General features: G+C 34.1%; 3 protein-coding genes across 3 annotated transcripts; all 3 read left to right on the top strand.

Moving 5' to 3' along the window:
* Positions 1 to 10,950: 10,950 nt before the first annotated feature.
* Positions 10,951 to 13,322, top strand: LOC114173274. Its single transcript, XM_028057558.1, has 9 exons — positions 10,951 to 11,269; positions 11,368 to 11,464; positions 11,547 to 11,668; positions 11,756 to 11,840; positions 11,928 to 12,060; positions 12,141 to 12,295; positions 12,387 to 12,507; positions 12,874 to 12,951; positions 13,033 to 13,322. Exons 5-9 carry the CDS (start codon positions 11,929 to 11,931, stop codon positions 13,243 to 13,245), a joined length of 699 nt encoding a protein of 232 aa, XP_027913359.1. The 5' UTR covers positions 10,951 to 11,269; positions 11,368 to 11,464; positions 11,547 to 11,668; positions 11,756 to 11,840; position 11,928; the 3' UTR covers positions 13,246 to 13,322.
* A 2,810-nt stretch (positions 13,323 to 16,132) lies between these two features.
* LOC114174400 lies at positions 16,133 to 22,431 on the top strand. Its single transcript, XM_028059239.1, is given in 12 exon segments — positions 16,133 to 16,220; positions 16,322 to 16,378; positions 16,818 to 16,931; positions 17,014 to 17,070; positions 17,159 to 17,335; positions 17,425 to 17,481; positions 17,533 to 17,998; positions 18,090 to 18,469; positions 18,472 to 19,017; positions 19,107 to 19,818; positions 19,902 to 20,407; positions 20,478 to 22,431. Coding segments are annotated over 12 exon segments (4,821 nt in total). The 3' UTR covers positions 22,139 to 22,431.
* Positions 22,432 to 26,144: 3,713 nt separating this feature from the next.
* On the top strand, positions 26,145 to 27,622 carry LOC114173199 (GEM-like protein 7). The gene is made up of 4 exons (XM_028057455.1): positions 26,145 to 26,301; positions 26,393 to 26,470; positions 26,558 to 26,832; positions 27,247 to 27,622. Exons 1-4 carry the CDS (start codon positions 26,172 to 26,174, stop codon positions 27,436 to 27,438), a joined length of 675 nt encoding a protein of 224 aa, XP_027913256.1. The 5' UTR covers positions 26,145 to 26,171; the 3' UTR covers positions 27,439 to 27,622.
* The last annotated feature ends 33,326 nt before the right edge of the window (positions 27,623 to 60,948 follow it).

Raw genomic sequence — 60,948 nt, 5'->3', positions numbered from 1 at the left:
ACTTGACATATAGATGAGACCTTCGACTTTGATAACTGGTCAACCTCACACAAAAGATTGTGTCATGAAACTCAGTGGCGGCATGGCGCAAATACCTCTGTATGCTAAGTTCAGTACATGTCCCTGGAAACACGATGATCTCAAAACGGTTGTTCCCAGTGTAGCGGAACTGGACATGACGATCACCGGAAATGTGATAATCTGTTCGAATGTCCATCCAACCATGAGTGAAAAATAGGGTTTCAATCGTGGAACAAGAACATACGATAATAGGGTTTCATTTGGGGAAAAACAACACAAAAATACGGGATTGCAATCGGGGAAGTAAAACATACCAAATTGGCCTTTGATTTGAAGAAGAAGAACACCAAAATTAGGGCTTCCAATTGTCGAGGAAGTTGCTCCCAGCGATTAGCAGCGATCGACAGCCACAAAGCCCACCTCTGTTTTTCTTTCCCAAAACCGCACTCTCGCTTTTTCCTAAACCGCAACGTTCACTTCTTTTTTTCTTAGTTTTCCTGTGTAGCACGTGACCTTCAAACCGCAATGTTCACTCTTGCTTTTCTCACACGTTACTTCTCTTTTCATATTTAAAAAACATAAAATAACCCATGCCACGTAGACGAGTAAAAATTGGGTCAAATAAGTGAGGCATTCTATCATTATCCTTTATAAAAATATTACACAAGCTACCAATTTTGTGTTGTACACAAGTTGACGTTAATACATCACTAAATTGAAATTGATTTTTAAAGTAGTTTAGCATTTGCCAAGTAGATGCTAATACTTTTTTTTTTTAATTTTATTTAATTTTGTGTTGGTTTAGTCAATGCTAATTAAAATCTATTTTTAAAATTAATTTAATTTACGTTAATTTAGCCGATGCTAATGGCTCTAACTTCAAAAGAAGTTCTTGTACGTCACCTCCATGTTTAACAAGTATAAATGAAAAAAATAGAAAAAAAAATTATAGTGGATGAAGCGTATTCATTATGACTGAAGGAGATGAAGAGATAAATGTGAATGAAGGAGATGAGAAAAAAATGTAGATGAAGAAAATGTGTGTGGATGAATGTGATGAATGTGAATGAATAATATAAATATGAACAAAGAAGATAAGTGTAAGGAGATTTGTGAAAGAAAAAAAAAAAGGTGTGTTAAGTTTTATATAGAAAGTGAAAGAAAAATTGTGTGAGAATATTTGACATTTAGTTTAATAAAAATTTTCAGTTCGTATTTGTTATGACAAACACACGTGCATTGATAATATAGAACTTAGTGTCAACTAAGGTGGCGATAACTATTTATTTCTAACATTTATTTGAGTTAGTGTCAGTTGAGCAAACACTAATATTATTACTTTTTAATGTTTATTTGGGTTAGTGTTAGCTTAACCATAGCTGATTTAACGGAAAAATTAGCTTACAATATAAACTTTGTATACAAAAAGTGATAAATCACTGCTTAAACGAGAGACTATAAGCATTAACTCTGAAGTTATTGAATGTTTAAATATATCACTGCTTAAATAAGAAAAAAATGTTTTATTAGAATTAGAAAATTAAGAAAGAAACCCCACACGTTCTTATTATATTCACATTAGTGAGTGTGCATGGCAAGGAGCATGCATGAGTACTAACAGTTAGAGTTTAGCAGTTGGAATCACTGCAAACAGTTATTCGGTTAAAGGGTGTATATATATAGTAACAATGCAAGTAGGTCATGGCATCGCGTTCATTCAGTTATATCATTCCTCTGATCGAAGTAACACAGGGAAAGAGAAACAAAAAAGGAAAAAGGAATATTGGAAGGAGGTTGTCACTGGTTGTTCTTATAACGAGTCCCAAGAGGATTTCAAGCGCAGCAAAGAACTCCCAATACCAACAAAGCCTTACATTCTCAATTCTTTTTCTTCATGTTAGTTTTCTTCACTATCACTTTTCTTTGTTCTCTTTTTTCTTCTAATCACTCTCTTTCTGGTATATATCAGAAATTACCTGTAATGGTGTGTATGTATCTACATTTATCACTTCTTTTCTTTTGTTTCTTTTTCTTCTTATCACTCTGTATCTGCTATCCAATTTTACCTGTAATGGGGTGTATCTTGACCAATCATTCTAATTTTTCTTTCAGTGGCTATTGCATGGCTTGTGTATTTTCTTTCTAAGAAAATGTACGTTCTTGTTGAAAATGAAAAAGCTAGTATTGTTTGAAGGTTAATAATTTCACATCCCCTGATATGCTTTGATATAATTTGTAGGGAAGAGGACACTCACAGCAACATATATAGTGTTCCATATATAAATTTGCCAGCCCTGAGGGTTGAGAATATTTCAGATTTAAATTTGGATATCATGGAGCAGCAGAACATTGAAGAAGATTCGAAAAGAATGCAGCTGCAGAATGTTGAGAAACAGTTTGAAACCACGGAGCATCGGAATGTTGAGGAACATTTGGAAACCATAGAGCTGCACAATGATTTCATGCAACCACAGAATATGTTCATGGAAGTGCAGAATCACCAAGAACATTTGGATATCATGAAACTATTGCAGAATACTGCCATAGAATTGGAAAGGCAGAACGCTCTACTGTATTTGGAAAGCATGGCGCTGGAGAATATTCTCCTGGAGGAGCAGAATGTTCGAAAAAAATTGATAGCCATGGAACTACTGAAAAGAATAATGGAGAAGCATTATGGTCAAGAACGTTCAGAAACCATGGGGCAGCAGCAGAATGATGAAGTATATTTAACTACCTCGGAGCCGCAGAATGTTCAGAAACTTTTCTTTACCAAGGAGCAGGAGAAGGTTCAAGGACATTTGGTTACCGTGGAGCCGCTGGAGCAGCAATATTTTCAGATGGATCAGCAGAATGATGAATATCCTTTGTTAAGCATGGAGCAGCAACATCATCTCATTGATATCTTAACCGTGGAGGAGCAGAATGTTTTAGCAACCATGAAGCTGAAAAATGTGACAGAACAATTTGCGATCATGGAGCTGCAAAATGTGCAAGGAAATTTTGCAGCCAAGGAAGAGCAGAATGTTCAAGAACATTCGGACATCATGAAACTGAAGAATGTTCTCATGGAAATAAAGAATACTCTCATGGAAGAGCAAAATGACCGAGAAGAACATTTGGATTACATGAAACTGCAGAAAATTTTCATGGAATTCCAGAACATTGTCACTGAAGGTCAGAATGCTCCAGAATGTTTAGAAATCATGACATTACAGAATATTCCAGTGGAGGAGCAGAATGTGGCAGAACAATTGGCAACAGCGAAGCAGCAGAAAGTGTCAGCAACCGTGAAACAGAAAAATGTGGCAGAAAAATCGCGAAGGCTGAAGCTACAGACAGGTCGTCTTCGTGGATTATTTCAGAAGGCACAAGACCCTTGGAATATCAAGAAACAACTACAAGAACATGATCTAAAAAGAGGTTCTTGTTGCCTGTGATCAAAGCTACTTCTGCTGAGATTAAAGAAGGAATTGAAGTTGTGGACACCAACAATGAGCAACTCTCATTCTCACCAAACACTCAAATTCTCATATTTCAACGATTAACTGGTTCCATGATTTTTTCCGGAGAAGGAACTTAAGGTTAGGTGATGTAGTTGGTCTTTACTGGGATATTTCCAGAATGTGCTTTAATTTTTCTGTTCTTATAGTAGGCGCTAAGAAATGAGTGAAAGTTATGCAGAAATTTTCATGTTTTATTTTTTATCCACAACTTTATTACAGAACACAATTTTGGATGACCAGATTTGTGGCAATACTTGTTTTTACGAAATTAACACGATCAATTTATAAGCGAATAGAGTTACCATTACAAATTAACTTGTGTCGAAGTTTTTGTCAACCAGTTAACGTACTTGTATAATTTGACGATTGACAGGAACGAAGTATTGACTTGATAAGGGTTGAAAATTGGTTTCAATGAAAAATCTTGCCCTTTACGACTTGATATTTTCCTTGCCGTGAGTTTAATTCACTGAAAACTCGATGATAATTACTTGTCTGATGCATGCATTTGAAGATACACGAATAGTGTTATAGTATTTATATATTGGACAGTTTCAACTGCAACACTAGCAATTCATTTAGTGAAGATCTTATATGTGGGAAACAGACAAAACTATGATGATTATATGTTTTGGATTGCTTAGTTATAAGATAAGACGGTGTTGGTTATATATTCTTTCATATATATGGGTTATAATCATGGTTATTGAGAGATTGTGGTTCTATATGGTTATATGACATTAGTCTTACACATAAGATCTTAGACACCACTTTTACACCAAAACCTTAAGGCAATGTTGTTATGGATCTTTATTTTTATATAGTGTTTAACTTTGTCTTTTCTATCCAATGTGGGACTTTTTGACTCACACTTGGATTTTTCCCAACAGATTAAAATATATCCATACCTACTAAAATTGAATGATTATATGTTTAAAAAGAAAGAGGCTCTTGCATGAAAAAACTTATTAACTTTTTATTGTTGTATTCATGTCATCAACAATACAATTTATAGACTTGCAATTTCCGTCTATTGTACTCCCAGCAGCTATAAACGATTAGTGCATTAACCACCCAACGACTATAAACCACTAGTATACTAATTACCAAGAACAGTTATAACATAAAGTTTATTCTATTTAAGTTTACCTAACAAAAATTCCCCATGCTTCTTTTATTCTCCATCTTTGTTCCTTTATTCTTCATCTTGGATTCTCACATTGTGCTTGTCCATTTCATGAATTTTCAAGTTCTTCGCTTTCTTCATGGTTAACTTCGCTTTCACTTTGTTCGTGGTCGACCTGTACTTCGCTTTTCCCGTGGCTAACATAGATAGTTCCCACGTGTTGTTGCGTTCTATAGAAGCAATCTCCTCGTCCATTGCCTTCTTCAATTTATCATTTATCATGGCTTCTTCAAAACTAACATCTTCAAAATCTGCCAAAAGGCACACAACATGTACCTCGTTAGTTGTATTATATATGTCTTGTAGGCTCCCAGTTTTAGCCTGCAATGGTTCTTCTTCCTCATTAGAGACTCTTGTTGTCTTGCTGGAACATTAGCCAAACTTCTTCTTTCAGTTGCCGAAGATTTCATATATTTCTTGTTCAATGTTAACCGAGAAATACATTTAAAATATGAAATAAACTTAACAAAATTTGGTTAAAAGGATTAAATTTACGAAGTTCTAAAGTTGAGGGACTAAATTGAGTTAAAGTTTCTAAGAGGGACTAATTCCAATTTTCTCTAGAAGTTTAGAGACCAAAAACATATTTAACCCTTCTAAATTTGATCTGAACAAGGATGCTAAGGAGGAGACTTAATTGATGACTAAGTTTTCCTTCTATTTATGTTGTACGTGTTTTGACTCTGCATTAAAAATATGATGTACGACTCTCTCTCTCTATGTATGAAAATTATTATTTTTGTCAAGCTTCTTATGTAATTCGTACATTGTTTCAAAAATAAGTTCTCAGCCCAATAATTCATAGCCTAGTATTTAACACACCCTTCCACCCAATTTGTTTTACACACCTACCTTTAATCCCAACATTTCTCAACCCAATCCGACACTATGTTCTCCATTCTCTGACCCTCATCCCTCTTTGCCTACACCATGTACCCTACCTACCCAAACAAGTTCACTATCTGCAATAGAATCACAACCTCTTTGTCGTTACACTCATCCTCATCAATGTCCTCTTTACCTTGATGACAATGAATGTCATGCTTTCACTATTAATTCAATTCCTACTTCAACGTCCTCTCTCCATTCATCTTCAACCGTACCTTATCCTCTTTACTCTTCTCTTGATTATTCTCATCTTTCTCCTTCTTACTTTCACTCATGAGTTTGTCCATGAAATTGCCATCAAATTCTGTTGGCAAGAGACCATGAAGGTTGAGATACAAGCCCTTATTTCCAATCGCACAGGGATATATATAGTTCACACCCCACCTCATGTGTGCCCCATTGGTTACAAGTGGGTATACAAAATTAAGTGCAACTGTGACGGTAATATTGAACGATATTGAACGATACAAGACACGGTTAGTTGCAAAATGCTACTCTCAGATTGAAGGTATTGATTATCTCGAGATTTTCTCTCATGTTAAAATTACCACCATTTGTGTTGTTCTGACCATTACTTCCGCTCATAATTGGCATATGCAACAACTTGATATCAACAATGCCTTCCTTTATGACAATCTCACAAAAGATGTGTATGTTTATTCCTCAAGGTATCACTGATTATTCCTCGTTGTGTAAATTGAAGAAATCTCTATATGGATTGAAGAAAGCTAGCCGTCAATGGTTTACCAAATTATCCAATTTATTACTCTCCTCTATTATAAGCAATCATATGCTCACCATAGTCTCTTTCCTAAAGCTACCAACTCATCTTTTACTACATTGATTTTTTATGTTGGTGACATTGTCTTAGTTAGAAATTTGATTACGATTATTGACCAGATTAAACATTTTCTATGTTCTCATTTTCAAATCAAAGATCTTTGTAAATTGAAGTATTTTATGGCTAAGAGGTTGCTTACCCTTCTTCTAGTATCCCTTTATGCCATCGCAAATATTGCTTACAGTTAATTGTTGATGGAGCTCTTTTCAATTCCAAACCATGTTCTACACCCTAGACAATTCTTTGCACCTCCATCAAGATTGCACCACTTCGCTTGTCAATCCTTTACCTTTTCGACGCTTGGTTGGTCGCCTCATATATCTCACCAGTACCCGTCCAAACATTGTTTTTGCCACTCAACAACTTGATCAATTAATTGTTTCCCTACTCAATCACATATTCAAGTTGCCTTGCATGTTGTTCGTTATCTCAAGACTTGTCCCGTAAAGGGCCTCTTTTTTAGTAGAACTTCATCCTCTCACTTACTTGGTTTTAGTGATGCTAATTAAGTTCCATCATTGTTTACTTTTTTTTTTATTGACAACTCCTTGATTTCATGGAAAATAAAAAAAAAAAACAATCAACAATCTCTTATTCATTTGCTAAGGGTGAATATCAAACTCTTGCATTTGCTACTTGTGAGCTCCAATGGTTGGTATATTTACTCCGTGTTTTATAAGCTCCTTTTGATAAGTGCCTTATTTTGTATTATAACAGTCAAAGTTCTCTTTACATATCTGTTTATTTACATCTGTTTATTCCGTGTTTCATGAAAGAACTATATACTTAGAAATTAACTAGCACTTGGTTGGAGAAAAATTATTTTTTGTCTCATGAAACATCTTCCGGTTTGCTCTTGTCATCAACTAGCATACTTTTTTACTAAAGTTTTACTTCCAAAATGTTTCATTACAATATTTTCAAACTCAAGCTTCATGATTTATTTGAACCTCCAACCTGTGGGGCTAAAAGAAATACAAGATAATCATGTAGTCTACAATAGCACAATCAACCTTAATTTTATGAGAAATTTTACAGTTGTATTCTGTAATGAAATTTGTTTTCTATTTCAAAAAAAAAGGCATCTATTTTTTGACATGTTATTTCTTCACAAATTATCCTACCATGACTATTTTTTAACGCTTGGAGACAAATATTTTCACGTCAAAAAAGTACTTTTTTAGTTAATGACCACAAATTTTTGTTTGTATAAATTTACGTAACAATAAACAGTTTTTGAAAAGGGTGTCTTTTTTAATTAAAAAATGGCTAGCTAGGTGGAAGAAAGAAAAGAGTATGAAAATAGCAACCCCTCTCAAAATGATTGAAATCTAATACTATATACAATTCTAAACTAACAAATGGCAAGTTTCTCTATAAATTAATATATCTGACCCACTTCATTTCAAAATTTTCATTCTACAAAAGGTAAAATGGCTAACGTGTCAATCAACCACGATTTTCAGCGTTTTATAAAAAATTCAAAATGCATTTATTATCACCTTCAAAAAGTTTCTCTCTCTCTTTCTCTCTCTGTCTCTCTTTTCTTCTCCTCTCTTTCACAGTCAACACTCTTCATCTTCTTCTCAACCTTCCTCTTTTCTCTGGTTTTCTCACCACATTCAACAACTCTTCATCTTCCTCTTTTCAGCTCTTTGATAACCCCAGAAGTCGATTTTATTTTCAGTTATCTCAACCGAACAACTCATCCTCTTCTTATATTTGGCCAGATCTAACTTCTTCATCACTTTTTTTACAGGTTTAAACGGAGAAATATTTTTTGTTTTAAGTTTTCTTTAGCCAACAACTCATTTTCTGCTTATATTTTGTCAGATCTAACTTCTTCATCACTTTTTTTACAGGTTTAAACGGAGAAATATTTTTTGTTTCAAGTTTTCTTTAGCCAACAACTCATTTTCTGCTTATATATTGTCAGATCTAACTTCTTCATCACTTTTTTTACAGGTTTATACGGAGAAATATAATTTGTTTTGAGTTTTCAGCCAACAACTCATTTTCGGCTTATATTTTGTCAGATGTAACTTCTTCATCCCTTTTTTTACAGGTTTAAACGGAGAAATATTTTTTTTTTTAGTTTTCTTAAGCGAACAACTCATTTTCTGCTTATATTTTGTCAGATCTAACTTCTTCATCACTTTTTTTACAGGTTTAAATGGAGAAGTATTTTTTGTTTTCAGTTTTGTTAAGCGAACAACTCATTTTCTGCTTATATTTTGTCAGATCTAACTTCTTCATCACTTTTTTTACAGGTTTAAACGGAGAAGTCGATTTTTTTTAGAGTTTTCTCAACCGAAACACTCATTTCTTCTTCTTTTTTGTGAGATCTATCTTTTTCAATCGTTATTTTAGACTTCTAAACCCAGAAGTCGTTTTCATCTATCTTTGTGGATTACCTTCATGCGTTTTTTTATTACCCAGATTTCGTGGTTATTTCTACTTTTCTCCAGCGAACAACTCATTATTCTTTTATTTTGTCATAGCTAACAATTTTATTGCATCATTGTATTTTCTAGGTTTGCTACATTTCTAATATGGTTCACTGCCGCAGATTTAACATCAGGTTTGAAATAAACTTTTGATCTAACTTTTTTTTCTGTTTATGTATATCTAACTGTTGCTTATCTGTATTTTTTCACTTTTGAGACTGTTCATCTTCTTTACTTTTCTACCTTGAAATCTCTTTTTCAGTTTTTAATGTGAATGTGCTTCTTAATATATTTGACTATTATCATGGCCTCTGAAATCATCCCTGAACAATATTATTTTAACGTATTACTTATTTTGTATGGCCAATGTAATATTTTGTAGCAATTATTATAGACTTTTTTTACATTACATATATATATATATATATATATATATATATATATATATATATATATATATATATATATATATTGGTAAATACAACTGTTTAAATCTGATATAATTTTAACTGCTACATATCTTCTTCCATATCTACAAATCTGATATAATCTCGAATATCTTTGCCATTTAATTCATGTCAGACCCCCAAATGTCATATCATTCATTAAAGCTTTTTCAATTAAATTGTATATTTTACAAGATATGACCATGATTTATTTCAGATACATCTAATTTTTTAAAATTATAACTAAAAATTAATATGATTTTAAAAAAGTAGATTGATATGACTTTTGCACTGCTCGAGAAATTTCTTAATTCTTTCCACATCTTTTTATTCCGTACCAATCCCTGATATATATTACTTTATTAATTCTTTATACGAATATAGTTTTTTTGAATATTTGTTATTATATATTATTAATTTAATTCATCCAACCCTTTTGTCTTCTCCCGGAAGTTTCTCGCACTATTGTATGTCATGTCATTTGTATCTATTTTGTTCTAATGAAGTATATTGTGTATTACACTGTTTTGTTCTCTTTTTGTACACTTTAATTAATTATTATTCATCCAAATAACCGTTCTCTTTTCTCTGCGAAGTCTGGATTGATACAAACCATGTTCCACCAAAGGTATGTACTTGATTTGTTTTTGTTAACAAATATAGTAATACATGAAGCGTAGCAGTTCATATGTTCTTTTGTATAGTTGTAGGTTTTGTCCATTTGTTAACAAATCCTGAAAAAACATCTTCGCACATACCTTCTTTCTTCAAATTATTTGTTTATGCAGCCATACTTTTTTGGAGATCTTCATTGTTTCCATATTAGTGATTCAATTAATGGTTCATTGCTCAATACATCAAGCCAAGAGGTAATGTTTTCATTTCAAAGTAAGCTTTTAATGGTTCATCTTCATCAGAAAGCTTTTTTTTCCTTTATTTTCCTTTTATATGAAACCTGTGAAAAAAACCATTGCAACACATTACTGGTTTCTGACATCAATAGCTGTTTTTCGCAGTTTTCACAAGAAAATGATAGTATGATTTCTGTAAACCTAGGTCAAATTTCTTTTTCTATTAACATGTCATGTCTATTACTCCATGTTTGCAGATTACTTAATGCTTTTGTACCTCTTGCTTTCTTTAACCATTTCAAATTTTACAATCCAATAACGTATGAACCTTTACTTTTTCAAAATTTGCCAAATCCATGTTATCTTTTTCTTACTATCCTTGACCAAACAGATATATATTACTCTATAGCTGCTTTGAACCTTTTATTATTTTTTTAATTTTCTTAATAAAATATTTTGTAATTCATTATTATCTTTTTTATGTGATTTTAAATATGTCACCAATGAATACTTACTTTTTTACTTCCATTTCTTGAATATCTTTGTGTTGAGATCAACATGTCTCTCTCTGAAGTTCAAAAGCAAACTCAAAATGTAAGCCAAGTTACTCCAGAAAAGGAGAACTGGAATATCATCGTTAGGGTGATACGTTCATGGTTCGTTCCAGATTTCACTAAACAGAGGTGTCCTTTTTCCATGGAGTTGGTTATTCAAGACAAAGATATTATTATTCTTCTAATTATTTACCATCATTGTTATGAACAAAATATTTGTATGTTAAACATCTTTATCTTTATTATATTGATGTATTTCAGGGTTCTAAAATACATGCTTCCATCAGACGTACTCCAATTTACAAATTCCAGATTGAAATTTCTGAAGGTCATGTTTATGCCATACAAAATTTCAGTGTTGCTCCAAATTCTGGAATATACAGAACTACGCACCACCCTTATAAGATTAATTTCCAGTTTGGTACCAAAGTTAGTTTGCTTGATGCTAACTTGGTTCCTGATGTGAAACCACAATACACACCTTTGTCATTATTGACAACCACTGGATTTGATACTGATTATTTAGTTGGTAAGTTAATATTTTTTGTTTTTCTACCATTCATATTTTTTAGTTATCAACAATTATTTCGTCCTTTTATGTTATGACTTCTATTATTTTTTATTTAGATATATTGGGATTACTGGTCGGAGTGGGTACTGAAAGAGAATTGCAAGTTGATGGAAAGACAACAAAATTAAATGTCATTGCAATAGAAGCTGATGGGTATTTTATTTCTATGATATACTACATACCTTTTTATTTCTGTTTAAATAATGATTTGACATAACATTTATTGAATGTTTAGGTTTCGAATAGAATGTACTTTGTTTGGTATTTATGTCGATGAACTGAATGTATTTCTTTCAAGTGGAGAAGTACAAAATTGTGCTATAAGTATAGAATTTGCGAAAGTCAAAACTTTTCAAGGTAAACTTCTGTGACTTCTTTTACTTTTGTTATATTACAATTTTTATTACCATGGTACTTTCACATACACTATGTTTTTAAATTTAGATAAGGTTCAACTTCAAAATTGCAAGTTCTGCACTAGGATTAAGTACAATGTTAACTTCAAGGAGGCATCTGAACTTAAATCAAGGTAATGTTCAAATTGTTATTCATTTATTGCAATACTTTCTAATTTTTTAGTTAATCCATTTTTTTAACTTTAATTTGTATTGCCCAGGATGATTGAGAACAATGAATCTCCCTCTCAAGGATTAACGCAGCTGTCTCAGACTTCCAAACATACTGTGGAAGAAGACTTTTTAACTCTTACACCTAGGACGACCATTCAAGGTCTTAAAGATTGTAAAGAGGTTAGAATGACTTCTAAATTATTTCATGTAATTTTGTTGTTGTGAATACCTTTTTTCATTAATCTTTTATATATTCAAAGGTTGCAACTTTCATATTGTTTGGAACCATTAACCATATCTTGGATGAGGATGACTGGTGGTATACGGCTTGTGTTTGCAACAAAGTTGTTTATCCAGATTCAAAGATGTTCTTTTGCGAGAAGTGTAACAAGCATGTTATAAAAGTCTTTCCAAGGTTAACTTTAACTTTATTAAACTTAATGCCAATTTACATATATGATTATAATTTACACTTTTGGGAATTAATACTTTTATATATTTTACAGATATAGGATTAAGGTTCGAGTTATTGACTCATCCGATTCCACCACATTTGTTCTGTTTGATAGGGATGCAACCACCCTTTTCAAAAAAACCTGTGCTGATATGTTAGAGTCTCATGATAAGGTATACTCTTGAATATATCAACTTATATATATACAGTAATAAGCAAAGTGCGATATATCTCTCTGAATATGATATTAAATTACTTTGTTATCGTAGATGAATGGTTGTGGGAATTTTCCTAAGGAGTTTGAAGAATTAGTTAATAAAAGTCTGCTGTTTAAAGTTGAAAGTAGGAACGATCAAACTTTCAAACTTGAACAATCTTTCAGAGTGAAGAAAGTATGTCTTGATGATGATATAATTGAGAAGTTCAATGATTCTTCTTTGAAATCTGTGGTAATATATAACTTTAAATATACAGTTTACATTTTACAATTTACATATATTTAACTTCTTAATCATTTATTTTTCTTAACCTTCTTAAAGGATGTTTATGCTGGCAATGGTGAGTTTAGCAGAGAAAAACAGCGTGTAGTCAATGAGTCTACTGTTGATATTGCCGAGGTATACAAATTTAATAAATTTCATTTTTTGTTAATGACGTATTATTGTATTAATTGTAATTGTTTTTAAACTGTACTATAGGATTTATTAGTCAGATTTACGAAAGAAACAATTGAGTGTGCATCCCAATCTCCTGACTTAATCAAAGATACTGCTACGAATGAGGATGGTAACACTTCACTTAAGAGAGAATCTGCAAAGAAGACCTTATCACTTGAATCCATCGAAGAAGACACTGTTCCACTGAAGCTGCTAAAAAGAAATATTAAGAAGGAAAAAATAGTCAAACAATAGATGATTTTAGTTTTAATATTTGAAGACAATTTCTTTTATGTCTGACAATTTGGGACTGTAATATTTGTACGCATGGTTATGTCTTCAATTTCCTTTAAACTATAACTTTGATGTTTAATTTGATTATAACTATATTATGCTTTTATTATGGTTTTATTTGTTACAAATTGTATAATTTTATTTCTTCCATCCGCTGGTTTGTAAAATATTGTTGACATTTTTCAATTATTGTCAACAAACTTGACTGCCAGCTACATCAAAACGTTTTAAAAGTGATATTATGTTTTACCATCAAATATTTATCAATTATTTTTATAATAATAAAATAACGATTATCAAAAACTTATTTAGAAATTCAAATTTATTAGTTATATTTATTTTCATAAATGCATCATATATTTTTCTTAAACAACCGAATTTAGAAATTCTCATTTCTTATTTACTTTGATTTTCATAAATAATATATATTTGGCAAACTAATTAAATGTTGTCACATTTTAAGTTATGGCAACAAAATTGGCTGCTATACACAAATTTGAATCATTTTTCTTTGTAATGGTTACCAAGTTTATTAAATAAATTCCATTTTCATTCTCATATATGTAAAAAACAAAAATTTAATATATCATAAATTTACAACCAATTATTATATATTAACTTACTACGTCAATTTCGATTCCATTTGTTTTAATATAATATATATATATATATATATATATATATATATATTAATATTTATAGATTCCATTTATCTCTATATATTATATACATATATCTAGATTTTGGTTGTTACTTTATTGTAAAAAAAAGTCTTTATTTTATTATATATTATATTATATTATGATTTTATTATATTTTTAAAATATTTTATAACGTAATATTTTATATTGTCCTTTTAATGGTCTGCCCATTTTCCAAAGTAATAATTACATTACTGTTTTGAAATCTATTTGTAATCGTCCCGTCTTTTCATGGGGGATTTTTCCTCTATAAATGTTCATCTTCATTCTACCATCAGAACCACACTTGAAGATAAGTTCTGTCATATTCTCCATTTTTACTACTCTATTTCTACTTCTATTCTGAAAGTCCTACCAAATGGAGAACAACTTCAACCAAGAACAAGTTGTTAATAGAATGAGTAGGTACCAGTTCTGTATTATCCACCTTGAGGATGAGGTACGTCTTTGGTAAATTTTTGTATACAGTTTTGGTTTTACAAAAATTCTTCTACTCTTATTTTTTTCACGGATTTGAAATTATATTATCATTTTTTCTTCAACTAATCTATGTCGTTGTTCAAAAAAATTATATCCTTGGAGGTTGTTGGGTTTGTGGATCGTGCATTCGCCATTCTTTATGATCACGATCTTGAACGTCAATGGACTTTAACAGATGAAGAAGGCAATAGACATGTCGTCACTTATAACAAGAATTTACAGAAACCAATGGTAATAGGAGGATGGAATGATTTAAGGGAATTTTATGAACTACACGATAACCACATTATTTATTTTGGATATGTTGGTCATTCTTGCTTCCACATCACTGTTTTTCCAAGTAAATGCAAACCTTTATCTATTGGACGTTTTCTTAAAAGACTTCAAGCAGATGAACCACTTTTCAATGGACCAAAGTTGCATTTTTGCATATTTCTGAATCCAAACCAATGCCATGCTAGCCATCTGGTGAGATTCATTTCATTTATATTTATATTAATGTATTTAAATTTTTTAAAACAATTTAATCCATATCTTAAACTGATAAATAATTTTTATTGATTTCTTTAATTACATTCTATGTGTTAGGATTTGCCTTCTGATTTTGGCAATTATCTTCGTCAAGGAAGATTTAAATACATTCTTCTTCATGAACCGCGCGAAATAGTGAAGTGCAAACTACTCTTGAGAAATCATCCAAAGAAGTCTAGCAAAATAGGAAGTGGGTGGAAGGAATTTTGTACTGCTCATGGATTGGATCAACCTATTGACTTGGTGTTTGAAGTTGATCAGATGAAAAGCAATTAGAATGTCAAAGTGCTTACATATTGTAATCTTTAATTTACAGTTTCTTTTATGGTGTTATTTGAAACTTTTAATTATAATTAGTTTTGTTTTTATATCTGCTACTTAGGTAGTTTTCAAGCTACAAGTTCATATATTTTCAGCAATGCATATGTATTGTTCTATTTTGTTATTAATGAAATTTCTTTGCACATTGTCTCAAATTCTATGAATTCCAATCAAAAGTTTATTCTTAATCTTTAATTCATCGACTCTAATTCATACACACTAGAATTTAATTTAACATATTGAAATGAGTTATAATTAAACATAATTAAATATGTTATAAGTAAACATACATGTATGGATATATCTTGGTTTAGTATGTTATAAGTAAACATACATGTATGGATACATGTTATAATTTTGCAGACATCATGAAAAAAGAATGGCACATACTTGGTATGAAACTGTACTTTTTGTTCTACTATATATAGTACTGCATAAAAAAGACGTGTTGTAGTACCTACATAAAAAGCAGATTTTTTGTTCCCTGTAAGAACAAATCAAATATCAAAGAATTACTATATATATGAATGTTTCTGATCTATTACCAGTCACCACTGCATGCTATTACTATTTATAATCTTAGTCTACTGCTAAATACTTTTGGTAGTCTTACAATTGCTTCCTATTACAATTACAAATATTTTTGTTTCCAAATTTGTGATTAGAGGTACAATCTCCAAAAAAAACTTTATAAAAATCATTCACCAATATAGTAATAAAACAGAGAACACTTTTTCATCCATTGAGTCAACTTATCTTTCTTTTTGTTTATTCCATTGACACCTTTGAAAGTATTCCATATGTTTTCTGCTGAAATGGAGGAAAACGATTGTAAAAATGCAAGGCTGAGGAGGAAGTTGGTGCTACAACAAAGGTTTAATGCAAGAAGTAATCAACATGCAGGTAATTTTCTAACATATACCTTCAATCATTTGACTGCACAATCTCTTCATCAAACATTTATTTACAAGTTCTGCATTTCTATGTTTATATCTTCTTTGCAGATTACAAAGAACAGAATGCAAGAAAAAAACCAAAAATCGCCAACCATTGTTCTCAAAGTATAAAAATATCAGTTTATTTTTTCTCTATTTGAAAAAATATATTTTGATTTCAACTTCACAACATAGATTGATAATCAAATATCTTTGCTGTTTTAATAATAGATAAAAGAAGTGAATCTGATAAATTAGTCCATAACAGTATCCAAAGGAAGCCATTACAAGAGTTGCATCTTAGTAAGTATTTTTCTTCTTACCTCTTTCTTTAAACAGTGTTGTTACATTGTTGTTACATGAATGCCATATGTATGGTTTTGTATTGTTGGACATAAAATGCTGCTACAATAAACATTTTTCAGATTTGGAAAACAACAACAATTTTCACAATATTAAATCAAGATTTCAGTCAACAATTGGTAAGTTATATTTGTTTGTTTTTTAAGATTACTATTGCAATATCACTTTAACAAATTATAAACAATTGTTTATTTTAATGCAGTGTCTGGAAACAATATATCAAATTCTTCAACTACTTTAGTTGAAGATCCAATTCAAATAAACTTAATGACTTCACAATCCTCAGCTTCTACTATAACATACAATACTCCTTGTGGTAAATTTCTACATTTAGCTGTATTTCTACATTGATCTTTAATGATTTCTAATGATTCTATTCATTTTTTTAATGATTTCAGTTCTCAGCAGTAGCATTCACAGAAGTTATGTACAAAATAATTACAATTGCAGTGCAGGTAAGTAGGTTTGACTCATACATACAAAAGTTCATACTGATTATGACTTTGAATATAACATAATTGTTTTAATAATTCTTTTCCATAGGTGCCACATCTGGAGATCAAAATCATTCATATTCTGTCTCTAACAATAAAGTTGTCAAATATCCTTTTCAAGTCATACAATCACTTCAAAACAGATTCAATCTTCATGATGAAACAACAACAGAACAACATTGTTCAAACACAAGAAATGATGATTCAACAAGAAGAACATATGAAGGTAATTCAGATCTTGAATTGCTAACTTATTGATTTCAATAAATTCCTTTTTTAAATTAGTAATTACTTTTCATTTTGCTAATATTGTAGGAAATAGTACAAGTACTACAATTACAAATGAATTGTATTGCAAAGGAGAGTTACAAGGTAAAGTCACACAAAATTGTACAGAATTTCATACATAAAATATTACTTGAGGTGCTAATGCTTTATGCTTTTGTTCAGAACTACTCAATATTGGAGATCCTTGCTTGGAATGCCAATACTGTCAAGCTCAACTGTGGTATGAAGAAAGAGCAGAAAAAAGTAACACATCAAAGGAAGTTCAATTTTCATTATGTTGTCAAAAGGGAAAAGTACAAATTCCACTACTAAAAAAACCACCTGATCTTCTTGAAGGTTTGTTAAATGGTGTAGATCGTAGAAGCAAATCATTTTTACAGAATATAAGACTGTACAATAGCATGTTTTCATTTACTTCAATTGGTGGTAAGATAGATACTTCAATGAACAATGGTTCTGCTCCACCACAATTTATTCTTAATGGTCAGAACTATCATCGTATTGGAAGTTTATTGCCAGAACGTGGATCAAAGCCAAAGTTTGCACAACTTTACATATATGACACCGAAAATGAATTGAGTAACAGACTAAAGCATTTCAGGTTAGTTGAAATGAGTAACATATATGCTCAAGTTATTTGCTGAAATACATCTGTTTATTTCAAGTTATTTCTTTTCTTTATTATGTTTTAGGTCTAACAGCAAGGAATCTGATCTAGATCAATCATTGGTTGCTGATTTGATTCAAATGATTGACACTCACAATGTTCTTGCGAAATCTTTTAGAAGAGTAAGAGAATTGTCACTGCAACATATGGAATTAGATTTCACACTAAGACTATTTAGAGGCAGAAACAAAGACCCTAGAGTATACAACACACCTTCATGTGATGAAATAGCTGCTCTAATAGTTGGTGATTTTGGCAATCTGGATGTAGGCAGAGATATCATTGTCAAAAAATTTTCTGGTGAATTAACAAGACTGCATGAAACTCACACAGCTTTCATTCCACTTCAGTATCCTCTAATGTTTCCATATGGAGAAGATGGTTATCAAGAAGATATTCCAATCAGAGAGTCTCATTAAGAAGTCAATCCAGGGTCAGAATTAGAATTTCGTTGCGAGAATTTATTGCATTTAGAATACAACAAAGATCTATAGAACCTGGAAATATTGTGAATGCATGTCGATTATTCCAACAGTTTTTGGTTGATTGTTATACAATGGTGGAAGCACAACGACTGTCATTCATTAGAGCTAATCAAAAGTTAATTCGTTGTGATATTCTTAATGGATTACAAGAGGCTGTTAATAGAGGAGAGACAGATCCTTCTTTAATTGGAAGACGTATTGTACTGCCTGCTTCATTCACTGGTGGTACAAGATACATGTTCAACAATTGTCAAGATGCTATGGCTATTTGTAAAAAATTTGGCTATCCTGATTTGTTCATTACTATAACATGCAATGTCAATTGGAGCGAAATAAGAGACTTTATTTTACCAAAAGGGTTGTCACCATCAGATTTACCTGATATTGTATGTAGAGTATTCAAAATGAAGCTAGATGAAATGATGACAGATTTCAGAAAAAAAGACTTCTTTGGAAAAACCACTGCAGGTATGTTCTATAAGCATTAGTATACACTTTTTGAATATTTTTGAAATTACATTTTTCAAACTATTTAATTTGTTCTGTTATATATGCAGGAATGTACACAGTAGAATTTCAAAAGAGAGGTTTACCTCATGCACATATACTTTTATGGTTGGATGGAGAAAGCAAATTGAAAAATTCAACTGATATTGATAAAGTAATATCAGCTGAATTGCCCAATGCGGATTTGTATCCAAAATTGGAAAAAGTTGTAGCAAGTTACATGATTCATGGACCATGCGGATCTGCGAGATATACTTCACCATGCATGAAAGAAGGAAGATGTTCCAAATTTTTTCCTAAAAAATTCACATCTTCAACTTATATTGATGAAGATGGATATCCATGCTATAGAAGACTTGATAATGGTAGATTTGTTGAGAAGAATGGAATTAAGCTGGACAACAGAAGTGTTGTTCCTTACAATCCACCACTTCTAATGAGGTATCAAGCTCACGTGAATACAGAGTATTGCAACAAGACCAATTCAATAAAATATTTGTTCAAATATGTCAACAAGGGTCCTGACAGAGCTACTCTTAAAATAAGCAACAACTCTGCACAATGTGACAAAGAAACCATTATTGATGAGATCAAGAGGTATTATGATTGTAGGTATCTATCACCATGTGAAGCAGCTTGGCGAATATTTGCTTTTGACATCCATCACAGATGGCCTCCTGTTCAGAGATTGACATTCCATCTTCCTGGACAACAATCAACTTTGTTTAAAGATAATGATGATATTAATGTGATTTGCAACAGGTACGAAAATGCTAACACAATGTTTCTAGCTTGGTTTGAGGCTAACAAAGTTTATATGATGATATTAATGTGATTTGCAACAGGTACGAAAATGCTAACACAATGTTTCTAGCTTGGTTTGAGGCTAACAAAGTTTATACAGAAGGAAAAGAATTGACTTATTCTGAATTTCCAAGCAAATTTGTGTGGTTTGCTAAAGAAAAAGAATGGAAACCAAGGAAGAAAGGCTACAACATTGGTAGACTTACTTATATTCCTCCGGGCTCTGGAGAACTTTATTATTTGAGGATATTACTCACAATTCAAAAAGGTTGTATTGATTATGAAAGCATAAAGACCATTGATGGGAAATTTTATGAAACATACCAAGATCCTTGCTATGCTTTGGGATTGTTGGCAGATGATAAAGAATATATTGATGCAATCAAAGAAGCAAGTGAATTTGCTTCGGGGTATCAACTTAGAAGATTATTTGTTACTTTGTTGTCCATGAATACAATTTCTAAACCAGATATAGTTTGGAATTCTACATGGAGTATCTTATGTGATGGAATTTTGTACCAAAAGAGAAAGGAAATGAGATTACCAGGTATTTTATATTGTTATTTTTGTACTTCAAAAAAAATATATCTTTTAATTGCATTATTTTGTTCATGTAGGTCTTCAAATTAAGACTGCTGAATTACAAAAAATATGTCTCATGGAAATACAAGAAATGCTAATGTCAAATGGTAGATGTTTGAAAGATTATCCTTCATTACCTCAACTTGATATTTCAGATGTACATACATTCAATAACAGATTTATTGTTGATGAGCTGCAATACAATAAAGAAGACATGGCAAAAGAACATGATATTTTGCTTAAAGCACTCAATGATGAACAAATGCATGTATATCAGGATATCATGACAGCAGTTGTTTCAAACAAGGGAGGATTCTTCTTTTTATATGGCTATGGTGGTACAGGTAAAACGTTTATGTGGAAGACATTGTCAGCTGCTCTAAAAAGTAAGGGCATGATTGTTTTGAACGTAGCATCAAGTGGAATTGCTTCTTTACTACTTCCTGGTGGAAAAACAGCACACTCTACCTTCTGCATCCCACTGTTAATTAATGATGAATCAACTTGCAACATAGCGCAAGGTACTCTCCGTGCTAAACTTCTGATGGTAACCAATTTAATTATCTGGGATGAAGCACCAATGATGAATAGAATGTGCTTTGAGGCATTTGATAGAACACTAAGAGATATTATGCGAAATGTTGATGATGTCAATAATGACAAACCATTTGGTGGCAAAGCAGTTGTCTTGGGAGGTGACTTCAGACAAATTCTACCCGTTATAAAGAAAGGATCTAGGTTTGATATCATCAAATCAGCCATCAACTATTCAGAGTTATGGAATTGTTGTAAAGTGCTCAAACTGTCCAAGAACATGAGATTAAGTACTACAACAAACAATCAAGCAGCCAATGATATCAAAGAATTTGCTGATTGGATATTGAAAATTGGAGATGGCCAAATGGATGTAAATGAGAATGGTGAGTGCATGGTAGAAATTCCAGAAGAGCTGCTTATTATAAATACAGATGTACCTTTATTGTCATTGGTTGAATTTGTCTATCCTCAATTTGTGGTTAACATGATGAATCCAAATTATTTTGATGATGGAGCAATCTTGTGCCCAACTAATGATTCTGTAGAGCAAGTCAATGATTTCATGTTGTCTTTATTAGGTGGTGAAGAGGTGATTTATTTAAGTTCAGATACACCTTGCCAATCTGATGAACAAGATGAAGTTCAATCTGAATGGTTTACATATGAATTTTTAAATGATATCAAATGTTCAGGGATACCAAATCATAAACTCAAGCTCAAAACAGGTGTGCCAATTATGCTCTTGAGAAATATTGATCAAGCAAAAGGTCTTTGCAATGGCACAAGATTGCAAGTCAACCATTTGGGTAAAAATGTAATCTCTGCAACTGTAATTACTGGAAAAAACATTGGTGACAAAATTTTTATTCCAAGAATGGATTTAGTGCCATCTGATTCAGGATTGCCTTTCAAATTCCAAAGAAGACAGTTCCCAATTTCATTATGCTTTGCAATGACGATTAACAAAAGTCAAGGACAAACACTTTCTAGAGTGGGACTTTATCTTCCACAACCTGTATTCACACATGGCCAACTATATGTTGCTATTTCTAGAGTGAAAACCAAGAGAGGATTGAAAATACTTATATTGGATGAAAATGGAAATATCACAAACACAACTAAAAATGTTGTGTACAAAGAAATTTTTGAAACTCTTTGACAATCAACACATTATAGGTATGTCATTTCTAATTTTCTTTTAATTTGAAAGTTTGTATAAATATAGATGCATGATCTATTGTTATAATTAAAATATTTGTTATAATTTTGTTGTTCAATGCAGGATCTATTGCGTAAAGTCCAAGACTTACAATGAACATCATGTTGATTTAACAAGTAATCAAATTTGTGTACCAAAGGAAGTTATAAAGTTGATTAACCAAAAACAGATTATAGGTATGTAATTTGGTCTTCTTTTATTGTTATTTTTTTGAAGACACTATATTATAACCTTAGAGGTTAATAAATATTACAAAATCAATTCCTATTATCAAAAATATTACATTTAAAAAAACCCGTACGTTGCACGGGTAGAAAGACTGGTTAGTATAATAATATGCAATCGTATCCCATGAACACACCTACCCCTTTCTTGAAAGTAAAAATAATTGAAAACAAATATTCACATATAAGCCAAGTGATGATTAGCAAATCCAACTGTTGTTCACTTCGAATATTGTAGAAAGTACAAAGCCAATCGAAATTAATTAGATTATGATCAATCATTCCATTCCATAAAGTAGAAAAGCAAAAAGTTAACAAAGGAATTCTTGGCCAAATTCCCTTTACAATAAGTACAAAAAACAAGTTTTCTCTTAAAACAAGAAGTAAAAGCACAGGCAAATCCATCCTCAGCTTCTTGTTCTCTTAAAATTCACTTTTGCGTTATGTTTTTATTAATCATAGAATTACACTGAATTAGTGATTAGCAGAAACAATAACTATCACTTTCGGTTTCCTTAAACACAACCCTTAAAATGAATAATCCCTTCCGTGTCATAATATGACTTCTTTAATTTTAAAATTGTGTAGAAGCCAATTTAATTTATAGGTGATGAGATCCTATTTGTAATTAAGTTTCATCACCTATTAGTAACGAGTTTATATATATTTTATTGCACTTTATTTGTAATGACTTTACATTATTTCAAGTTCATCGGAAAATACCTTCAAACCTATTGTTTTCATAAGAAATTTTGCAGATAAATTTATTTTGACCGAAAATTTGAAATATTTTATTATAAATTGTACTATTTGGATGTAGAACTTTTACATATATTTAAATTCTAGAAATTTATAAGACTAATTTGAATATTTAAATTTTCCACATTTTAAAATTTATCAAACAAAGTTTTTTTATATTTTATCATCCCTTCCTTCAACATCTATTTTTTTTTTCATGCTTACTCTTTATTGGTGCATTATGAGCCTTATTTATTATTGGTTCGATCAAAGTTAGAATGTTGTCAACTTTACGGTACTCTTTTACTAGCATCATCAACGAGGATGGTAAGAGGTTGAATATGAATAGAAGTCTACCCGTTTTTATTTCTGTTTAAAAATGTTTTTCCTGCTATTTGTTCTGTTATTTGTCACGATATACGTAAAAACATACTTGTGAGTTTTCATAATTTTATGTATATTTCTAATTTTAAATAAAATTATTTAAAAAATATTTAAAATATGATATTAAAGAAATTAAATGTAGATTATAATTAAATTAAATTACTCATTAAAATATTAATACAATGCAAATTTGAATGAGTAATATCAAAATATAAATTTAAAAACATAAAATTTTTAAAAATAAATTCAATTTTATAGTCCTAAATAAAAATTAGAAATATATAGAGTCAAATTTTAAATAATTATTCAAAATAATTAATATTTCTTTCATTACTAATTTTAATAATTATGACCAGTATCTATAGTACCTTTCCAATCAACAAATAGATAATAAAATATCTCTATTCATTACCTAGAAGCATCTATTTAATGTCTCTCATGAATTTTACCTGCAAATATCTATGGATACCATTTTGTTTGTCATCCCAATAATCAAAGGTTTCTTTTATATCAAAGTTAATTATAGTTATTTTTGTCTTCAATGTTGATTAATGTTATTTATTAACTAATGTTAGTAAGTGTTTTTTCAGTTAATATAAGTCATGTTTTGTTTATATGTCCATTTTTTTTATATAGAAGTTAATTTTCAATTCATGTGAATCAATTTATTTCACTTACATTGATTAAGGCAATGTTGTTCAAAATTACTTTTTTTACTGACATTAATCGAGATTTTACTTACTAATGTTGGCAGGGTTATTTTTTTGCTATCAATATCACAGAATTTTTTTGTTGATAGTAGCAGATTATTTTTTAGTATATATACATCAAGATTTTTTTGAATTAATATTAATAAAAACTGGTTTTTAGTCATCATTTGTTGGTTTATTGTTTTTGTTAATGTTGGTTAAAGTTATTATTCAATCCATGTTAACGTGTGTGGCCAACATGATCCAAAAAGAATTTCATTAACCTTATTTTATGTTAATGAATAATAACTTTGACAAGCATTAGTTAAAAAAAATTTAATGGACTTTGACCGAAAAATTATTTCGCTCAACATTGACTTAAAAATATAATTAGTTATGTATTTATTTATTAAATACTATTTAACATTAAATTAAATTTTTATATTTAATGATAATTGAAATATTCTATCTAAATAAATATATTAAAACCCAATAACTTTAAATTATTTTATTTAAACAAAACAGGTAAAATATCCAATTATTCAAAATTAATATATTTAATTTTTTTAAAATTATAAAATTTTCATTGCAAATGAAGATTAAGGTATTGGGTACCGTCAAATTCTCTTACATTATTAGTCATGATTTATTAATTAGTCTAGTTCTTTGCTTTTCTCCCATATAATTGTTCTCAAAAAAATATATCACGTTATAGTGAATCAAAATATAAGTAAGGTTAATATATATATATATATATATATATATATATATATGTATATATATATATATATATATATGTATATATTTACCAGTTGGGCATGACTAAAGGGTGATGATGAATGAAAGTTGTAATAAGTTGTGCACTCTAATAAAGAACATTTTTATCATTACTTTTTCTTATCTTATCGTTAGAGAAATTAAAGAACGGTAGTGTATAAAAGTTTGAAAATTCCAGCTGGAAAAAGCTTGGATCATGCAGCATCATCTTCTCACATTAATTAATAAGCCATTCTAATCTAACGATCCTATTAAGCAAAGAGTGATTTAAAAGTGTAAAACATAATAGCTGCACTTTTTTTCATCACAATACTTTCTTCCACTTTACGTACCTACCACCTACAAAATTTCCCTAAAATAAGAAACAAAATATAGTCAAAAATCATATACAATATTAAAATCTGACAAATAAAACAAAAAAACAAATGCCGAAAAATCACAAGGTTTTCGTCTATTGTTTATATTAAAACTTGCAATATTTCATAGTCAGAGGATAGAGATCAAGTTAATGATGAGAATATAATTCCAATACATTTAATAATTACACATTACATAAGAATCAATTTTATAAACAATATAAATATATTTTCCTCTCTAAAACCATATGAGATATCTCTTAAAAATAAAATCCAACAAAACTCAAAAAGGAAAAACTAATACTTTAAACACACTGATTATTAACCTGAACTTAATATTGAAATCCTAATAAGCTCTCGGAGATATGAAAATTTAACAATTCAGCTTGTGGCAAAGTTAAGGGTTGGACAATGATGCATGTACATAAAGAACTAATTACTTAAAAAATATATATTCCTTAAATATATATTGGTCAATTGATCAAATGGAAGCTTGCTCATTAAGGTACAAAACCTCTCTAAATTCCAAAAGCAACTCCTTTAAAAAAAAAAAAAAAACCCATAGAGATTAAAAGATGGCATGGATCTTTCTTCAGCATATTTTTCCCCTAAAAGCAACCAATTAACTGGTCCATGTGGCTTTTATACCATCATGAAGGTGCCATGCCAGTTGTATCCGTATATGATCACAATTGATGATGTAACCAAAGAAAAAGGTGAAAATATTCATCTCTTTAAATACCTCTTCTCAATAGAGTCAATGGAGTCATTCCTTTGGAAAATCTAGTAGCTATAGATTTTAGCCATGAACACCACACTTCTTGGAACTCCACTCACCTTAGCTATCTGTGATCAACTCAAAAACTCATTCACCAGATACTACTTACCTGACCCAGCCAATGAATGCCATTTGTCTACCACGACACCCAAGCAAAGTACGTAAAAACCTTCTTTTCTTAATGAACCCACATGTGTACAACGTTAAATTTTATCATGTGTAATGCTTTGATGGACGTTATGTTTCAGGTAGAATATATTCTCTCATAAACAAGCTTGTTATTGGAGGGAAAGTTGATAGCTTTTCGCAAGAAGTACGTGAACATGGTGAGTAAACATGCATGCACTTAGAAGAGTGTTGATTAGATTGTAGTTTTCAATCATTTTGAGATTTTGACATTGATGAAATTTCAGTGAGACTAGGGCCAACTATAAGTGAGACTGTTATGGGAAAGTTGAGTCTGGGTGCTGAAATTGTTCAAGTTGGTGGAGTGAAGAAAGTGTTCAACCATTTCTTCACTGTGAGAAATGGGGAGAAACTGTTGAAAGCTTCACAGTGCTATCTGTCAACCACATCAGGTCCTTTAGCAGGTCTTCTCTTCATTTCCACAGACAAGGTTTCCTTCTGCAGTGAGAGATCAATCAAAGTTTTTTCTAGTAAAGGCCACATGTGCAGGATTCGTTATAAGGTGATAACTATTAATAACTAATCATAAAGCAATCATCTTTATTCTCAAGCACCTAATCAATCTCTATATTTGTCTTTATCTATCTTTTTGTTCTATCATATTATTTCATATCTTTTATTTATATGATGTCACTTATCATTTTTGGACACGTACCAATTAATAAATAAGAAAAATATATTTAATTTTTCTAGTAAGTTTGTGATCGTGTTTTATAAGAATTTCGATGGAAAATGCAACACCAATCACGTATGATTACAATCTATATAAGAATTAACATTATTGAGCTCAAATTTCAGTAGCTATAATTAAAGACATGATAAAGAAAATAAATAAATGTTTCATTCTAGTTTCCTGATTAATCGAAATATGTCATTCACATTATTTACATTCGAAAATGATTATGTCCTGTCACAGGTTTCAATTCCCCTGAAGAGGATTAAGTACATGAAGCCAAGTAGAAATGTTGAGAAGCCAACGCAGAAGTATTTAGAGATATTTACAGAAGACAATTTTGAGTTTTGGTTTATGGGTTTCTTAAAATACCAGAAAACTATCGATTATCTTGACAAGGCGATTTCTGAAGCTAAAGAAACCCATTGTGGCTAAAGAGCAAGGCTTACTTTGAATATGTCTTCATGACAAACATTAAAAATATAAGAGTTGAGATGAAATCGCTGCAATAGAATGCTATATAAGGAGGAACATAGCTTGGTATGGGAGAGGTGGTCATGCAATACAGAAGACAGAGAATGCATGTATATATACTGATATATTGAATGAAAGAGGAAACTATATAGAGAAAAATTGATGTTGAAATATATAAGGTAAATGGGAAGAATAAAGTTCAGCCATGAGAGCAAGAATATGAGCAAAATGAGTGTAGTATATGCATAAATCATGTGGAAGTTGATGAACAAACTTCAGAGGCATATTTTGGTCTATTATGATTCGTAGATTACACCAACAGTATTGTTGCACATGTATATGTCAATAATAACATAGCAATAAAATAATGTATTAAAAAATGGTTAAAATACTCTCTTAGTCCATGTTTTTATTGAAAATTTTCAAATAGGTCATAAGATTTTTTTTATCTTAATTAGATCCATATTTTTGAAAATGTGTAACAATTAGATCCATATGATAACGGTGTTAAGGATGTGCCACGCTCCACATTTTTTTATTTTTATTTTTATTTTTATTTTTTTTGAAAATTATTCATGTCACATGTCACATCAATATTGTACCACGTGTCAAGTCAGTAAGGTGACACATGCAAATCTCAATTTGGTCCATATATTTGTTATTTTTATTATATTTTAGTCAATTTTTTAAAAAATTTTAAATATATTTATTTTCACCTTTTACAAAATTGTTTTAAAATTTTATATTTAAATTTATGAAATTGTTATTTTTAAACCAACTCTAACATTTGTCTATAAATTATTTAAAACAATTTTGTAACAAGTTAAAATAAATATTTTAAAATTTTAAAACAAAATATAAAATAAACTTAATATTATTAAAATGTTTAATAAAAATATCATTATAAAATTTATATAAAAGTTAAATTTGATCTCAATTTGGAGAGGATGAAATTGAAAATTAAAAAAAATGGACTGAAATATAATTAAGATAATAAATATATGGACCAAATTGAGATTCAAACAATGACTTGACACGTGTCACCTTGACACGTGGTACAATATTGATGTGACATGTGGCATGAATAATTTTAAAAAAAAATTCAAAAAATTCAAAAAATTCAAAAAAAATTCAAAAAAATTCAAAAAAATGAGGAGCTATATGTGGCATATCCTTAACACCGTTAATCATACTAACGGAATGAGCTTAATTGTTACACATTTTTAAAAATATGAACCTAATTGAGACTAAAAAAATCTTAAAATCTATTTAAGATTTTTCAATAAAAACATAGTCCAAAGAGTATTTTAACCTTAAAAAATCAATATACATTGATACAATTATAATTTTCTATCTAAAATTTCATTTAACATTTAATTTAATTTAGTGATGTAATGATTAAATATTTCAAAAGACTTTTTTTTTTCTTTTTATTTTTCTAATAGATACGACTTTTTAGACGCTGTCAATAGAGTGATCTCTGTTAATAGACAACGTTTATAAAAAAGTACTATCGACATATTATTGTTACCTAAATTAGATTCAATCAGAGTATATTCAATGCTCAATTTTTAATGTACAAGAATTTACCACACACAACAAATGAAATTAAATTTTTTATCACTGCAAGAATTCAATCAAGGAAATCAACAGTTACATAATCCACGTGCTTCAAATGTTTTTCTTCAATTTTTTATTAATCCTTTGATTTCAATTTATGTGCATATTCACAAAATTCAAAGAATTACATTGATTAGATCACCGATGCCACCAGCCGCTTGTACCAAATATAAGTGATTCAGTGCTAAAATCAAAGAATAAAATTGCACCAAGTTGCTTGATTTTAGAAATCAAGTTAATTTCAATTCTTACCACAATTTCCATCAAATCACTGAATTAAAATTAGTTTTATTTTTTCTTAAATAAAAAATCTGCACCACTCGGGATAAATATTTGTATTATGTTTTAAAACTTTTACCAATCAAACTTTTTTTGTCATCTAATGGGATGTCCTTATTATGTATTCGATGGTTTTAAAACTTTTACCAATCAAATTTAATCATTGTTTCTCACTTATGTTACAAATGTGGTTTGATTTTTTTTTTCCAAGTCAGTCACCCAAATGCTACAAAAAAGGGATCAATTTCGTGAATTGTAATAAAATTGGTCGTACATAACAAGGACATCCCATTGAGTGATCAAAAAAGATTTATTATTGGTAGAGGTTTTAAAACATTGTACAAAAATTTATCTCCAATGCCTCACTTAATTAGTCATTATCCCCCACTTATGTTGCATATATGGTTTGACCTTCTTTTCTTCTCTGCTAGTCACCCAAATGCTACCAATAAGGGATCATTTTCGCGAATTGTAATAAAAATGGTGGTACACAACAAGGACATCCCGTTGGATGACTAAAAAATTGATTTGTAAAAGTTTTAAAACATTGTACAAAAATTTATTCCTAGCACCCCACTTATTTGATAATTGTCCCTTACTTATGTTGCATATGTGGTTTGATCTTTTTTCTCCAAGTCAGTCACCTGAATGCTACCAAAAAGGGATAATTTTCGTGAATTGTAATAAAATTGATGGTACATAACAAGAACATCCTATTGAATGACTAAAAAAATTGATTGGTAAAAATTTTAAAACATTGTACAAAAATTTATCCTTAGTGCTCCACTTATTAGTTCATTGTCCCCCACTTTGGCCTATTTTTCTATGTTTGCAAAATAAAAACAACATTGACTATCTTACATTCCTACAAAAACTAGTGACTATCAAACACACATACATTCGTCTCATTACTAGATTCAGGAACCTCTCCTTTTTCCTCTACTTCCTTCAATTTGAACGAACATAGAGGTATAATGGTGGAAGAGGAGTATCGTCATCTAGGTTTTTCCTTCTTCAATTTGAAACCTACCCAATTAAACACTTCGAAAACATGAACGAAAAGGTACCATGGATTCAAGCATTTCAATTTTGCGTTTTGCCATAATGGATAAAAATGCACCGATGAACAGTTAAAAAAATGAAAACTACTTTTGAAAATGTCATGTCAATGCTGTCAAAAGTGAGTCAAATTTTGGTGTTACAATATCACGATCATTTATATATTTATGCCATATAACCACATGTTGGTGTAACATCCCGACCGGATATTACGGATTTAAGTAATAAAATAAAGAATTAATGAATAAACCTCATTTATTAAAATGTCATTTCCCAAAAACACGGGAAATTTAAAACTTTAATTCTTTGTATAATAAACTCTAAAATCATAAACAAACCCCATTACAAAAGTCAAAGTCTAGTAATACGAGTTTACAAAATTCTTCCAAATCATAAAACATTAGAACACTAGCATGTCAACCTTCAAGATATCATAGCAACCTTGTAGACCACGCACATCAAGCAAGCAAAAACACAATTTTGTTGTAGCAATATCCCTTGGCACTACACACGAGGCGCCAAATGCAACAGGCTTCTAAACCGCCTGGCGAGGGACGCGTATCGCCAGGCGCCAAGCGCTTCTGCACATATTGACTCTGCATCTATCGCCTGGCGGAACTATCCCTGCCGCCAAGCGCCACGAGCTCCGGGTCTTCTCTATTTTGACGCTATCGCCTAGCGAAGCGTAGTTCGCTGCTAAGCGATATACCAGTAGTTGCGCATCACTAGTTTTCTAATCACACAAGTTAGGTTGCACATTTTAAACTGGTTATCAAAGTCCGCATTGCATTTCCTTAAGTGAATTATATAAATTCTAACGTGTTTATCACGTCACCAAAGTACCTATGCCACTTTAAGTTCATAATTTCAAGATTTACCATTCTTAGACTTACTTAAGATTCAACCTGCCAAACTCATATTCTGCCACAGTTCATCTCACAGACTTATACTCTATCGATTACTCCACATAGTACCTAGCCTCTAAAATCCTCAACCAATATACCCATTATAATTTACTTGTATTTGCACTACACTTCTAGCTTAACCGCTTCAATTTATATTGCCTTCTTAAATCATAATATGCCTACCTATCAAACCCCACTTGGGTTTGGTTAACCTGAAATCCACTGTCATGACATCCAATTATATTTAACATTCATAGGTTAACATCCTTGTACTATCGTTCTCATGTATTACGTCTCCTACTAGGCCTATTCAACTAATTCGAAATTTCTTTTGATACAACAACTGTGCACGTCCAACACATATGCCCTACTTCTGGACTGGCGCTTGGCGGCTCCTAACCTACTGTCAGGCGATACATCAATTCTAGCCATCAATTACATGAATTTCAATGAAGTTTGACATCAAATCATCCCTTAACACTGACTTTTCTTCCAATTAGAGTCATCCCAAAACACACAGAACACCAAAATCGAACCAAAATTGGTTCGCGTCGTTTTGCGGATGTTCATCACTGTTAGGCATTTCAACAAAACCTAGAAAACTGGGTAGCCAAACATGCGTCGCCTGGCAGCCAGGGTTATGCTTCTAGGCGGTTCCTCTGTAGAAACCCAAAATTTGCACAGAAATGTGATGAGTCGCCTGGTGGCAGTTCATCATCCGCCAGGCGGTTTCTGGAAATTTCTAGAAACGCGAGATTCAACAAAATAAAAGGATTTCATGAATAATCATACTATCTTTCACATGCCATTCAATCTTAAACACAAAATTAATGCGTAAAGCTCCCCTAACCTACATTCCTTTGCTTAAAATTGGAGATTTTTTAGAGTTCCTCTTTGATCACTAGGCCAACTAGCACTTCCCTTCAATTCAGCTCCCAATTTCACTCACTTCTCAGCACACACTCTCTGAATTCGTTCTCTTCTTCCTATGCAACAATGTCAGCCACAAAACCATTATCTTTTTCCCTTAATTTGTCACTAAATGGTGTCTTAATGTGGGTTAAATGATGGAAAACTAAAATATCATTAAACTAAGTTTAATTATCATTCAATGGTTGTCTTATGATGGTTTTCCAGCCCTCCCTTGGCTGCTAGGGTTTCTGGCTTTCATATTTATGCCAAAACTAATTCTAGCAAAAATGAAGTTTAATGTGAAATTACCAAGGTTTGAACCCATAATCATGCCTATGTCTAAATCAATGCTCAACCATTTAACCAATTCATGTTTCATGATAATTCCTATAAATATAGGATTATTTTATCACTCCTCATGATCCAGCATATTATTAAAACAATAATATTAATTTAAATAACACACAGTGGCCTACATAGGACTTGAACCCAAGTCCTTTCACATAATAAAGTAGTCTCAACCACTGGAGCTAGTACTTTTCCATTTCATACATGTCAAAATTAAATGTCATAAAGACTCCCACTACCCGCATTTATTAATTAATTATCAATTTAATTAATTAATTTTCACGAGTCTTACATTCCTCCTCCTTAAAAATTTTCGTCTTGGAAAATAGGACTTACCAGGAAATAAATGAGGGTACGACTTCCTCATGAGATCCTCCATCTCCCACGTCATCTCCTGAGTTGCCTCGTCCCAAAGGACCTTCACAGTCCAGATCTCCTTCACTCTGAGTTGTTTGACCTGAGAATTCAGAATTCTCACTGGTCCAACTCCAATTGTCAGATCTTCACGCACTTGACATTATCCTGCTCCAGTACATGTGTAAGATCTACAATGTACTTCCTCAACTGCGATACGTGGAAGACATTGTGCAGATTTGCTAGGTGAGGTGGCAAAGCAATCCCGTATATCGCTGGTTTAATCCTCCTCGTGATCTGGTATGGCCCGATGAATCTAGGAGGTGTAAGACCCGAGAAATTTAAATAATTAATTAAATAATTATTTAATAAATGCGGGTAATAGGAGCCTTTAAGGCATTTAATGCGGATTATTATGACGTGGAAAAGTATTAGCTCAAATTGTCAAGAGTACTTTAATTGTGTGAGAGGACTTGGGTTCGAGTCCTATGTATGCCAATTGTATGTTATTTTGACTTGTGCATTATTTTAATGATATATTTGAATATGAGTTGTAATAATGTAATCCTACCTTTATAGGAATTATCATGAAACATTATTTGTTGAATTGGTTGAGCACTTGCTTTGTGATTGAGTGATTGTGGATTCAAACCTTGCTAAGAACAAAACTAAATTTCTTTTTTGCCAAATTTTCATTTGGCATGGATATGAAAGGGTTTAGGAACCCTAGCAGCCAAGAGAGGCAGCCTAATGGGCTCAAGACAACCAACTAATGGTCCATGATTAACCATTAACATAAGACTTTATGGCATTTTCGGTTTTGGGGTTAAGCACAATTAATTGGGGTATTAACTTTGAGAGAGAGGAGAGTTAGGACAAAAATTTTGGACTGTAATTTCGTGGTACTGAAAATTGAGGTTTCCAAAGGCGTCAATAGTGTTATTGGAAGGGCAAAAGCTAAGAATCTTGGAGTAGGAAAGAAAGGTTTTTGGACCTCTTGAAAGAATAATCTTGGAAGACCAATTGGGGTACGAATTGCAAGCAAGGGGAGCTGTTTTCTTATGTGTTTTATTTGTGTATCATGTATGGTGCTTTACTATGATCAAATTGCATGATAACCACTTTGTCGCGCGCTGATTTTTGAGGTTTCTGGGTTTCCGCCCAGAAACCGCTTGGAAGTGATGATGGTGCTGCCAAGCGACGCATCAGCTTTAACCCAGTTTCTAGGTTCTGTCACGAGCTGCCTGGAGGTGGGTTGAAATCCGTCAAGCGATGCATGAGGTTTGATGTCGTTTTTGCTGGATTTCATGAATTTCTTAATATGTTGATATTCCAGTTAGACTTTTACGTCTGTTTGATTGAATTATGCTATGATATTGTTCATATTGTGTGTTTGTAATTATCAATGGAGATGTGAACATGAAGGGTTCATGTTAGAAGTGGTAATTCCTTTAACAAGGGAAAGTATTGGCCTTTCGAGATGTGATTGGAAGAGTTTGATTATAGGAATTTGGAATTGAGAATTTCGGGTTATAGTGCTTGAGACTACAGAAACCATGAGAAATGGAAAGGGGTCACGCGAATGTAGAAAACCTGGGCTTATACCCATGAACTGATGTGCCGCCTAGCGGCATCGTATTGGCCGCCAGGCGATAACGGTGAACCAATCCTGTTATGGAAATTGGTTAGTTGGCTACGAGAGAGATGGATCGTGAAATGAGTCAAGATCAAAGTTAGGGTGAGAGAAGGATAAGAAATAGAAGAATAGGGTTAGTGAAGATACAGGCAATGTAATGAGGAGTGAGGGTGCGTAAGATGCATCTATGTTGAATAGTTCAAGGATTTCTAGAAGTGAAAAACCAACTGATATGAGAGGAAATCTATGGAGAAAGAGAATAACTTAATTTTATGGTGGGTTAGGTGGGTATTGGTTTGTCAAGTAAATGGATAATAATTCAATGGTTAGAGAGTAGATCAAATTGGTTAAGTATGAGATTGGAAAGGTGTGGAATATAATGCAATAGGATATGACTTATGCTATTGGAGAATGGATTTCTGGAAAAATATATAGTTGATTAGGCAGGTACTGTGAACTGCAAAGAGAATACGAAATACCAGGGTCAGTTTTCAATTTGTGATGTTGCATATGTGATTAAGCAACGTGAAAGGAAAGTGTGGGGTTGTTGTAGTATATCAAGTGTATATGTGTGATGATGAGATCAAGGCATAGAATATCAATCGTAGGAGTTGATTAAGTCATGAAGAATTGGTAAGAATGTTTGATAAATCACTCATCTCAAATGTGGAAATGGGGAATATGGGTTATGAGTAATTGAACTAGCTGTGACGGGATAATTAAACTTGGGTATGATAAGCAAGTGTGCAATAGTAGTCTTGAGTAACAGGATTGTGGAACCAACTAATTTGGGTGCAAAAACCAGTAGAATTTTCACTACTGGTTAGCGCCTGGCGGCCCAAGGTGTGTGTGCCAAGCGATAGACTATCAGGGATGTGTACTGCGACGTGTGGCGCTTGGCGACAAGGTGTGCTCCGCCAGGCGATGTCCATGAAACAGTGGGTCTGGGAGTGGTCTGGCGCTTGGTGACAGCGATGACCTGCCAGACGGTTTGTACAGGTTTCGCCTGACGGTGCTTAAGCTGCGCCAGGCGATAATGTTGCGGATAATGGCTTGTGTGGAATTCTTTTATGTAGTGACGTGATACTTGGATCAGGGGATGTTGTTCCATGAGCGGGTAGGTTCATGGATGGTGGTGAACATGTGATAATATGAGCAGGGAGGTTCATATCCATTTACTCTCGTGTGGGGATATGAGCGAGGTAGGTTAGTATGTTCCGTGCTCACACTTGAGAGATGCTGTGTGCGAGGAGGTACGTAGCTGGTGGATCACATGTGGATGACTACAGGCGAGCAAGTCCGTAGAGCAGGACTACGAACGGGGAGGTTCGTAGAGTAGGACTATGAGCGGGGAGATTTGTAGAGGCAGGACCACGAGCAGGCAGGTTCATGTGAGCATCGCAAAACCCTGAATCCGAGGCTAACCATTTGTGTGTTTTAAGGTTGAAAAGCCTTGAGGTTTTAAGGTCTTGGCCAAGAACTAACTAGAATGAATAAGATGGGTGAATTACTTTTATATTATTGACATATATTTTATTTTTGTGTATAAGCTCACCCTTTCTGTTTGTAATTGGCGATGATCGTGTGATTCGTTACACGGGAGCAGATAATGATACAGGTGATGTTGTGGATGCACAGACAACGGAGTGAGGGCTAGCTTGGGACTAGAACTAGGGGCTTTATTATGTTTTTCATTGTTTTTGTCAGATTTTGGAAGTTGTATTGACATTACTATTTGGCTTTATATAAATGATGGCATGCTAAACTATGTTTTAAATTTTCCCGCGTTTGAGAATAATAATATTGCGTCGTTTGAATTTATTTTCGATAATTATTTATTTATTTAAAATATTCCTTAGGGATGTTACAGGAGTCAGCTTCTTCGACTTGAGAGCCCTCCCAATTCCTGTCACTGGGGTAACCTTGAGGAACACATGATCACCAGCTTCAAACCCAAGTGGTCTTCTCCTCTTATCTGCATAAGTCTTCTGCTGACTCTGAGTTGCATGCATTCGATCCTGTATCACCTTCACTTTCTCAGTGGTCTGCTGCAAGAATTTTGGTCCAAGCACCATTGACTCTCCATCCTACTGCCAACACAATAGTGTCCTGCATCTCCTACCATACAAAGCCTCGTATGGTGCCATTCCTATGCTGGAATGATAGCTATTATTATAAGTGAACTCCACCAATAAAAATATATCACTCCAAGTCCCCAGGTGATCCAGCACACAAGTCCTCAGAAAGTCCTCTATTGATTGTATAGTTCTCTCAAACTGGCCATCTGTCAGAGGGTGATAAGCTTAACTCATCTTCAACTGAGTGCCTAGTGCTGCCTGTAGCGACTGCTAGAATCTCGATGTGAATCTCAGATCTCGATCAGATACAATACTTGCTGGTACTCCATGCAACCTGACCACCTCTCTGACGTACAACTCCGCCAGTTTGTCTAGGGACATCTTCTGATTAATTGGTAGAAAGTGCGCACACTTTGTCAACATGTCTACTATTACCCAGATGGAGTCATGCCCTCTCACTGACCTTGGCAGATGTGTCACAAAGTCCATGGAAATGTTGTCCCATTTCCACTAAGGAATGTCAAGAGGCTCCAACATACCATCCCGACCTCTGATGTTCAATTTTCGCCTTCTGACAGATTAAACACGATACTACATAATCTGCCACATCCATCTTCATACTAGTCCACCAAAAAGTTGCTTTTAGATCTTTATCCATCTTAGTCATACCTAGGTGTATGCTAAGGTAACTCTTATGCCCTTCCTCCAAGAGCATCATTCTTAGTGTAGGTTGTCTGGGTACACACACACGTAGGATGTCGTCTTTGCCCATCCTAAAGTCATTTCCTTTATTAGTGCCTAACCATCCAATGATCTGCTGCAACTCCTGATCATTTCCCTACTCCACCTAAATCTCGTCCAGGAACTCATTGGTGATTTTCAACATGTTGCACCTTATATGAACTGCACCCATATTCAGCCCCAAGTTCATATCCCGCAACTTCTCGATCAACTCAAGTTCTTTCATCATCATAGCAGACATATGCACTCTTTTTCTGCTCAGGGCGTCTACAACGACATTGGCTTTACCCGAGTGGTATAAAAGTTTAAAGTCGTAGTCTTTCAAATATTCCATTCAGCGCCTCTGTCTCATATTCAGCTCTTTCTTATCAAATAAGTATTTCAAACCCTTATGATCCTTGAACACCTGGAATTGAGAACCATATAAGTAGTGCCTCTAAGTCTTGAGGGAAAATACTATTACAGCTAACTCTAGGTCATGTGTCGGGTAAGTCTTCTCATGCACTTTTAACTGTCTCGACGCATAGGCTACTGGTCTTTTATCATGCATCAGCACACAACCCAGTCCTTGATACGAAGCATCGCAATACACCTCAAAAGTCTTGGTCGTGTCTGGAATGGCTAACACTGTTGCGGTTGTCAACCTCCTCTTCATATCCTCGAAGCAAGCTTCGCACTCATCCGTCCAAGAGAAAGGTTGGTCCTTTCTGGTGAGTTGTGTCAATGGCTGCACCATCTTGGAGAATCCTTCCACAAATCTCTGATAATAGCCTGCTCAACCCAGAAAACTTCTTACCTCTGTAACTATTTGTGGCTCTCCCACTTCACCACTATCTCAATCTTAGCTGGGTCCACTACTATTCCTTAGGCTAAGATTACATGACCCAAGAATTGCACCTCATCCAACCAAAATACACACTTTGACAGCTTTCCATACAATTGATGCTCTTTGAGAATTACCAGCATCGCTTTCAGATGATTTGCATGTTCTTCCCGACTCTTAGAATATATCAGTATGTCATCAATGAATACTATGACAAACTGATTCAGATACGGCTAAAAATTTTTGTTCATGTAGTCTATGAAGATTGCAGGAGCATTTGTCACCCCAAATGACATCACCACATACTCATAATGTCCATATTGTGTCCTGAAAGCTGTTTTCTGTACATCCACCAATTTGACTAAGATCTGATGATATCCAGATCTCAAGTCAATCTTTTAAAACACCGTTGCTCCCCTCAACTGATCCAACAATTCATCAATCCTCGATAGTGGATACTTGTTTTTAATGGTCAGCTTGTTCAATTGACGGTAGTCAACACACAATCTGGAGTTGTTGTCTTTCTTTTTCACTAACAACATCAGTGCTCCCCATGGTGATGCACTCAGTCGAATGAATTTCTTCTCAAGCAGATCCTCTATTTGCTTCTTCAGTTCAGCTAACTCTGTTGGCGCCATCCGATACGGTGCCATCGATATTGGGCCAGCTCCAGTGATGAGATCAATGGTGAAATCCATATACCTGCTTGGCGGTAGTTCAGGAATCTCATATGTGAAGACATCTGCATATTCCTCGACCTTTGGAATCATGTGAATCTGTTCATCTGTGCTATTATTTTCCATCTGAGCCACTATCATGAAGCAAGTAGCTCCAACTTCAATCTCCTTCATCGCCTGGTTAGACGATATCATCTCTAGTCCCTCTATATCTGGGAACACTATTTTGCGTCATCCACAATCAATGACAATATGGTTGCTGGACAGCCAGTCCATCCCTAGAATCACATCCAGACCTTCCATTGGCAAGCATATGAGATTCACCTTGAACATGCGGCCTGCCACTTCCATAGAGCATCCCACACAATATATTTTGCCATAGTTCATCTCATAGACTTATACTCTATCGATTACTCCACATAGTACCTGGCCTCTAAAATCCTCAACCAATATACCCATTATAGTTTACTCGTATTTGCACTACATTTCTAGCTTAACCACTTCAATTTATATTGCCTTCTTAAATAGTAATATGCCTACCTGTCAAAACTCACTTGGGTTTGGTTAACCTGAAATCCACTGTCATGACATCCAATTATATTCAACATTCATGGGTTAACATCTTTGCATTATCCTTCTCATGTATTACCTCTCTTATTAGACCCTATTCAACTAATCCGAAATTTCTTTTGATATAACAATTGTGCTAGGTCAATTTCCCAATATTTTTCCCACTGCACGTCCAACACACATGCCCTCCTTCTAGACTGGTGCCTGGCGGCTCTAACCTGCCGCCAAGCGATGCATCAGTTTTGGGAAACCCAGAATGTTGTCATGCACCTGCGAAACCCCAACCCTTCCCAATTTTCCCTTCCTTGCAAATTTCCATCAATTCTCGTTTGATCTCACTTATGGTTATAATAATTCACAGTCTAAACATGTCCATTAGCTTTTTCCAAAGCAATTCAAAACCAATCAATCTCATGACATTCAAAACCAAAGATTTCCAAACCCTAAGAGCCTATTTACACTATTCCATGCAATCTGGCCATCAATTACATAAATTTCAATGAAGTTTGACATCAAATCACCCCTTAACACTTAAAATTGACTTTCCTTCCAATCAGAGTCTCCCAAAACACACAGAACACCAAAATCGAACCAAAATTGGTTCGTGTCGCCTAGTGCGTGTTCATCACCGCTAGGCAGTTCAACAAAACCCAGAAAACTGGGTAGCGAAGCATGCGTCGCTTGGCGGCCAAGGTTATGCTGCCAGGTGGTTCCTCTACAAAAACCCAAAATTTGCATAGAAATGGAATGAGTTGCCTCACGGCAGTTCATCTCCCACCAGGCGGTTTCTGGAAATTTCTAGAAACACGAGATTCAACAAAATAAAAGGATTTCATGAATAATCATACTATCTTTCACATGCCATTCAATCTTAAACACAAACTTAATGCGTAAAGCTCCCCTAACCTACCTTCCTTTGCTTAAAATTGGAGAGTTTTTAGAGTTCCTCTTTGATCAATAGGCCACCTAGCACTTCCCTTCAATTCAGCTCCCAATTTCACTCACTTCTCAGCACACACTCTCTGAATTCGTTCTCTTCTTCCTATGCAACAATGTCAGCCACAAAACCATTATCTTTTTCCCTTAATTTGTCACTAAATGGTGTCTTAATGTGGGTTAAATGATGGAAAACTAAAATATCATTAAACTAAGTTTAATTGTCATTCAATGGTTGTCTTATGATGGTTTTGCAGCCCTCCTTTAGCTGCTAGGGTTTCTGGCTTTTCATATTCATGTCAAAACTAATTCTAGCAAAAATAAAGTTTAATGTGAAACTACCAAGGTTTGAACCCATAGCCATACCTATGTCCAAATCAATGCTCAACCATTTAACCAATTCATGTTTCATGATAATTCCTATAAATATAGGATTATTTTATCACTCCTCATGATCCATCGCATTATTAAAACAAAAACAATAATTTAAATAACACATAATGGCATACATAAGACTTGAACCCAAGTCCTTTCTCACAATAAAGTACTCTCAATCGTTTGAGGTAGTGCTTTTTCACATCATACATGTCAAAATTAAATACCATAAAGGCTCCCACTACCCACATTTTTCATTTTTCTTGAGTTACGTACTGTCATTTTTCATTCTTGTGTTCCAATTTGGTGTTGAGTTAGTGTTTGAGTATGGTTCACAAATCTGCACACAGTTTTGGTTCCTTTTGAGAACCCATGTGACCCTAAAGTGGGCACAATCTTTCGAGATGTTTTCTCGAAGGTAAAGGAAGCATATTCCAATCACTGAATCAATTTTGAGTTTAAAATTTGCCTTGCGTTATTAATATTTGTCCTGACATAATTTGTGGTTACCATTTCTATTTTGTTGTCTTATGATCCTACATCAATTCACTGTCCATATCTCAACTTTAATATACTGTAGTAAGTGTTTTAGGATCATGCATTATGTTAGTGGTTGTGGTAGGGAATTTTATTTCCATGCATTTGAAATAACTCAGCCATGTTAGTTTCCTTATTCATAGTAGAAGTGCGTAGTATACTAATTATTTTTAGAACATAGACCTGTCTCAACTCATGCATAAGATTCATGATTTTAGTGTAGCATTCCAAACTTTTTGAAGTCGTTGATTAGCACTCTATAGTCATTTTTCATAATAATTTGGCCTCTACATTGCATTCCTATTTCAATTTCTTATGGTTGCATAATACTTTAAATTGCTAGTCTACATGCATATTCAATTGCGCACTTGCATATGCATACATAATTTATATACCACATCTGCATTGTACTTGGATAGGAACCTAATTGATTGAGTTGCTTTTGGGAACTCAATTCTATCCAGAGAGCTTGCCTTACATATGGTGGTTGTCTATGCTTGAGTGCTTAGCATTCTCATTTGGAACTTACTTTTGTGTCTAAAGTCAATTTGATGAGAATCTAACTGATAATTCTACTACTATATTGTATTGGTACTCTACTATTTTGCTGATGTTTTTTCTCTATTGTCACAGTTCACATATCTTCTCATTTTGTTCCATTTCATGCATTCTAGTTCATACTTGTTATTTGGAGTCATATATTCCTAGTCGTTTATTTTCCCATTTCATCCTTGATCAACATTGCATGATTTGTTTCAATTATATTCCTTGAATTGATTTTTCTAGCGTGATGAGAACTGTATCCTAGTCAAGTGTATCACACATGAAAATGATTTGAATTACGTTGCTACTGTGCATAATGCCCTAAACTTATCCTTGGCATTTGCATAACTATTTGATAAGAATTTGAATATAATTTATTTGAATTGGGTGTGTTGGTTCTTTATTTTGAATATCAATTTTTTCTAGTGGTTATAACATATAATATCTAGATTGAACATCTAAAGTAGCATTGATCTTCACAAATTTACATCAATGCACACTGGTTTGCTGTCGCATTATTGCAAGCATATTTTGTTTTCTACTGCCACATTGTTTCATGGTTATTTTCATTAAACAACAACACTTAAGATTTCCTATAAGGGGTCTCCATTTGATCTATGGTTAGTTGTGCATAAGCATCCAAATTACATTCACCTTTGTCATCCTGCATTCAGATAGGTAAAGTGACCATGTTGTCATGTTTCAAGATTTCATATGTTTTCTGCATTCTCATTTATAATTAATCCATATTATCTAATTTGCACTCATATCTCCGTCCTTTATTTTATAATTGAGCTTCATAGTCCAATTTCATTAAGCAATTTTTGTTTTAGGTAGGATGATTCTCAGGGCAGCTTGTGATGCAACCAAATAAATAAATTGCATTAATTTATCTTTTTCGCAGTTTCAAAACTTCTATCATCATGTATCATGTTCCCACATTAGTGGGTCCATTATATGTTCACGCATGAATCATTAATCTAGACTTTTTTTCATTCCACTTTCCAATTCACTATCCCATTATATTACATTTCAAGTTTTGCATTCCACTCATGCATATCATGTTTAGTTGTCATCATGCTTTAAATTAGTTTTTTATTGTGTTAATTCTGCACTTTTGGATTTAACTTCTTTTCCCCTATTTGAATTAGTTTTATTTCATCTTCAAGTAAGATTAAATAGTGCAAGCTAGGCTTAACACGCACCGTTTCTTTAGATTTGATACCTAGGATTTCCGTATACTTCATTAGGGGGATTTTAGATTGTTTGCTAAATCTAAGCGTGATTAAAGAGTTTAAGATTCCTTTATAAGTTAAATTTATTTTTTATTCTTCATTGTGGGTTTGGCCGACGCTACCCTTTAATAAATAAATATTTGTTCCTGCGAAAACAATAATAGAGTATCAGGGAGTACAAATCATATATTACCCCAATCGTTGACTTATCGGACTGGTTGTTCCTTGGTTGTACCCTTAGAGGGTTACCTGCGAAAATGACTCTAACGATCAAGTCAGAAAAAACTCTCAAAAGTCAAATCACAGATTAGTGAATTAATGAAAGAATAACTTTAATTGTTGGGGTCCACAAGTATTTATAGAGATATTAGCTATGTTTTACCCCCTTTATGGACTGGGCCCCTCTTTATTGAGTTGGGCCAATGTTCAGGCTTTGACTGGGCTTGGGTCAGGCCCAAGTTCCATGTTTGTGATCCGACACTAGAAGTCCCACTGTGATTTCCTAAATTTGGAGTTGGCGGCTTTTACTTGTGTGTTATTCTTTGGAGTAGGCGGTGTTAGCCGTTATGTATGTGTCGTTATTTTATGCAATTAGTTAACCATCTATTCTTTTTATGATAGGAATAGTCATGGGCGGTTCGGACCAAGTAGTTAGCCATATCGGTTATGACCACCTAGGTATAGTACATTAGTCTCCCAACCTTTGGCGGGATAGGTCACGTCGAAGTTTATATGTTGTTCTGGCGGCTTTTGCAAATTACTCCTTTCTTGATATTCATTGGGGTATAGTAGTCCCCCAGTCTTGAGAAGTGGGAACGTCGCTAAAACTCTATCAAAAGTGATGGGAGTAGTCGAAGAGACGTATTTTTTCAGGGGTCTCATCAAAAGGGTTTGTGCAGTTACCTTTTATTTGTGATGTTTCGCATTGAAAACGTTTAGGCGGGAAAAAATTTATTGGAGCATAGATGTTCTTATAAATAGAGGGCAAGAATAGGATTTGTTTATTCTGCTTCATTTGCTTATATATGAGAAAAGTGCCTTATTTGCATTTGTGTCTTGTCCGATATATTCCCTATTTCTACCACCATCTTTATTTTACAAAAAGGTATGTTTAGTGATAGCGATAGCATGTCTTCGTATGATTCGGGTAGTGGGAGTGAAAGGTCAGGGGATGAAGGTAGTGGCCATCTGGCCGGTGAGGGGGGAATTCCAATGGAGGTTACTCTCGAAACTAGAGAGGATCTGGTAGAAGAGATAGATGAGAACAGTTGGGGAAAGGTGGGTATGAATGGGTGGCCACTGATGTGCGAACCCCGTACTCACTCTTCAGATGGTCTCGCATTCTGAACGCATGGTTGAATTGCATACCTATCCTCGAGAGGGGTACCCAGCTGAACATAGTATCATTGGAAAGAGTGAGCGTCGTTGATTGTTTTAGTAACGGTCAGGAGGGGGCCAAGGAAGGATTCTTTTACATGTACATGTGCCATTTCTCCCAACTACATATGCGGGTGCCATTCGATGACTTCACGATGGGGGTACTTGGCTTACAAAACGTTGCCCCCATCCAGCTACATCCTAATAGTTGGGGTTATCTTTAACCATTTCGGGTGTTGTGCGGGTCTCTATACCTTCAGCCTCTCTTGCGATGTTTCCTATACTTTTACGATACTCGCCTAAGAGTCCAATTACCTGGCTATCATTAATAAGCCGCCCAGGGATAAGTAAGTTGGATGCCTTTTCCCAGTCTTTCAAGCATTTCAAAGACGGGTTTTTCAAAGTGGTAGTAAAGGAGATAGGTCGTTCACTTTTTTATAATGAAGATGAAAGTACAAAATTTCCATTCAGTTGGACTGACAACCCGTGGCGGTATAAGGATATGAAAAGGGAAGAGTTGTCGGTGGTTGATAGAGAAGTGGTGGAGGTTTTGATGAGATTTAGCAATAAAATGCCCACTATGGGTCTAGTTAGGGTTTGTTTATCCATGCACCCACTTGTTGATTTCGAAGGTATCTTTTAGTATTTTCACCGCCATGTTTTATTCAAGAGAGAAAACTTGTATTGTTTATGTTGCAGGTCACATGGCTTAGCTAGGAAAGAAGAACTTAAATTTGTTCAAGGCTTTACGCAAGGAGCAAGCCGAAAAGGCCAAGACTGCCGGGAATGTTGATGTTCCCAATCTTCAAGAACCACTGGTTGAGGTTCACATTCACGGGGGATCTAAGAGTAATAAAGGCGTGACCACCTCCTCAGAAGCTCCCTCAAGAAGGATCACTAGAAGCATGTCTAGAGGGGAGTCTTCTATTCCATCATCTTTATCTTTGTTTTGCATTACTTTAGTTTGAATTCCCTAAGTTGGATTCTAGTTGACTTATTTTGGTTGACTTGTTGACTTTGACCCAAAGTTGACCTTTGACCAAGATTAGATTAACTTAAATCAACATGCTAATCCTTGTTTGTCTTGTTTTGTAGGTAATTAAGAGAAAGTAGAGCATGGCTAGGTGGCACATGGTGATTGGAGCACATGGATGAAGTGGAAGAGAGAGGAAAGCAAAAAGCAAAAAGTAAAAGCAAAAGTAGACATGTACCTTGTCTCCTTTTACCTTTTTGGTTTATTCCTTAGAATGCTACTTGGTCTCCTTCCTCTTTTGGCCTAGAATCCTCATGGGAATGCATCCACTAATCACCTCCCTTCATTTGGCCGAGAATGACTCTTACTTTAGGTTTAGGGTTTGCTAGTTAATCCTTTTTCATGTTTTGTATTTGCTAAAGGACCCTTATGAACTCCTATTTAAAGGGTGCTCCTTGTCTTGTAAAAGGGTTGATCATTTTGTTATAAACCTTGTGTATTCAACCACCAAATTCCGTGAGCTCTCCTTCCTAGAAGTGAACTCACCTTTTCCTTATCTTGCTTGCAAGTGGCGGCACCATCACTCATCTCTAGGGTTTGGTTGGCTTAGATCCCCCCTATGAGTGGTGTGCTTCACCCATTGCTCATCTTCTATGCTTTCCATTTTTAATGTTTCTTCTTTCATTTTGTTCTTTAAGTGTTGTTGAATTCGTGTGTGTGTGTTAACTTGAATCCAACTCTCTTCTTCCTTTTATGAGCTTGAGAAATGAACCTTCACATCTAGATAGCATGTTATCTTAATGTCCAATGGGAATTTTCAAAAAGCTTTCTTAAACAACTTCACCATATTCATAATTCTAAAAGAAAACAAGACCTGAAGCGAGCCAAGGCCACTTTGTTGGGATCAAGATCCACTTCTAGGGCTAAGAAACCTAAAGCTTACCTTACCAAGTTGTCGGAGACTACCATGTGCCGAGACATCGAAATTTCCTTGGCTGAATCCTTAGTTTCCTCCACAGACAATATGGAGCCCAATTCAATGATAAAAGCCATGTTGGAATTCCACAGTAAGGCCTTGATTTTGGGTCGCAAGGTAGACACTCTTTTGCAGAGAGAGATAAAGGAAGGTGGACGCGCCAAGGTGGAGGAGCTTCAAGAGGAGTTGATGGTGCATGTTGCCAAGCATGCTGAAAAGAAAGCGGCCCTGGGAAAAAGAACATGAAGAGTAGTTGGTGGAGAGGAAGCGATTGAGCTCGTGGAAGGTTAAGTGTCTCGACTCTAAGAAAAAGCTCAACGAAAAACTTTCTGATATGGAGACAAACTATGATGAGTTGAAAGAAAAGAATGATGGGCTTGAGAGTGAACTTGAAGATCTAAAGGGCCACATCATTCTAGAGCACATAAATGGCTTCCAGAAGGGTTTATGGCAAACGACTTTTTTTTGCAAAGAATTGGACGTTTCCAATTCCAAATATGATGTTAACCAAGATGTGGTGGACGACCGTTTGGTGAATGAATTGGACTCAAGTCCAGAAGAGGAGGTTGAGAAGGTGGCCGATACTAATAACACGAATCATGTGGGTGATAGGAACGAGGTGGTGGATGTGGATGTTGATCCTGTTGCTTAGGATCGTTTTTATATTTTGATTTTCATTCAGTATAAGTCTGTAATAATTTGCACATTGATTTTTCTTTCGAACAAGACTTTATTCGTCTTTGATATTATAATTTGATGGTTGCTTTGTTACGTCTATCATATTGTTTGATACCATTTATTGTTTTACTTTGATTATATGTAGAATGCTTATGATTTATTGATTGTGCATTTCGTTAGATGTGATTATGTAATGTGGTTGACCCAGGCCGCTTACTTTGGTAAGTTGTGGGAAACTTAAGAAATTTTATTCATTGAGAGCGAGTGTTCGATTCAGGCCGCTTATTTTGGTAAGTGGTGGGGAACTTAAGAAAATTTATTCATTCAAGAGCGATTATTCGACCCAGGCCGCTAACTTTGGTAAGTGGTGGGAAACTTAAGAAATTTTATTCATTGAGAGCGAGTGTTCGATCCAGACCGCTTACTTTTGTAAGTGGTGGGGAACTTTAGAAAATTTATTCATTGAGAGCGACTGTTTGACCTAGGCCGCTTACTTTGGTAAATGGTGGGGAACTTAAGAAATTTTATTCATTGAGAGTGAGTGTTCGACCCAAGCTGCTTACTTTGGCAAGTGATGGGAAACTTAAGAAAATTTATTCATTGAGAGCGAGTGTTCAACTCAGGTCGCTTATTTTGGTAAGTGGTGGGAGACTTAAGAAAATAATTTATTGAGAACGAGTGTTTGACCCAGGCCGCTTAGTTTGGTAAGTTAGTGGGGAACTTAAGAAATTTTATTCATTGAGAGCAAGTGTTCAACCCAGCCCGCTTACTTTGGTAAGTAGTGGGGAACTTAAGAAAATTTATTCATTGAGAGCGGGTGTTCGACTCAGGTCGCTTACTTTGGTAAGTGGTGGGGAACGTAAGAAATTTTATTCATTGGGAGCGAGTGTTCGACCCAGGCCGCTTATTTTAGTAAGGGGTGGGGAACTTAAGAAATTTTATTCATTGAGAGCGAGTGTTTGACCTAGGCCGCTTAGTTTAGTAAGTGGTGGGGAACTTAAGAAAATTGTGATCGACAAATGAATCTGTAACGAACCCTTGTTTTTATGGATAACATTGGGGTGCCTCATTAGGGAAAAAATGCAAGGTGAGGAAAAGGAGTACACCCAGGGTTACTAGTTGTTTGTCATGATTACATTAGCGAATTTAACTAAAGTAAAATTTCAAGTGAGACACATTCCACGTGTTCTGTATCTCATCTCCTGATAGTTGTTCTAACTTGTAAGCGTCTCCTTTTGTGTCTTCACGGATTCTAAAGGGTCCTTTCTAGTTGGCTGAGAACTTTTCGTCTTTCTTTCTAGCGGTGCTGGTCATTCTCCATACCAGGTCCCCTTTTGTAAACGTCCGTGGGTGAAGTTTTCAATTGTATCTTCTTGAAGCTCTTTGTTTGGCTGCCATGTTCCTTATTTACGTCTTATCTCGGAGTTCAACTAGTAATTCAAGGTTGTCACACAGGTTGTTTGGTTCATGTTTTCGTCATACGTTTGCCTTCTCAAGGATGGTTCTCCGATCTCGACTGATAACATAGCATCGGTTCCGTAAACTAGGCTGAAGGGGGATTCGTTGGTGGTTGATTGAGGCATGCATTTGTAGGCCAACAGAACTTAAGGAAATTCTTCTGGCCATTTCCCCTTTGCCTCGTCTAATCTTTTTCGAAGTTCTATTAGAATGACCTTGTTGGCGGCTTCTGCCTGTCTATTCGTTTACGGATGTTCCATGGAACTTGTTATGTGTTTGAATCCCAAACCTATGAAGAATTTCGTGAGCTTTTTATCTGATGAAGGATTATCTTGTTCCTTTTTAAGATTATTGAATATGGTCTAAGTTGATTAAGAAAGCTAAGTGAAATCCCCACTGGACATTAAGATAGCAAGCTATCTAGATGTGAAGGTTCCTTTCACAAAGCTCAAGAGGAGAAGATGATGGATTGATTCAAAATGAAAAGGAAATGGAAAGCACATTAATCATAGAAAACCAAGAAAAATTAAAGGAAGAAGAAAACATAAAATGGAAAGGAAAGAAATGGTAAAAATGTGAGAAGCACGCCACTACAAGACTAGGCTAGAAGCCATGGCAACCTTGAAGATAAGTGGATGTGTGCCGCCACTTGCTATGCAAGATAAGGCTTAAAAGTATTCACTCCCAAGGGAGGAAACTCTCACAAATGGTTGAGACACAAGAGTGTTTTTACTTCAAAATGTTCAACCCTTTTACATGTCTAGGAGCACCCCGTATATAGAAGATTTTAGGGGTCTCTAAGCAAATAAAAGATACCTAAGGATGTCTCTACAAAAACCTAACCCTAGCTTCTAGAAACTAGGTCAAATAAGGTTACAAAAATGAGAGACAAAAGAGCCAACTATGGTGTGTGCAAGGCTAATTTCGTTCTAGCACAAAAGGAGACAAAGAATGTGTCTCATATGTCTCCAAAAAGTGGCCAAAGTGTGCTTTACTCTTGCTTCATGCCTTTTACTTTGTGCTTTATGCCTTTGCTTTACTCTCTCCTCCACATCATTTATGCTCCCCAATCATCATGCGCTACCTAGCATTGCTTTCTTACTCCTAATTAACCTACAAAGCAAATAAACATAGATTAGCATGTTGGCTTAAGTCAAGTCAACTATAGTCAACAAGTCAAACCTAGTCAAAGGTCAACAAGTCAACTAAAGTTGATTCAACTAAGTCAACTTTGGGAATCAAAAATAACAAACACAAATGAAAGGGGTGAAGGATTAGTGAACTTTCTTTCTAAACATGCTTAGTCTTCTTAAGCATGTGCCCCCATCCTTGGTTGGGGTCAATCATTCATCATTATCTATGAACTATCGTTCATTGTCTTATATGATGGTATGCGGCACCCCGTATCTACATACTATGTCTTTCCAAATGAACTGTTGGACCTGTTGTGATATAATGGTGGTGAGTGGTTTGGCTTCGACCCATTTTGTGAAATAATCGACCCCTACGATAAGGAATTTAACTTGCCCTTTACTAAGAGAGAACGACCCTAAGATGTTCATTCCCCACTTTACGAAAAGGCACGGGGATAGTATGGAATGTAACTCCTCTTGTTTTTGATGAATAAGATTGCCATGTTTCTGGCACAATATACATTTCTTGACGAAGCCATGGCAATCAGACTCCATAGTTGGCCAATAGTAACTGGCTCTTAGGATTCTAGTTGTCATGGTCTGTGAGCCTGAATGATACCCACAAATTCCTTCATGAATTTCCTTTATGATGTATTGAGCTTGTTGTCTAGTAATGCACTTGAGTAATGGTTGTCCATATCCTCATTTGTATAGGTCATTACCAATCAGCATGAATCATGTCGCTTTGGTTCGCCACCCTTTGTCGGCATTATCAGGTAAGTGTTCGGTTTCCAGGTAGTGTACATATGGTGGCATCCAATCGTGAGTTGATTCGAGTTCCAAACATTTGTTTCATGTGGAGGGTGCCACCAACATTTGTTGCAACAAGGACTTGTACTTTCCTTTATGCTTTGTACTTGCTTGCTTAGATAAGGCATCAGCTCAGGCATTTTGTCCTCTTGGCATATGCTCTATTTTGACATTTTCAAATCCGGATTGTATGATATTTCGAATCAGGTGGTAATATTGGAGGAGTGTGGAGTCTTTTATCTAGAATTCGTCATTTAAGTGTCCCACAGTCATCTTGGAATCTGCTCATACATTTGAGGACGTGTATTCCAACTTCCTTTGCTAGGGATAAGCCAGCTAAGATGGCTTTGTATTCAATTTGATTGTTAGAGGTCTTGAAGGTGAGGTGCAATGATTTTTTGATGAGTATCTAGTTTGGACCTTTGAGGACAATGTCGACTCCTGCTCCTCTATGATTAGAAGATTCATCAACAAACAAAGTCCATTGTTCTTCTTGAGGTGCGTGTTGTAGGTCATTGACGAAGTCTAGGAGGCATTGAGCTTTGACAGGTCCGTGTGGTTCATAACGGATAATAAATTCAGATAGTTCCACTGCCCATGAAGACATTCGTCTGGCTAAATCCGATTTCGGGAAGATTCTCTAGATAGGATAATTCGTCCTCACGATGACTTGGTGATTCTAAAAGTAGGGTCTGAGTCATCTTATCGCGTTTACTAAAGATAAGGCCAACTTCTCGACAATCTGGTATCTGGTTTCGGGGTCTTGCAACGATCGACTAACAAAGTATACTACTTATTGGGTGTTAGCAGATTCTTGGGTGATGGCGGCACTAACCGTTCCCTCCCTGTGATGTAAAATATTAGCAGAAGGTTGACATTTGGTTTTTGTAGGATTGGGGGGATGCTAGGGTTAATTTAAGGTCTTGAAAAATATGCTCACATTGGTCATTCCATACAAAATTTGCTGATTTTTTGAGGAGGTTGATGATGGGTCTGGTTTTGTCGGCTAGTTTGGGGAAAAATCTTGATATGGTGATAAGACGACCTACTAATCGCTGCACCTTCTAGATGTTTGTTGGGCTTCACATTTCGATGATAGCCTTGCATTTTTTGGAGTTTGCTTCAATTCCTCATTGTGTGAGCATGAATCCCAAGAACTTCTCGTTATTGACGCTAAATACATATTTGTCAGGGTTTAACCACAGGTTGTATTTGCAAAGGGCTTTGAACACCTCGGCCAAGTCCTTTGAGTGTTGCAGGTGGCTGGGAGATTTGACAACCATGTCATCTATGTATACTTCGACACACTTTCCCCACAGGTGGCTGAATACTTTATCCATTAGCCTTTGGTAAGTGGCACCTGCGTTCTTTAGGCCGAAAGGCATGACTTTGTAAAAGTAGTTGGAGTCTTTAGTGATGAAGACGATTTTAATCATGTCATCTAGGGCCATGGGTATCTAGTTGTATCCGGAGTAGGCATCCTAACTTGGTGATCTAATTGATTCAATTAAAGGTGGTTTTTAGTTTGCAAAGATAGCCAAAATTTTTAACTAGCCAATTCAACCCCCACTTCTTGGCATTTCAACCATTTCAAAACTAACACTAACTTCCTCTTCTTTTGGGAGACGTACTTGGCTTCCTTGTATACTGAGAGTTTGTGGATAGCTATTTGAGGGTCGACGCTGGGTAAGTCTGTCGTTGACTAGGCAAATAAGTCTGTATTGTCGTTGAGGGTTGTCTCAATCAGGGCTTGGTCACTATGGCTTAAACCTGCACCAAGTTTAAGACTTTTACCTGGTGAGATGGTCATAGGTAGGTTATCTTTTACCGGCTCGATGCGAGAATCACAACATATTCTGGGGTCTAAATCTTCACCGGCTAGGGTCAGGCTAGCGTCGGGATGTCGCTCAATGTTATTTGTAATCAGAGCAGGTTCTTTGGGTCGCAAGTTGGCAATATAGCATTCACGTGCGAGCCTTTGATTGCCATGAATTGTAATGATGTCTCTAGATGAGGATTGGAATTTCATGGCAAGGTGGGGTGTGTATACAATGGCTCCTAGTGTGTTTAGCAAGGGTTGTCCTAAAAGAACGTTGTATGATGTGTGGGCGTCAACAACAAGGGAGACGTTGTATGATGGGAGTAATTTTGGTTTGGTGACCTTTGTAGAAAAGGGTATGCAGGTCGATTTATCTGCGTGTGTACACTCTTTCACTGGAGAATCCGTAAATGGGCTCTTAATAGGGGATCATAGCTTCCGCGGGTAATTGTAACTTTTGATAAGTTACCTAGTACAAAATGTCGACTGAGCTACCTTGGTCGATCAACACTTTTTTAACTGTAAAGTTTTCTATTTCCAAGGTGATTACCATGGGGTCATCCTATTCATGATCCATGCCTTGGAAATCAACGTCAATGAAAGTAATTGGCGGCATGCGACGACCTCTATGAGAGCGAGAGACGGACTTGATGGATTGTACTCTCCTGAAGTGTTTCTTTCTAGCAAAGGAAATGGACCCCCCCACATGCGAATTCGCTAGATATGGTGTTAATAGTGTCGTGTAGGCGGCGGCGGGGGGGGGGGGGGGTCGATGTCGATGTGGGCTTGGGCATTGTTTCTGTGGTCATCGTGTTGTTGGTGGGTGCCAGTAGATCTGGTATTAGTGAGTCACGATGGTTGGTAGGTCTAGGATTGGAATGGCCCAATCTTTTAACGATTCTTTTTAAGTGGTCGTCTCGTATCAGTTCTTCAATTTTATCCTATAGCGCCTTACATTCGTTTGTGGTGTGACTGGATTGCAATGGTATTTGCAGTATTTGGTCATGTCGGCGTTTGGTGGGTTAAGAGTTTTGCGTGGCGGGGGTATTAAGTCTATTTGAAGGGCTTCATCCAGAATGCGTGATTGGGGGGCGATTAGCGGTACGTATCAGGAGAATCGAGGTGGTCGAGGTTCGTGTGGTTTTTAATGTGGTCAGCTGGATGGTTTAGGTTCATGGGGCTTATAGTCAAATTTGGTGGCTGGTCTCATATGTTTAGAATCTATAGGTGGATACTCAACACAAAATCGGGTACGCAGAGTTTTCATTTCCTCCATGCGGATGTAGTCGGTAGCGTGTAGCTTGAGCTGGTGCATAGTAGCTGGTGGTCGAAGGCAAACATTGTCTACAAATGGTCTTGGTTTTAGCGCCAGTGCCATGCATTGTAGGATCATTTCCTGCGTTAGGTTTTTAATTCAGAGGGCAGCTTTTCCAAATCGATCAATGAAGACGCAGAGCGTTTCGTTATCTTCTTGTCGAACGCTTAGGAGGGATAGTGGGGCTGCCTGATGGGGGCAACTTCCAGCAAACTAGGTGGTGAATAGGTGGGAAAGGGTGTTGAAAAAGTCGATGGAGTATGGAGGAAGGGATGTGAACCATTCCAAAGCTGATCCTTTGAGAGTGGTGGGAAATGCCTTACACAAGACAACATCTTCATTCGTGTACAGGCCGACATGAGTGGCATAAATTTTGACGTTCTCATCGGGGTCAGTGTCCTCAACGTGGCGTTCTAATGTGAAGGTTTCCCATTGGGTGGGGAGAGGGGTTTTGGTTATGTTGTCGATAAAAGGGTGACGACGTTTGTGTGTATGGGGTGGTAGAGGGTGGCAGATGATGGTGGGGAAGGTAGAGGTGAAGTGGTGAGGTGGGATGTGGGTGGTAGGGGGTTGGTGGTGTTGTAGGTGGGAAGGCTATGGTTGTGGTGTGTGGGAATGGTGGTTGTGCGGTGGGTGGGAATGGATGTTGAGTGGTGGGTAGTGGTAGTGCGAGGAGTACGGTTGTACTCACTTTCTTCCTCGGTGGGTTGAGGAGTAGGGATTTCAGTATTTTTTCCCTTCTAGGTGGGATCAGCTTTTATCTTCCTTCTTAACCTAGAGTTCTCCTATCTCAGTGCTTCCATCTCATCAGCATTACGCTTCTTAAGATCATCGAGCTCTTGTTGCATCTTAGCCTGCCCTTCTAGGATAGCAGCCAAATTCAAGTTGTTGCCTACAAGCATGCTTGGCCCTGCCTCAGGTTCCTTCGAAATTCTAGCTCTGCTACTTGTAGAAACCATCCTTGTAAGTTATCGGATTATTGTGGTAAGATACTAACTCGAGCCCCACGGTGGACGCCAATTGTTCCCGCAGAAATAATAACAAGGTATCAGGGAGCACAAATCATATCTTACCCGAATTGTTGACTTCTCAGACTGGTTGCTCTCCTTGGTTTAGATATGTCCTCTTTTAGTTGGGCGGATTGGACCCTTAGAGGGTTACTTGCGGAAAGGACTCCGACAATCAAGTCCACAAAGGCTTTCAAAAGTCAAATCACATATTAGTGAATTAATGAAAGCGTACCTTTAATTGTTAGGGTCCACATGTATTTATAGAAATATTAACTATGTTTTACCCCCTTTATGGGCTGGGACCCTCTTTATTGCATTGGGGCAATGTTCAGGCTTTGACTAGGCGTGGGTCAAGCCTAAGTTCCATGTTTGTGATCCGACACTAGATGTCCCATTGTGATTTCCTAAGTTTAGAGTTGGTGACTTTTACTTGTGTGTTATTCTTTGGAATAGGCGGTGTTAGCCGTTATGTGTGTGTCGCTATTTTGTGCAATTAGCTAACCATCTATTCTTTTTATGATAGGACTAGTCGTAGGCGATTCAGACCGGGTAGTTAGCCATATTGGTCATGATCTTTAGGTATAGTACAATATTAATTATTTATTAATTAGTGTGGGCTTGACTGACTTGACACCTATAAAAAAATAATTTTCTTTTGTTATTTAGCATGAGCTTGGAAAATGCTAATCCTCTATAAATAAATATTACTTATTTTATTATTTAGCGTGGGCATGGCTGACGTAAACACTTTGCAAATAAAAGTTAGCTTTTCTATAATTTAGCATGGGTTTGGGCAACACTAGCCTTTAATAAATAAAAGTTAATTTTTTTATTACTCAGCGATGGTATGACTAAAACTAGTTTTTATGAATAAAAAAATAAAATTTGTTTTTATTATTGGACCAATGCTAACATGTAAAAATGTCCCCAACAACAACACTACTAGTGTCTCCCTCATGACTGAAGATAAACATTGTAGGTAAGGGAAACTATTTATGTTTTTTTAACTTGAACATATATGATCTGGAAGTAAAGATGACATGTTCATAATATTTTGAGTTTTATGCAAGGTTGTGTGTTGTTTGAACTTGTTTTTAATGTTTGAGTTGAGATAAATTTCTACATTTTGAAGGAATGAAATATGTTGTGTTATCCCTTTTGTGTATTATTACATTAAAAATAAATTAGTTCAAGTTGTTATTTGAAGCAGAATATTTAATTTTAGTTTATGAGCATGATGCAAAAAGAAATATATGTAATGAGTTTGAATGAACAAGGTTGAATTAAAATGAGAAAAAAATTGATGTTTAAGCAAATTATTGATTGAATTGATAATTTTGAATTGTTTGAAACCTATATTTGATGAAGAGCATTTAAATAAAATATTTGAAAATTGGATTGCTCTATTGCGTGAGTTTGATTGTTGATATTTTTACTCAAGCAGAAGATTTCACTTAAGAAATAATATAACATAGAATTAAACCTTACTCTCCATAACATGTGTAGATCTACGAACCTGCATTATAGTGAACTAGCCCGGATCCATTTTTTAAAAATTTGTTTATGAATCTAAGTATTAGATTGCATCAAATTATAGTATCTAGTGAGACATTTGACACGAGTCCTCCAAAAGACATAAATTGATATTTTATTTGTGGTCTATGTGATTTTTGCGTGTTTGTGTTTGATTGAACTTTAATTGTTTATGAATTGCTCATACATTTTTTCTTTTATATACCATTTTTTTTTTTACTTTAGAAACTTATTTTCAATAGTGTACCCTAGTATGTATTGTTTATATGATGAATTGTTATGATTGTACTATATAAGTGTAGGTGCAAAAACAGCATTGGAAAAGAACAAAATTTTTATTTATTTATTTTAGCTCTCTTTATATAAATATTTGTGTTTATATATATATATATATATATATATATATATATATATATTAATTTTATAATAGATAGTTTAATTTTTAGAGTGTTCTAATATTAGATAATAACAATTCAAAAGAAATGATATTAATTTTAATAAAGTCTTTTTTATCAAATAATCTCTATAAAATAAAAACTATGAAATAATTATCTATAACTAAAATGTAAAAAAGCATATTATTAAAGTTAGCACTACAGCATTCCTTTGTAGCGGTAATAGAAAGAATGTATTAAAACTATTAATAGATCGAATCATGAACTGAGATTAGTCTAATTTTAGGCAATATATCAAAAACAAATTAAAACATATGCTATGAAAAACCTCTCACCTAAAATTAATTAAACCTTTTCTTTTTCAGCATATAAAATAAATAATTGTGATATCACTTTAATTATCCACTTCAAAGCACTTACCTATACCTATATTGTTTACAACTTACTCAACAAAAGTAACCTAGATTGTCCTATCTCTAATAGCTCAACATAACACATTTCAACAAATAAAAGGTACACAGTTCCTGAGAGATTGTTCTATAATGAGCAACATATCACTTTAATACATTCATTTTTCTTTACTTATCTCAACCTAGAAAGATGTTGGTAATAATGTACGTTTGGTTCATTTGGTAGCAGATTTTCCATATATATTATATGCAGCAAACTAGGAAAAAACAGAAAGGACATGACATTTCTTTTGTTGTTTCAACAATATCCCTTTTACACATATCACATATAACAGTGGACAAAAAAAAATCAAATTGTCAAATCTAATTAAATTATTTAAATCTACATTATTTTAAATCTAATTAAATGAGTATATTTTAAATTTAAATTCATATTTTTGGATTTTAATTCAAATCTATTTAATTAGATTTGGATAGGAATATATTACATATTTTCTTAAATTTTGAAAATCCAAAATCCAGGTATGTCTATTTCGTTTCAATTAAAGAAATGTTAAGTCAAGTTAGATCCAAGAAAGGTAGAATTAGGTTAAGTGACGTCGTTTCAATATCCCCTTTTTAAATGACGTTGGGGTACTTTTAAATAGACGTCAAGTGACGTCTAACCTAGAGCGGGCAGACGTTAAAAAGGTCTCGTTATTTACAAAAATGTCACCGATCATTTTTAACGTTGGATTTTTTTTAAGCAGACGTTATTGGGGTGACGTTATAAGGCTTTTTTGTGTTAGTGGTTGGACTCATGCAAGGTCGAGCCATGAGTTAAACCAAGTCAATATGGACGTAGGTTGAATCTAGTTTATTTAAATCCATGTCGAGCTGAGTCAGCCAAGGTCCAATTCAAGTTAGTCGGCTTAGGCTTAAGTCTAACAGAGTTTGCCAGAGTTCAAGGTGAGCCAACTCAAGCTCTAGTTGAGAGAGTTAGCTCAAGCTCAGATCAAAAGGAGTCGACCTCGATCTAGCACAAGTTGATTTACCTAGGTCCAATCGAGAAAAGTTGGCATGGGCCCAAGATTAGCAAAGCCAAGTCAGCTAGCCCGGGTTGAGTCCGGTAAATTAGACTCAAGTTGAGCCAAAATGGTCCAAGGCCTAACCTAAGTTGAGTTGATTCATCCCGAGTCTAGTTCAAGCTACATTTTTCTAAGCCCAAGTCGGGTTGATTCTATCCAAGATCAGGTCAAGTCAAGCAAGTCATCATTTGTTATATTATTTATCTAATTGATTAAGTTGTCGGTTTAAGGTTGCCATCATTTAAAAAATTGCACCAAATTAGTTCATAATTAATTATACTTAGATTATATTGATTTTAACAAATTTTAGCTTGGCCTTACACTCGACTAAAACACCACTTCTAACCTATACTCTAGAAGACATACACCTTATGTATCCTTGCCTTTTTGGACATCATAAAAAAAAAATTCTACTAGTTCCTTTTGCGCCAAGGGCAACTCCAAGTTGAGAAAAAGGAGTTATTTTTTGCAATTAAGTTTTATCTTGCTTCTCTTGGATCAAATGACAACTCTATTAACTCATCATAGATCTCTTCAAAGTGGTGTGGCTTCACTTCTCCATCTACATAAATTTCTCTCTTCCATCTTATCTTTGAAATTCCATTTACTTATGTAGTTTCTCACTATATTTCTATTTCAATTTCATGTGTATTGGTATGAAACTTGTATCCTAATTCTTGTATCCCTGCATTTTTCTCACCATACTCCCTTATTAGATACATTCTCCTCATCGGTCTCAAACATTAAATAACCTATCACATTATTTTGAAATTTTTCTCTTATCCACTTATCATCTTAGATGAACATTTTCTTCCCGTTCCCCACCCTTCTATGTACCATCATGTCAAAGTACCACTTGTGATTCATCACTCCACTCACATTCTTGATATCCTTCACCAAATGGAATCATTATTATCATCCACGTCCCCATTATATTTATTCATTCTCTATATTTAAATGTAACACTCTTCACCATAGTGACCCATTCTCTTTTTGAAAATCACATCTCCATTTTTTTTCATAAGCATTGCTACGTGATAAACTCCTCAATCCATAACCCTTTTAGATAATATATTTTTCATAGCTAACTCAATGTAATTTTTTTCTCTTCCTTTTCTTTCCAAAAAGAAAAAAAGAAGAGAGAGCTAAGAGTATACCTTTTTTCCGCTAACCCAATTTATTTTTTCTCATCTTTCATCTCCAAAAGAGATTACTCTATAAGAAAGTAAGCTTTTTAACCACTTTAGAATTTTATAAAAAGAGATACAATAATGAGAGATAACAATCAACAATAACCTTTATTTCATTTAACATGGTTTGAACTAGATATTTATATCATTATTATTTGGCTAAGTTCAATAAAAGTGGATGGATGGATACTAATAAAGGTATTAATGTGTTTTGATTTTGTAATTGTTTTCTATAAGCTTTCCTTTGAACAACCTTGGTTTCATTTGAAAACACAAACTTCTTTCACATGTGGGGCACAAGGGTGATGTTGGAACGATGTGGCATTCCGTTTTTGTCGAAACAAGAGTGTCTTTACTCACTCCCCTACCACACTATGTTCTTATAGCGTGCCTCATAGCATGTGCAAGTTTCCTAACTCACTTAAGAATTACCAAATTTCCAACAACTATGCATTCCAAAACCTTTAGGAAAACATCTTTTAAAAAGTTTTTTTTTCATAAATTCATAATAGTTTATATATATATATATATATATATATATATATATATATATATATATATATATATATATAAAATTTAAATCGAGAGATATTTTTCATGTTAATTTCTGTAAAAATATTTATTTAATTTGAATATAAACTAATTTTTAATTTATCTAAAAGTATTTTATTTATTTTTTCTTTGGCTTAATTATTCGGAATATACCCAATTTGGTTCCAAAATTTCAAAATGATACCCACTTTTAAGTTTGTTTCAATTTAGTATCCAAATTCGAAATTGTGCATCAATGTAGTATAGTCCGTTAATTTTTCGCAAACGCCGTTAACGGCGTACCACGTGTCAGCCTCTAGTTTTTTTATTTTTTTTATTTATTTTTAATTTTTGATTTTTTTTTTTAAATTGTCACGTGTCAAATCCTTGGTGTAACACGTGGCAAGGTACCTGCCATGTATCTTTGTCTTGATTTCAACTTAGTCATCAGATATGTCTATTTGTTTCAATATAGTACCCATATATGTTTATTTGTTTCAATTTAGTCCCCGCTCTATTTGTTTCAATTGTGTCTGAATAATTTTTAAAAAATAGAGAAATATTATGTCTCCCTTAGGACCAAATTTATTATTTATATAAATGTTATATTTATATTTGTTATTAAAAATGAGTTATAAAATTAAGTATTGAAATTTATATTAAAGTTTAGTGATAAAAGTCATGAATAACAAATTTATCAAAACTTTGTTATTCATGAGTATAACAAATATCAATATAACAAAACATAAATATGTTATTCATGACTTTTACCATTAACTTTAATAAAAATTTCAATACTTAATGTTATAAGTAATTTTTAGTAACAAATATCAATATAACATTTATATAAATAATAAATTTTGTCTTAAAAGAGAGACAATATTTCTCTATTTTGAAATAAAAAAAAATTTGGGTACTAAATTGAAACAAATAGAGCAGAGACTAAATTGAAACCAATAAACATATATGGGTACTAAATTGAAACAAATAGACATATCTAGGGACTAAGTTGAAATCAACATAATGACACTTAGAAGGTACCTTAACACGTGGCAACGCCACATGTTACTAACAATAACACGTGTCACACCAAACATTTGACACGTGGCAATTTTTTTTTAAATTAAAAAAAATTAAAAAAATTAAAAAAACCAGAGGTTGACATATG

This window comes from Vigna unguiculata, chromosome 2, assembly GCF_004118075.2.
Source record: "Vigna unguiculata cultivar IT97K-499-35 chromosome 2, ASM411807v1, whole genome shotgun sequence".
In the NCBI taxonomy this organism is placed as follows: Eukaryota; Viridiplantae; Streptophyta; class Magnoliopsida; order Fabales; family Fabaceae; genus Vigna; species Vigna unguiculata.
This window is presented reverse-complemented; position numbering and strand designations above follow the sequence as displayed.

What these genes read in the sequence shown, in the direction of transcription:
- LOC114173199 (XM_028057455.1), top strand. Translation starts at nt 26,172, where the DNA reads ATGAACACCACACTTCTTGGAACTCCACTCACCTTAGCTATCTGTGAT. An exon ending in TACCACGACACCCAAGCAAA is followed by an intron (nt 26,302 to 26,392) that starts GTACGTAAAAAC and finishes GTTATGTTTCAG; the next exon opens with GTAGAATATATTCTCTCATA. An exon ending in TGTGCAGGATTCGTTATAAG is followed by an intron (nt 26,833 to 27,246) that starts GTGATAACTATT and finishes GTCCTGTCACAG; the next exon opens with GTTTCAATTCCCCTGAAGAG.
- LOC114173274 (XM_028057558.1), top strand. Translation starts at nt 11,929, where the DNA reads ATGATTGAGAACAATGAATCTCCCTCTCAAGGATTAACGCAGCTGTCT. An exon ending in GTTATAAAAGTCTTTCCAAG is followed by an intron (nt 12,296 to 12,386) that starts GTTAACTTTAAC and finishes TATATTTTACAG; the next exon opens with ATATAGGATTAAGGTTCGAG. An exon ending in TGTTAGAGTCTCATGATAAG is followed by an intron (nt 12,508 to 12,873) that starts GTATACTCTTGA and finishes ACCTTCTTAAAG; the next exon opens with GATGTTTATGCTGGCAATGG.